Source organism: Camellia sinensis, unplaced genomic scaffold (assembly GCF_055761805.1).
Source record: "Camellia sinensis isolate YWXY unplaced genomic scaffold, ASM5576180v1 Unanchor6, whole genome shotgun sequence".
Lineage (NCBI taxonomy): Eukaryota > Viridiplantae > Streptophyta > Magnoliopsida > Ericales > Theaceae > Camellia > Camellia sinensis.
The window spans coordinates 12,388,749-12,460,837 of NW_028129474.1; the positions used below are offsets into that span (position 1 = coordinate 12,388,749).

The 72,089-nt window shown below is 35.2% G+C and overlaps 4 protein-coding genes and 1 pseudogene across 30 annotated transcripts; 3 read left to right on the forward strand and 2 right to left on the reverse strand.

The window, feature by feature from the left end:
- The first annotated feature begins 1,875 nt into the window (after positions 1 to 1,875).
- On the forward strand, positions 1,876 to 15,636 carry LOC114293692 (putative sugar phosphate/phosphate translocator At3g17430). 25 transcript variants are annotated; one of them, XR_014359656.1, is made up of 12 exons: positions 1,878 to 2,233; positions 4,776 to 4,935; positions 6,613 to 6,720; positions 7,527 to 7,558; positions 7,636 to 7,686; positions 10,319 to 10,380; positions 10,471 to 10,732; positions 12,658 to 12,923; positions 13,005 to 13,107; positions 14,366 to 14,660; positions 14,894 to 14,979; positions 15,343 to 15,636. XR_014359656.1 is itself a non-coding variant. In XM_082912852.1 (10 exons), exons 2-10 carry the CDS (start codon positions 4,852 to 4,854, stop codon positions 14,553 to 14,555), a joined length of 1,143 nt encoding a protein of 380 aa, XP_082768978.1. In that variant the 5' UTR covers positions 1,876 to 2,233; positions 4,776 to 4,851; the 3' UTR covers positions 14,556 to 14,824. The 25 variants fall into 25 exon arrangements, 12 of the variants coding, with proteins under 12 accessions (XP_082768978.1, XP_082768973.1, XP_082768976.1 ...); XR_014359658.1 differs by having other exon boundaries at positions 14,897 to 14,979; XR_014359661.1 differs by having other exon boundaries at positions 13,005 to 13,099; positions 14,367 to 14,660.
- Positions 15,637 to 33,973: 18,337 nt separating this feature from the next.
- LOC114294185 (uncharacterized) lies at positions 33,974 to 35,568 on the reverse strand. The gene is made up of 3 exons (XM_082912903.1): positions 35,241 to 35,568; positions 34,728 to 35,072; positions 33,974 to 34,578 (listed from the first exon to the last, which is right to left on the reverse strand). Exons 1-3 carry the CDS (start codon positions 35,566 to 35,568, stop codon positions 33,974 to 33,976), a joined length of 1,278 nt encoding a protein of 425 aa, XP_082769029.1.
- Positions 35,569 to 37,310: 1,742 nt separating this feature from the next.
- LOC114293686 (uncharacterized) lies at positions 37,311 to 41,666 on the forward strand. The gene is made up of 3 exons (XM_028237799.2): positions 37,311 to 37,878; positions 38,524 to 39,982; positions 40,077 to 41,666. The coding sequence occupies exons 1-3, from the start codon at positions 37,620 to 37,622 to the stop codon at positions 40,261 to 40,263; spliced, it is 1,905 nt and encodes a 634-aa protein (XP_028093600.2). The 5' UTR covers positions 37,311 to 37,619; the 3' UTR covers positions 40,264 to 41,666.
- Positions 41,667 to 51,441: 9,775 nt separating this feature from the next.
- Positions 51,442 to 53,169, forward strand: LOC114293679 (uncharacterized; annotated as a pseudogene). Its single transcript, XR_014359680.1, has one exon. The product of XR_014359680.1 is annotated as an uncharacterized LOC114293679 (transcript).
- Positions 53,170 to 53,910: 741 nt separating this feature from the next.
- Positions 53,911 to 57,481, reverse strand: LOC114293663 (uncharacterized). Of its 2 annotated transcripts, none has more exons than XM_028237782.2 (4): positions 56,809 to 57,481; positions 55,950 to 56,572; positions 54,465 to 54,980; positions 53,911 to 54,320 (listed from the first exon to the last, which is right to left on the reverse strand). In XM_028237782.2, the coding sequence occupies exons 1-4, from the start codon at positions 57,080 to 57,082 to the stop codon at positions 54,183 to 54,185; spliced, it is 1,551 nt and encodes a 516-aa protein (XP_028093583.2). In that variant the 5' UTR covers positions 57,083 to 57,481; the 3' UTR covers positions 53,911 to 54,182. The 2 variants fall into 2 exon arrangements, with proteins under 2 accessions (XP_028093583.2, XP_028093577.2); XM_028237776.2 differs by having other exon boundaries at positions 54,465 to 55,001.
- Between the last annotated feature and the right edge of the window lie 14,608 nt (positions 57,482 to 72,089).

Below are 72,089 nucleotides of genomic sequence, written 5' to 3' on the forward strand. Positions count from 1 at the left end.
GTATTCGGTTTTGGAATAAGGGTGGATGTGCAGGTGGCACACAGAAAGGTTGCTTACCCCTGGCAGACCGTTTCCTTGGGGCAGACCACGAATGCCACTACTTGAGTATATAACTCCGGACGTGGGTATCCCTGGTAGTTACGGTTGGTAACACTTAAATATTTGACCAAGGGAGGGTTTCAAATTAACCGTTGCCATGCTTAGTGGTTGGTAAGTTAAATCTCTTTGGTGAGATTTCGAGTGTCACCTAAATTATTAAAATTACTGAAACTATTCTAATGGTTGTAATTTCTGTGTATAATTATATTGTTATCTCATGTTTAGAATATTATTATTTGTCTCTTAAAAAGAATGGTAGGTTGGTTACGTTTTCTTACTGTGTTGCAAAACTCATGGCATATATTTTGTTGCCCTGGCGTTTCATGCCAGATTATGTTGAAGAAGGGACTGAGGCTGAAATTGGAGCTGCTGCCAATATCGAACCTTGGCTGGCTTAGAGTCAATATTTTGTCAGAATAAAATCCTGTTATCCCTTGTATTAGGATTAAACTATGTTGTGACGTTGTGTGTGAACTTGTAGTTTTATTCTGTCGTTGGACTTTGGCTTTGTAAGAACTTAAAAGTTCCTAACTAGTAGTTAAAATTTTATCTAGCAAGTTATTGTTATTTAAATCATATGACGTTTCAAAAAAAAAAAAAATTTTGGGGCGTCACAATACCGGTCTTGGAATTATACCGGTCCAGAATCGTTGGTTCGGTCCAAACATACTATGGGTTGAACAGGAGAGAACCGAGGTAAGGAGGAGTAAAGGGAGAACCGAACCAAGGATAGTTCAGCTTACTCTGTGGCTCAACATAGCCAGGTTTATCTCGGTCATATGGTAGTTCGGCCATGTTGAAAACCATCCCACTTGGTTTAAGCAGTGGGGGGTGTAAAAGGATAAGTATTATCCTTTAGGAGTATGAATCCTAGGAGGACTCTGCATGGAGAAATAAAAGTCCTACTAAGATTGTGCCACTCGAAACCTATAAAAGCTCACAGGCATCACCTTGGAGGAGGTAACATAACACAACATACAATTTTGCTTCATGAATACATTGAGCTTTGTCTATTTGTCAAGTTTTCTGACTTAGGCATCGGAGAGGTTTCCGGCACACACCTGCCGGCTAGCTCACGTTTGTGTTTTCAAGTGACAAAGCGACGTCGTACGGAGGAACGTTGACTTAGTCAACAAGATTATACGAGGAGAATTATTTATTCCCCGTACAGATAGAGACGAGTAGTAGATCTCTAACACAACCCAAGAACAAAAAAATTTTAATAAAGTATACTGAGTTTTTTTTTAAAATTTAATGGAATTAAATAAATCTCCCATAAAAGTTGTAAATGACAAAAATCTTCCTAAAAGTTTAAATTGTTTGTTTACAATTTATCCACCATAATAAAGAAGTTGCAGTGAATTTGTAATTTGAATAAATTTTGGACTTTAATAAAAAAAATTGAGTGATTTTTATATTTTTATTTTTTCTGATTAAAGTAATTTTTTCTGATTAAAGTAATAATTATCGTATTTACTAATAAAAATAAAATATAAATAGACACGCACGAAGAGCCATTGTAAAAAAATAAATCGAAAATCGCATATTTACGCCTCGTTTGGAACAGATTAATTTAGTAATTTTTTGACTATTTGACTAAAAAAGTAGGTAAAAAAAATTTATATGTTTGGGATGACTTTTTGGTTAATTACGAAAAGATGTGCAAAAAGTAGAGAGAAAAGAGAATCTTTAACTTTTTGTATGAGTTGTTAATTTTTTAACTAAAAAGATAACTTTTTGACTTTTTAACTAAAAAGGTAAGCCCCAAACGGGCCCACCCTTGAAAATTTGTCTGAACGCTCTCTCTCTCTCTCTCTCCGTGTTCCATTTTCGTCGAACGCTTGGAAGGAAACCATCTTACAAGTTTTTTTTCCTTGTGTCTTGACAACTCCGAACTTAGGTTTCTCCTCTCTCTCTCTCTCTCTCTCTCTCTCTCTCTCTCTCTCTCTATATATATATATATTTATGTGGAGACTAATAGGCGGCTAAAAGCTGCGATGCTCCTGTGTTGTTGGAGACATCCTTGGCGTTGGAGACAATCTGTGTGTCCAAATCCAAATCCAAATCGTCGGCCATCTGTGTCTTCAAACTCTAGGGTTCTTGAAAGTTGAGCATTCTTCAATATATATTTCAGGTCAGATTTTCGGTGAGATGAGAACCGTTTAGCATTCGGATTAGACATTGATTGTCAATTTGTTTTCTTTTTCGTGTTCACCATTATTGCCATTGTCATTGGCATTGTGCGACCATCTACGCTCTACAGTTTCCAGATCAGAGTACTAGTGTGTGTGTGTGTGTGTGACTCGCTGAGAATTGAATGTTTCATCATTTTTCATTGTCTTCATATATGCTAATTGACGGGAATTTTCTTAAGTGTAACCGTGGAAAAGTCTTTTTGATAAATTTTCTGTGTCATTAATAATGACTCATTGTTTCATTTAATATCATGTGGGAATTTGGAATGACGGTTTCATTCGGACCAGTTGCTTGATGAGTTGTAAGTGTTCTCTTTCTTTATCTCTGTTTTGAAATGCAATACAGTTTCCCTCTCCTCGCCTCCCCTCGAATTCATGGTTTAGGAACAATGTGGCTCTTTTTTTGTGGGCTTTTTGCGAGCCAACCAATTTGGTAGCAGCCTTTACAATTTTACAACATTAGAATCAATTATATAACTTTGAAATTATCCACTTCTTAACGTAGTCCACCTTGCTTTAAGTTCCACAATATTATCTGAAAAGATAAACAGAAACTCACCAAGGATATAGTTGTATGAAAGCTGGGAAAAACACCTCTAAAATTCTTGCTCCGCCATACTTGAAAAAAAAATAAAAATTGAACGCACTCCAAATTATAAAATAGAAAGAGTAAAAGATCAGATTCTTTTTTATTCTGATTTTCATTTTTCGTGATTTTGGAAACGCTTTGGACACTTGGAATCCATTGTTTAAAACATACATAAAGTTAATTATAAGTTTGAATAAAATATCTTAAGATACAATGATAGAAGAACAATAATGCGATATGAATATTTGAATGTTGTACATTTTTTGAAAATTGTTGCGCCGCGTGCCTGCGTAGTTTCTCATGTCCGTGTTTCTTAGATTGAAAGCCATGTGAATGGTTTATTTGTTAAAAAAGGGTTTTGAATGAAAACCGCTCCCAAATAATGCTTTGTTTTTTGGCATGCAGTGGGCATGCTATGCAATGGGAGGTAGGTTCGCCTTCGTCATAAACCTTCTAATGTTGACAGAAGTAGAACCCATTTCCCATGTTATCATTGGTAGTACAATTACTTGGAGACGGCGATTTCACCCACTCATTTAGTTGGCAACTTCTGATTTGGTATATTAATGTAAACTATTCACTTGGGTTGTTGGCATGGTTGAAAACGTGAGAAGCATAAACACCAGTTTTGTACTGGTGTTAAAGGGGTTGCTATGGAGGAGGAAGCAATTGGATTACCAGCTGAAAAGTTCTGAAACGTGCTTTTCATGGAACTGCATTTGTTTTGATGGATGCTAGGCAGAGTCTCCTTTCAAAGAGTCCCTATGGATATGTGATTGGTTGTAAAGGCCCTTTGATGATGTGGAGGGTTGTGAGGCTTATGCAGAGATGGGTAACAAGGCCCTAAGTTCCAGACAGATTCACCATCACATTTTATAGAAAATGCTGGGAGGGGGTGGTCAAGGTCATTGAATGATCTGCTTGTCTCTGACTAAAGTTAAATGTAGCGTTTATGATGAAAACATAGAAAAGATAAAAAAAAAAAGCTAGGTTTTTTTGTATAGATACCTGCAAAGAAGGCATTGAGAATAAATTTTTTCTATGGTTATGTTATTGGTCTGAAGAGCTTTATATGAACTATTGTCTTGGAGGTTAATTTGAAACTGATACTTCTCTGACTGGCTAAAGTTGTTACTTGTTAGCAACTGTTAGACGAAAAGCAGTGAAGGAATGATTTCTGAAGAATTTCTTATGATTCTTTTGTCCATAGAAATAATTAGAAGATTGGTAATTTTTGCCGAACAGAATCGGAGAAATGCCAAAGAAACCTTGGATAGGTTGCTGGCAGTGCATGGCTTAGATTATTGTACGGCAGGAAAGTATAAGACTCTTCTACACAGTTTTTTAAGGTTTTTGGAACCTTTCTCATGTTTTCACCTACATAGATTGTTTTGAATCATGTGTTGGCCTCCCAAATTTTTGGAATGTCTCAAAAGTGCAATTTCCATTTGGACCCTTAACCATGAAGTTATGTACTAGCAGTTTAAACTTCATTCTAACACAACGCAGTAGAAAGCTTGCTTACATAATTTCCTTGCAGTAGAAATACTTTAAAATTTATTGTTTTCATTTAGAGATTTGATTGTTCAATAGTAATTGTAGAAAAGCATTTACAAATTGCTTGTTATTTTACTTTTCCTTATAAGATTGTCTTACATTATTCGTGATATCTGTTTGAAAACAAGGTCCTTTTTTGGTTGAGAATTTCAAATATTTTGCATCATTATGCTCTCCATTTCATTCTTTTCCAGCTTGTACCAACTTCAATGTTGTGCACTTGGCATACTGATGATCATTGCTTAAGGGGATGAATGCCTGCTCTTTAATTAGATAACTGCAGCTTGTATATCTAAAAAACACTGTTGTGGAATCCTATTTATTTCTGGTTTCAGGTGGGGTGCCTGGGTTCTTAAGAAGCTTGGCAAGCTGTTAACTGCCAATAAAAGGGGTGCCAATAAAGCAGACAACATGATCAACAGACAGCTTTTGTTGACGTATCTTTACCTTCTAGTTTATATATTGCTTTCATCAGGAGTAATTCTGTACAACAAGGTAAAATGACACAAACAATTCTACCTATTTTATTTGATTTGTTTCATTATTTTTGGTGTAGAATTGAATATTTTAAATTACTATACTTCATTTGTTATTGTTGTTGTTGTTTTTTTATTTTTTTTATTTTTTATGGGAATTTGATTTGACAGTTCTTACTATTTTGAATTGCACAAAGCTTCTAATATACCTAAATCTATGGACTTTGCAATAAATTAGGTTTCACTTGATTGAGCTTCTCTTTCTGATGTGGTTATCCAATGTTTTATTATTAAGTTTTATGTGCATGGATGCAATTTATGAGCATATTTTTAAGTTTTGGTTTTGAAAGGGAAATTATCTCCCAAAAGTATTATTAATGCATCCGTGCCGTACATCATTGCGAGAATCTAGTCTTTGATAAATTTTTTTTAGAGAAGTCACATAACTCAACAGTTTGGATTCAACTCAAGAAACTTTTATCCCAATTACTTGGGGCACTAAAGAAGCCTTTGATGAAATAAATAATTAAACTTACACTGGAAACTATTATATTTTGCATACACATGATATTAAATAGATTAAATGATGTGGGCTACATGATGAGGAAGAAAAAGTAAATTTGAAGTGTTGATATATTTGGAAATTGGAGTGATTATAAGGAGGCACCAATTAGAATGATTATTATTCTCCCTCTTGAATAAAGTTTAATGTCTGCAGATTCCAACACGCCCTCCTGGACCACAACACACATTAGCTGGACAAATAGCCCACCAATCACAGGCCCAACTAAGCTCTGATACTAAGTTGAAAAGTCCAGTCTATACTTCTCCTTAAAACCCATGTATTAAGGAGAGAGAAACTAGAGCCTTATAACTAGCACAGATAGGGCAATTTCAAGCAATGTGGGACACATTCCAAGACACCCTCCTGGACAACAACACACATTAGTTGGACAAATAGCCCACCACTCACAGGCTCAACTAAGCTCTGATACCAAGTTGAAATGTCTAGCCCACACTTCTCCTTAAAACCCAGGTATTAAGGAGAGGGAAACTAGTGCCTTAAAACTAGCACAGATGGGGCAACTCCAAGCGATGTGGGACACATTCCAACACACTCTCCTGGACCACAACACACACTAGCTAGACAAATAGCCCACCAGTTACAGGCCCAACTAAGCTCTGATACCAAGTTGAAAAGCCCAACCTACACTTCTCCTTAAAACTCAGGTATTAAAGAGAGGGAAACTAGAGCCTTATAACTAGCACAGATGGGGCAACTCCAAGTGATGTGGGACACATTCTAACATCTGCAAAAAGTGAAACCATGAAAAGTTGATAGTGACTAAATTTCAAGGGTATGGGTTTAAGGGATATTAGCTTTAGATGATGGAAAATTCTTATCGAACTCAAACCTTGCTTTTTGATTAGTAGTTGGGCTTTTGTTTTGCAAACAAGGCATTACATTGGCTATAAATGCAAACAAGTGGTCTATTCTTGGCCCTGATTGGCCTATGTAAGGGGGTAACATGGTCTGGCTGTGGTGTCTGTCAATCACTTCTTCCATTTGTCCTTTTCAAATAGCATTTATTTCTATTGATTTCCTTCTACAATTTATATGGTTTGAAATTTTCATCCCTTACAACTACTTGTTTAAGTAAATATACATATCATTTTTTTTTTGGTTCATTTGCAGTGGGTCCTTTCTCCCAAATACTTCAATTTTCCCTTTCCAATAACACTCACTATGATTCACATGGGATTTTCTGGCATGGTGGCATTCTTTCTTGTTCGGGTTTTGAAGGTATGACTGTATGGATATTTGAACTCCTTATCAACTGGAACCAGCAATAACTTCAGTGAGCGAAAACTCATATAATTTCATCCAATTTAAGAAGGCTAAGTTTAGTAAAAAAAAAAAAAACTGATGAACTTTGCTTCATTGCTGGTGAGTGTAGTATAAGGTGGAGAGGTATGCCAATGATTTAAATCTTTATTGTTTATATGATGTTTAACAGTGTGCCTAGGTAATAAAAGAATGTAGCAAGTCAGAAATACTCTCTTCAATGCTGTATTATCTTTACCTCTGCATAAAAATGATAAAATATTCTATAAGATAATCAGAAATTAAAACTTTGTATGATGCTTGTCTGTTACACAGAATATAAAGAAATGTAGTCCTACCTATTATTTATGTTCATGGCTTGAAGTTCTCTAGACTAATAATTTCATCACTGAAGTCTTCACTTGCATTCTTATCCTGTGTAGAAAACATGTTTATGTGAATAAACTCATTTATGTGCTCTACATTGTTGTTGCTTTGCCTCCTATTATTGCATGTGCACCCTTGTATCGACCATGTAGCAATGAATTTTGAGGTTGCTAATGCACATGCACACAAGGAGCAGGGTCCTTGCTCTATGGCATTGTTTTACCTTCGAAGTTGCAAATTTGTGCCATTTATAATAAACTTTTCCAAGAACAGTGATACAATTTTATTTTTTGTATTTTTCCTCCCTCTTTGTTATATTCTCCTGCCCTGCAAAGTCTTTTATTTATCCCTTTTTCTTTTTGGCTTGACATAGGTTTTATATCCTTCTACCTTTGCAGGTTGTATCACCTGTCAAAATGACATTTGAAATGTAAGACATCTTCAAGCACATCTGCTTCTGTTTCTTCCAAAGTTCCCTTTCCCTGAGGATGTTTTGTGTGTTTGCAGATACGCGACCTGTGTGATCCCTATAAGTGCCTTCTTTGCATCAAGCTTGTGGTAAGTTCTGAACACTAAATTTCTGGTTTGAATATTGAATTTGTGTTTCATCTGTCATAAAGGCATGAGCTTCTATGTATTTCCTGAATTTTTCTGTTATGATCAAGGTTCTGAAAAGCGGTTGCGGTCGCCGTAACGGTAGCGGTGACGCGGTTGCAGTTGCGGGGTGTAAAGGCCGTAGTGTAACGGTTGCGGTAACCGGAACCGTGAATTTTTTTATTTTTTGCACAATTTGAAAAAAACTTACCGATACGCATATTTTTTTTCCATAATCATATTTATTGGATTAAAAATAAATATTGATCAATTTTTATAAATTTTTAAGTATGATGCAATATATTTCATATTTTAAAATCACTATAAACTGAGTTTTTTACATTTTATTTTAATAATTAATGACTTTATATTATACAAAAAATCAATCACTAACTATTATACATAAGATAAACAATGACAAAAGTAAGAGAATAAATAAGAGGCTAAATATATATATATATATATATACATATTTTAACCAAGCCAAATAGATAATGACCACACTTATTATTATTATTATTATTATTATTATTATTATTTTCAAACAATATATAGATAGACACACACAAACAAAATGGTTTAGTGATAGCAGCTGAATAGAATAGTATAGGTCTTACAGTTTCAACAAATTAATAACATGTTCTTCATCTTCCCTCTTATCTCTCTCTATCTCTTGCTCCTCCATTTTCTCTCTTTATCTTCTCTCTTCTCTCTTCTCTCTATCCCTCTTCCCCCATTTTTAGCTCTTTTTTTTGTGTGTTTTTTCGGAAGAAACAATTTGGAACCGTTACGTAACGGTGCGTAACAGGCCGTTACGGCTGTTACAGCGCCGTTACGGCTGTTACAGCACCGTTACGACCGCTACGGCAGCCGCTACGGCCGACACACCTGTGAATCTCAATCACACTGCAAAAGCGGCCGTAACGGGTGGCGGTAACCGCCAAAACCGTTACGTAACGGCGTTACGTAACGGTTGCGGCCGCTTTTTAAAACCTTGGTTATGATGCATTAAGAGCTTTCCAGCTTGCCCCAATGGATGCTTTTAAGTTCTGTATGGCCTATAGACATTTGTCCCAGTGGCTGCTATACTGTATCTTTGTTTGTTAACTCGGATAAATATACTTGCTAGTCTATCCAACGGTGAAGATGCTTCCAAATGTGACCCTATCCAAGATTGGCATCAGATTAGAATTCATGTTAATTAGTTTCAATGTTGATCTTAATGCTTATTAAACACGAAATTGTGGAACTATTTATGGAAATTTTTAGCTTGCATTCTCTGTCCTATCTGTGGGTAATAGGTATTTGAATACCTTTGATTGGTCATACAATCACCAAGGAGTGGACCCCATAACCTCAAGGCATAAGCCTTGCTCTGCAACCATCTGCTCACCTCACTCTGCCCACTCCATGAGCAGATACTCCTCTTTGCGACCATCTGCTCACCTTGCTACCACCGTTCAACGACTGCCCACTTGGGCGCCATGCACTTCATCTCACCTTACCTCAACCACTCGGTGGTCATGGGATGGCATGACGCTGTATAGTTTGCTTAGGCTGGGAGTAGGGCCTAGGGACCCCCTGGGGGTTGGTGCCTTGATCATGGGATGCCCGAGCAACCTATGACCCCGCATGGGATTGTTGGAGACTTGTGGATTGCTCGTCAATGTTGCTTGGCTCACCCCTTTGAGTTGGCTCCACTTTGTCCAGTCTTAGAAGGCCTCTGCACAAAAAATCAAGATTGACCAAGTCATGTGATACCTTGTGAAGTGTGATGTAATATGATTTAGTGGCATAGTTATGTTTTTAGCACCATAAGTGTTAGTTGGGTCTTTTGGCCTATAAATTCTATGAAGCATGGGTACTTCGGCAAACTTCAAGTCCCCTCCCTCACTACCACTATCTCTCTCTACTCTAAGGCTTCCTTAGCTCTCTCCATCTTCACCTCTAGTGATCTTGCTCCATCTTAGTGCCTATCATGATTCCCTGAAGGTCCACGATCTACACATCACATACCATTACCAACAATATAATCCATCTTTGTGCCTACCATGACTCCTTGTCCTCTCTCCGTTTTCTTGCTTATGCTTTATAAAATTCTTCGCTGCTTTTCAAAAAAAAGAGTGGTACTCACTAAGCAAGGTTCCTTCAAGTCTCTCTGGAAAATGTGTTCGGGCTCAATCCCTTCATATTTTCACTACCCGCACCATCCTTTTGTGCTAAACACTTGCCACCATCCTATTTCTGCTTTCCTGTCTTCTTTTCCGCCTGCCATCACTTGCTTTCTGTTATCACATTAAAATAAGATGTATATTCAGGAATTCCTTAATCTTTTCTTCAACCGTATTATTTATGGGGCAATTTTTTGGTTGAGAGATAGGAAATGCGTTTCTTTCTGTTCTGTTGTCTAAATTCTTTTATCTGTGAAAAATGTTGGCCAGATCCTATCTTACTTATATAATATTACTTGGACAATGATGTTTATCTGTAGTTTTGTGATATTCATTGCAGTTCCAAATGACTGGAAATTTGTATGATATTATTATGTTGGCGTATTTGTTTGATAGTGTTAAAAGTATATTGTATTCCAATGCAGGTTTGGCAACACTGCATACTTGTTCATTTCTGTAGCCTTCATCCAGATGCTTAAAGCTCTAAGTATGTTTAAAATGTCACTCGCTAACTCGCTACTGCTGAAATATATTTCTGTAGCACTTAGCTAATTGCTGTGTATACTGGGTTTCACAGTGCCAGTGGCGACATTTCTCATGGCTGTTATTTGTGGTACTGACAAATTAAGGTGTGATGTATTTTTGAACATGGTGCTGGTAAGTGTTGGTGTTGTCATTTCCTCATATGGGGAGATTCACTTCAATGTAGTGGGCACTGTCTATCAAGTCACAGGGATATTTGCTGAAGCTCTTAGGCTGGTCTTAACTCAAGTGCTTCTTCAGAAGAAGGGTTTAACACTTAATCCTGTCACCAGCTTGTATTACATAGCGCCATGCAGGTACTCTATCTCAACTTCTTGTCTTCATATTTACATCTGAATCCTATGTATACATCAGCGGTCTGTGCATGTGTAGACCATGCTTGTTAAATCATCTAGCATGAAAAATTTGTCTATTCTTGTCGCAATATTATTACTTCAACTTTTCTTTTTATTATCATCATGTAGACTTTCAATAGGATGATTAATCAAGTAGTTCATGCTAGATGCAATAAATACTGCATTTTATTGCTTGACTAAATTTGGATATCTCTAAATTAGTTTGCTTCTCATCAATACCTTGGTTTTTGGGATTGTCTCATACCAATGGTCGGCACTGATACTGTGTAATTCATTTAAAAATTAGATAAAACATTTGAACTATACATTGAAAATTAAGGCTCCGTTTGGTAAGCCTCTCAAATTATAGTTCCACCCATTGATTTGAGTCTGGTGTTTGTTTTGAGTTTTCAAATCATAATTCTACACCCATTTCTCAAAACTCAATTCAAAACATAATCATTACTTTTCAAAACTCATAACCAAACTCATAATTCAAAACTCTTTTCAAAACTCAATTCAAATCAATATTTTAATTTTTTAAATATTTAAATATTTTAAAAATATTTTAATTTTGTTAAGATTTTAAATATTTTAATATTTAAATGTGTTACGATTTTTCTAATTTTTTAATTTTTTGAATATTTTTAAATATTTTAATTTTTAAATATTACGATTTTAATTTTTTAAATTTTAAAATATTTTATAAAAATAAATTCAAACTCTATTTTATAAAAATATTTTTAAATATTTTAATTTTTTTGTTATGTATTTGGTTACAATTTGAGTGTAGAGTTGTAAAAGTAGTATGAAGTTTCGAGTTATGTGTTTGGTTATGAGTTTTAAAAATAATTTCTTAATTGAGTTTTGTTTTATGTGTTTGGTTACGATTTGAGTGTAGAGTTGTTTTTAAATTTAAAATATTAAAATTTTAAATTATTGAAATTATTTAAATTTTTACGATTTAAATTTTTTGAATATTTATTTTAATTTTTTACGATTTAAATTTTTTAGATTATTTAAATATTTATGATTAAAATTTTTTAAATATTTATTTTGAAAAAAAATTATTTCCTTTGTAGTATTTTCAATTAAAAAATTGATTAATGTTATTTTCTGTTAATAATAAATTTTTTTAATTGAATTTTAAAAAGAATTGGTTATGAGTGTTGATCAGAATTTTTAATAGTGTGAAAGTAGTGTGTTTTGTTATGAGTTATAAAAATTTGAATTAAGTTTTGAAAACTCTTTCCAAAACTCATAACCAAACAAATTTTCTTACTTCACATGTCAAATCAAACTTTCAAAACTTAATTCCACACTCAATTCAAAACTCAATTCAACTCTATTCAAAAATCATAACCAAACAAATTTTCTATACTCAAATCATAATTTCAAAACACACAAACTCAAAATATAACTCATATTCTCAAATCATAGTTAGAAAGTCTTACCAAACGAAGCCTAATATTCTTGGGAATTTCTTTGCATCATTCCTTATGGAAAAGTAGTGATGTGAAATTCATGGAAAATTGTCTGAGTTAGAAATTGGCATGTTAACATATTGGGCATTAGATATTGTGAACCTCCCATCATCTATCGTCAAATCTCACACAGATTTTGCAACTATAAATTTTGAAGATCACGACTTGCACTAAGGAGGTGTACTGTTGTCTAGCCTTTCCTATTAAATGCTAAAATATGGTTATATGACTTTATTTTCTGTCAGTTGTGACCTCATACTATGAGACTTGCACATCCTTTTGGTTCTTTTTACAAACCTGTGTTTTGCTCACAGCTCAACTATATAGTGCTCTCTTATGTGTGCTAGAGTTGTAAGTTCTCTCTCTAGCAGAGATGCTCATTATCATTTTTGTTGTGTGCAGTTTTTTCTTTCTGTTTGTTCCTTGGTATCTACTAGAGAAGCCCGACATGGAAGTTACACAAATCCAGTTTAATTTCTGGATATTTTTCTCAAATGCCCTTTGTGCTCTGGCATTGAATTTCTCAATATTCTTAGTAATTGGTAGAACAGGAGCAGTGACGATACGAGTTGCTGGTGTTTTGAAAGACTGGATACTAATTGCTCTTTCGACTATCATATTCCCTGAGTCAACAATTACGAGGCTTAACGTTATCGGCTATGCAATCGGTACAATTTGATTTCATATTAATGCATATGCTTTAAACTAATAACCTGAAGGCACATAAAATTAACTATTTCTTTCCACAGCTTTGTGTGGAGTTGTCATGTACAACTATTTGAAGGTCAAGGATGTTCGTGCTTCCCAACTCCCTGTGGAAAGTATCCCAGAAAGAGCAGTTAAGGTCATTCTGTTAAATAATATTTTGTACCTTTAGCTTGATTGTTCTCCTTTTGTTTGTTGTTAGTAAATTACATTTGTTTAGAACCTCCTTCCTATTTGCCTAGAAGTTTGTGCCTGGTACAATTATATGCTTTGAAGCACAATTATTACCCTTGTGGTAAATGTTTCTCTTTTCTTGTAAATGGCAATGCTATGCATATACAAGCAATGCCAGTGTTACCTATACTGTGATCCCTTTATTATTATGATCTTGTTTAAAACATGGCAAATCAATTGCATTTATCATTTATCATTTATCACAAATAACTAAACCCAATAACCGAGGAGGATACTCAGGTGTTGAGCGTTGGCTAGTGTTGTTGAATCCTGTCGAAATGTGTATCATAAAAGACATTAACATATATGAATATAGATAACAATTAAGTATTTTCATCTAATATATAAACATATTGCAAGAATAAAATAATCACATAACCAATGATATGAAAAATTGTCTTTAAGAAACTTAGATATTGGTTAAAGAGATAAATATACATTCATTAAAACCCCAAAGTATCCAACTCATAATTAGGAAGAAAATTGAAAATTTAATATAACAAAAGATAAATGACATTTAATTTGGTTCATGATTTGCAACCAAAAATATTCTTCAAGACTTGTTTGGATATGATATGAGTAGTCCCTAACATAGTTGTTCTTGTTCTATTGTTTGTTCGTCATGGTCTAAACATATATTTTGGCCGAAATCTCGGGTTTATACCTAATTAGATTCATGAGAGTAGTTCAATTTGTTGTAGCAAAGGGAGTATGATAGTCATTTTTGCTTGTGAGTTTATTTGGGTTTGGGTTTTCTGTGAATATGGTTCATTACTGTTCAATGAGTGTTGGCCATGGTGATAGATAGTTAAAAAAAAGGTCATGAACAGGGCCAAGAGTGAAGAAAGTAAAGATTAATCATGCATTACGAATCATATGTACGAAAACGTATCTCATGATTCAATTCGCTGAAGATACTAATTCGTGATATGTATCTTTTTTTCATATGATAAGAGTAATGTATCATACGATTCTGACGACACTGGTGGTGGCTCTCTTATTCTTCTGTGACAAAAAAACTAATATATTACCAAAAGATGATATTGAGATTCTCTTCATTTCTTTAATTAAAAAAGAGAAGGCAATTACAGTTTTTTCGCCACATCTCAGTTTTGGGATGTCAAAAGGTTTGTGACTCTCTGGTGCTCTTCTTCCCTTTTCAAATAATGCAGGACCTGAGGATGGAGAAGAAGTCATCAGACCTATATGTTCCTGACAGCAGTAATAATAGCTCCAATGGAGGGAAGAATGGATGGAATAGTTCTGCTTCTGATATTACAGTGGAAGAAGAGGCACCTCTGATTCCTCCTTTGAGAGTGTCTCATCTTGGGAGAAGCCAACTTGGCAGTCACTCGGAATGACTGATGATAGTTTGGAGATGATCTTTTGCAGGCATTCACTTGTAGTTACTTTAGCAATTTATTTGTCAGAAGCAAAGAGCTAAACTGAATTAATCAGAGGAAAAGGTTTGAACTTTAAAGTATACAACCCTGTTCTTTTTTTCTTCTTCATGAAGATTGACAATTTTTTTGTAGAGAATCTTGCTAGATCATAATTTGTGCTGTGACTCATTGTGAAAACTTAAAATTGTTAGTTTTAGCATGCTATGAAATATCAGTTGCTTCTCTGATAGGCCATTTTTGTTTTGTTGAAGAGTCTTATTGATCGTTAGTGAATTGTGTTGATGCAATGTAATCAGAAGGACTGCTGCATGGAGACCTATCTGTTCGTAATCTCTCCAGTTACAGACTGGTGCATTTTTGGGTCTGCCCGTGAGGTAAAAAGGTAAGAGAAACTTAATATTCTAATCCATGGTTGGCCAATGGCTGTCCGGCCGCACATGGTTTGTTCTTTACATAGAAGAGAAACATAAAAAGACCTATGATATTATTGCTGTGGAAATTGTCCAAGGTGGGGATATTATTGAAATTTATTTTGTTACAATATACAATGAGCCTGCCTGCCTGCCTGCCTGTATTGGAGTTTGAAGTTGCTCGGCTGGAGTTATACATTGTAACTAAACTGCCTGTATTATTCTTTGTTTTTGTTTTTGTTTTAGTATTATTATTATTAAAGAAAAAAGCAGTTACTGTTGGCACAATTCTGTTGAAAAGGATCTCTCTTTTTTCTCGTTCAAATGGATGGCAGGGATAATTAATGCAATAAGGATGATAAGCATTGAGCAGGAGCAGCACATTATCAACAATGTAAGGATGGCTCTTGCTGGTCTACACCCGCCCGCCCACCCACCCACTTAGGATTTGAGGATCATATAAAAATAAAATAAAAAATTAGGCTTGATGGAGTGAGCTCACATTTGCAAGAAGTCTTTCGTACAAAAATGTTTAATTAAATTGTTTTCACTATTTGACAAAATGGGTGGATGTTAGATTTGTGACAATGGAGTAAAAGTCAATATTAATTAGTAGAAAATGTTATAGATCTTAAATTTTTTGTCAAATTAATGATCAAATGTCTTACATAAAGAGTTTACTTTTTTGTAGATTCTACATTAGACATTTAATCATTTATTTGGTAAATTTTTTTATATCCCTAACATTACCTTTAATTAATCATATATGTCATGTATTGGGGGCAATGAGGATTCCGTTCCAAAAAAACAGAGTGGGAAGATAATGGATATTAAGGCCTTGTTTGGGAACAGACTTTTTAATAATTTTTTATTTTTTGGCTCAAATGTAATGTAAAAAAATTAGTATGTTTGAGATAATTGTTTAATTTTTTACGAAAAGATGTACAAAAAGTGGAAAGAAAAGAGAATCTTTGACTTTTCAGTATAAGTTGTTAGTTTTTTAATTTTTTTAGTAATTTTTTAACTTTTAAGTTAAAAAAGTCACTTACCAAATGAAACTTAAGTAGATGACCACTACACTAACACTTGATTGGAAGTGAATAAAACGTAGAGAAATACATTTATTTTATAATTCTTATTATCGTACTCCAAAAATAAACAATTGCCAATAACGAAAAAATAATAATAATAACTCAATAATAATCTATACTATTATATATGTAAACACATGATTTTGTGTCTAATAGTGTAGTGACTTTTTCTTTTGTCACATGACAAATTTTTTTATCTTAAAATAAAAAAAAAATATTATTCAAAGGTGTGCGAGTAAGATTTAAAATTAAGATCTTAGATTTAATTAAGAATGCTTTTACTATTTAAACAATATATATACACTAGCGTATACCTGTGCCTGAAGGCACGGTGTAAATAATGTTGGGATTAAAATATAATTGTAATCCCAATACTCTCCGTTTGGCAAGAGCTAAACGGGGCTTTTTTGGCTATTTTAGCCACAAAAGACAAAATAGGCTATTTTAGCCACAAAAAACAAAATATCACATCTAACTCATAATCATTACATTCTTCTCTCACAAAAAAAGTCAAAAAAGCCAAAAAGTCAAAAAGCCCTTCCCAAACCAAACTTTTTAGCCCAGGCTAAAATAGCCAAAAAAGTCAAAAAGTCAAAAAGCCAACCCACTTCCCAAACGGAGGCTTAATAGATTATCAATTATCAATTATTAATTTAATATAATTGTAATCCCAACCCTTCTTGCCTTTAAAAATAAAATGGCAAGAAAATTATGCCTTCCATCTAAAAATCCCTATTTCTATACCAAGAAAATGGTATAGGCAAACAACCATTGTTGAGTTTTGGTGACCCACCATAAAACAAACTCAAAAACATCTATCTAAGTTCACAGAAGCTGTGGAAGTTTCCAATCAAATGAAGGGATTTAAAATTAAACTTTATAAGAACATAGGTGAGTTTTCAAATGAAATTCAATTAACGCCAAAATAGTTTTATTTTAGTTTAATTACGTGTTTATGCGATCTTTAAGTTGCTGTTATATTATTTCATTTACAGTTAACAATAAAGTAAAAAGTTTTGCGAACAGGTAAAGAACAAAGTTTTCCAACAATCAAAGCAAATGCAAACTCAATGTTTGAACTTTCAAGGAAGGAGAAAAAAAGAAGCTTGAAAACAAAAACCTATTTGGTAAATTTTTGACAAATTTTCTACAGACTTAAACGCCTAGAAATAAAACGTCCATTGTTTAATTGAAATTGAGATGGGCTCAACTCTAAAATATATTATTATTAACTCCAAAATTGGATATATCTCTATAAAGTTACATGTCAAATAGAAGGCTGACTATTGCAAAAGGGAAGCACTGTGTGCTGTATATGAAATCTTAAAAATAATACAAAATATTATCAACCAACAAATCCAAACAACAAATCCTTCAGGATTCAGAATTCAAACAATAAATCCAAACAACATAATTAACCAACAATAGCGATCAAGAGCAGAGAAAGGGAAATTCAGTAGACAATGTAAAATACCTCTATTTTGGTGTTGAACGATGGGTCTTGAAGCCACTGTTGGGAAATTAAAAAACATTAAAAAAAAATTGAGTTATTGACATAGAATGGCAAAGCTAAAGGAGTCTCAAGAAGGTCTATTAGTGTGTCCCCAATCTGGGAGTCCCTTGCATTATATATAGGACAATCAATACTGATGGGTCATCACTCATGTCCATCTGTGTTGGGATGTTGGGATGGTAAACCCCAATGACAACATTTTGAGATTAATGTTGGGATGACAATTGCTATAAAATTGATGTTGGGATTAATCCCAAGATTAATCCCAATATCTCCAAACATTTTGTCCCAAGATTAAAGTTGGGATGATAGTGTATATCCGTAATAAAATTGGATAGGAGAAGATTGGACAGGAGAAGATTAATCCCAATATTATTTCTCCTTTATTTTGTACTTTTTGTAAGAAGCCATCAATTACATTAACTAAGACAATTTTAAAAATGAAATTGTTGCCCTAAAAATTGGCCAAAGTTAAAAGGATTTGAAAGTCGTTCAATAGCCATTCTAATATCGATACCTGAAATTAAAAAAAAATAAAAATTAAATTTGAAAAATAATAATAAAGTTAGATTAGATGGATTAAAGTAAAAATGTCTAATGTTCAGTATTTTCAAATCAACATCACATAGTATGTAATAAACTTTCTAACTGCTCAAAAGCATCTATCATTTATCAAACACCACTTGCCATCACACACAGTCCAACTCGCTTTCTTCACATACCTTATCTAGTTTTACTACCTTTATTATGTACTTGACAAAAAATGAAAACACTTGTTTTCCTTTACTAACTAAACCAGGCAAGAAAAACAATGGGACAACAAAAACTCTACACTACGATTTTGTTGTCCTCATATTCCAAGAGGTTAAAAAGGAGAAGACAGAAATAGAGAGGAAAAAAGAACCTACAACTTTAGTTTTCTCTTAAATAAAATGTAAATTTATAAATCCTGAAAAACCAATTTAAAAGACAATTAGACATCAATTTTTATTTTGACAATGGGGGATTCCAAAACTAAGCACAAAGTTATTTCCAAAGTAACTCAAAATTTACCAACGTATATTGTCTTAAGAAAGGCATTTTGTTACCCAAGATTAGTCTATGTGTTCACCAAAAACAAAAAGAAGAGATTTATCTATGTTTATCTTCCTTTTTCTTTTCTTTTTTCAATTTTTTCAATCCTCATTATGCACATTTTCTTTTTGGTTTAAATTTTCAACACATACTCTCAACAATCACCAAAATATATAATGGCCTAGCCAACACTTTCTTATGGGGGAAAAAGAAATCTAGTGTACAGTGCATAGGTCATACTAATCCATTCAATTTCATTCAACTACTTTAACATTCACCAAAACCACTAATAGAAAAGCTACAAAGACTACTACAACACCCTTTACTAAGCTCCATAAGAAAAAAAGAAAGACTAAGAAAAATAATCTAGTAGAAAAAGCAAATAAAAGCAAAAAGTTTGAGTAATACTATATTTTTTTTAATCATGGTTTACTGCTTATTAGTCCCATTTTGCCTATCTTTTATGCAAATGGAAAGGGAGCTTTGTTTAAAACATAACTAAAAAAGTAACAAACCAAACAATTTAACTTTTATCAAAATTATATAAGTAATGAAACAGATGTAATAAAGAAAAATTGTGTGAGAGAATTGCACCTTTGATTATATTGAGAACCTAGAAATTGATGACCATCAGCAAAAAAACACAACACAATATGAAAATAGCAGAAAATAACAAACTAAAATTTGGGAGAAAACTAATGATTAGAGGGAGAAATAAAATGACATATTTATCAAAACTTTAATGAAAAATATTATGAGAGAAATAAAAAAAAATTTGAATACCTTTCATTATAGAAACTGATGAACTGCGTCAAAAATTCATGAACTGCAGCAAGAGGGAAATCAGATATTAGAAATTGATTTATAGAAATATAGCAATCAAAACAAAAGAAATAAAACAATTAATCAAAGTACCATAATGTTTGTATAGGATCATTTTCTACAGGATCATTTTCAGATAACTTTATTTTTTTAACACAAATAAAATAAAATAAAATAAATACAGAAGTGAATAGTTGAGAACAAATATTAAGGGTTGAAAGTGAAACCACCTTCTTCTTTACTTATGAGGTACCATTATGCATAATCATCTAATTAAAAGTATAAATATAGCGATCCCGGGTTTTTACCCTTGTTGTACAGTGATTCGGACATGTGTCCGTGGATGTTGGTAGTTGTTTATTATCTTGTTTGCATCCTTTTTACTTTGTTTATTGAGTTATGGGATGTGTTGGACAGGTTTGTTTCAGGTTGGTTGTGTTTGGGAGCCTAGTGTTGCTGCCCAAATTTTTGGTCCTTCGCTCGAGCGAGGAGTTTGTCGCTCGAGCGAGAGTTGAGTTGTGTCTGGTGGGTCGAGCCAGGGTGGCTTCGCTCGAGCGAGTGTTGCGTCTGGTTCTGGACCTGAGAGTTGCCTTTCTTGGCTCGAGCGAGCTTCCTTCGCTCGAGCGGTCTGGGTTTTTCTTCGCTCGATCGAGAACTTCTTGGCTCGAGCGAGAGTTTTCTGTGTCTGGTTGCTCGAGCGACCAAGTCTTCGCTCGAGCGAGCGTGTTTTATATCAGCAGACAGTAGCGTTTTAAACATCACTTTTTCACTTCCTTTCTTTGAGCAAAACCTAAATCCGACACACTCTCTCTCTAAACTTTCATTCTCTCTAAGAATTGATCTCCCTAGAGTGTGAATCTAGCCTAGGGCCTTTGTTAAAAAGATAGAGGGCGTTGAGAGCTTCGATTTAATCTGAAAAAGTTTAGATTTGGAGCAAGTTGATCTTCGAGTCTTCATCTCCTTTGTGGCTTAAACTTCGAGGTAGGGATATCCTACTCCTCTCTATGGATTTTGTCTTTAAATTTTGGTATTTTGAGATGTTGAGCTTGGTTTGGTAATTTGGTGAAAGTTTGGGGGCTTTTGTGTAATTTTACAAAAGTTGGGGTTTTATTCATAATAAACCTAGATGCATGTTTGGCATGAAAAAAAATGGAATAAATGTTGAATCATTGATGAAAATGGGACCTAAGGGTTGAAATGGTAATTATGGATAACAACCTAATTACATTGTTTAATTAATTGGGATAATTAATGGTGAGAAATGAGGAAATGAAATGTTGATTGAATATCCATTTGTGCATTTATTTTCTGTTTAGAAATAACTGCTTTGGGCTATCGGTGGAGAATAGTCGTGATTGTTGTAGACAATGCATGATGATTAGGCAAACTGAAACTAATCAATGAAATGTGTCATGGAACTTGACGGTTGATAGAATACATTATATGTATGTATTGGGTGATTGTATATAGAACCAATGTGTTTATATACGTTATGTGTAAAGGAGGAGATAGGGGATGTACTCTGCGGTTTAGGGGAAGATAGGGGATGTACCTCTAAACCGGATAGTGTTGGGAGAAGATAGGGGATGAACTCCGTAGACACAGCTCATATGCTTGTCTAGAGAAGTGAAGATAGAGCTATTATGCTTATCTTAGTAAAGTGTGGATACAACTTATATGCTTATCTGTGAATGTGGGATATTGTTGTTAAACATATCTGTTGAGAATGTGGATATAGCTTTTATGCTTATCTGAATGTGGGATATAGTTTTTATACATATCTGTGGAAATGATGATAGAGCTAGCATGCTTATCTGTTGAAAAAGGGAAAATGAAAGGTAACTTAGACTCATAAGTTGTATGACATAAATGTGTAATTTATGTGAATGTATCTGTGTTAGCCATCTATCAATTGCTAATCTTTTAGTCATTGTTCATGGTTGGTTTAATGTATTTCTACTGGGCTGTGGCTCACCCTATATGGGAATATCATTTTCAGATGCAGGAAGCATGCCACCTCCAAGGACATAGCTGGAGGCTAGAGGCGGACATACTTTTGTCGCTTAACTTTTGATGTATTACATGTAACTTCAAGCCAAGGGCTTAATGTGTAAACGAGTTAGTACTCTTTTGTTGTAACCAAGTGTTAACTTGGAAAGCTGTAAGCCCGTAGGGCATTTTGTTTTGATGTTAACATGTAATACTTATGTAATGGAACTCTAATGAATAAAAGAATGTGGTTAGTTTATATGTAAATGCATGTCTTATCTGATGGGTTTATTGTTGTTATTTTGAGGGCGTTACAATAAAGCAGGTTTAAACTGCTTCAAGCATAAAGTAAGTTTATGCCATCACTCATTACTCCAAGATGACTAACTAATAACATAGATAGTCTACTGAATTAATGTAGTTCCAAAACCAAATATTTGAAGAAAAATCAAAATGGCCAAATGGCTTAAAACAGACTTTTGTTACTCTAGATCTCTTTACTGTTTTTTTTTTTTTTTTTTTTACAAATTCTTTCTAAACCTCATTGAGCCAATCTCAGCATTGTTTAACTGGCAAAGCTGAAAGCATAATTTGTTTTATTTTTTATCAGAACTTACAATCCTCACTCTGAAAGTAAAATAACAAATGAGAGGAAAAGAAGAAAAAAAGAAAGAAAGAAAGAAAGAAAGAGTAGGCTCAGCTCTTGTAAAAAATAACATACGATTTTCACCTAATGAAACAAAAATATATTGAGTTAAGAGTCACAGGAGTAAAAGGAAGAAGAAGAAACAAATTGACTCTAACTCATCTAATCAAAAATTTAATTTATTGTAAGCACATTTTTTTGTCACATATATTTTAAAATGAATATACAATTGTGCCTACAGTGTCTAAGTCTTAAAATTAAAATTTTAATTGATTATAAGCACTGGTAGAGTTATAGGGTGTGAAAAAAGTAATAGACAAAGTTATTCTGTTGAATCAATATAATTTAAATTTCTCCTCCACCCCCAAAATCACCTATCAAGAAGAAAAATTCCAATAAAAAGAAACTCAATAAATAAACTTCTAAAATTGTGAAGAAAAAAAAAAAGGCTCACTTGTTAAATGGACCGTTGTGCCATTGCTCTCCATTTCTTGAAACATTCACTAATAGACCCACACAATACTTCCATTCATTGTCTAACTTAAATTTTTCAAGTCTAATCAAAACAAACTAAAACATCTTGTTTTTGAAAAACAATAAAATCAAACATAAAGGCATTCTAAATAATGCTAATTTTTAAAATTACAGTAAAAATTATCACAATAATTATCATCAAAATAGTATGAAATTCAAAAATTAAAATAGAAGACCCAAATTATTAGCATAAAAAAAATCAAGGACTCGCTCTTCTTGGTTCTTGCTTCTTTACCATCTCTGCATCTAGCTAATAATCCAAAAGATAGCCAACATGTAAAATGAAGCCTAGCTAGTAAAAATTTAAGATTCTTAATTTTCGCAACATGTAAAATGAAGCCAAGTTAAACAATAGATAAGCAACAAATTATTGACAAATTACCTAATCAACCATTGTAGCAAACAAAGCCACAACAACTTTTTATGCGCTAATCAAACACACCTTCAAGCCAAGGCATATGTACCTGAAGCAAAAGGAAGAATAAAAAATATAAGCAAGCAAGCTCCATTATCCATTATCCATTATCTGAAATCAACTCCCTAAAAATTGCCCACTGTTTATTATTAAAAATAAGATCCAACTCCCATTGATTGATTCACCAATTGAATATACCTATATTTTTGTTAACCTTACCAAATATTCAAGGCACGTATCATTCGCTATTTGGGGAGAATGTAGAAAATAAACTATGATGGATTCAGTCACTATTTTTGTGTGTGTGGGGGGGGGGAATGTAGAATAAACTATAAAATAACTTTGATCAATTAGGAAATTCACATTACCAGCACTAAGTGCATTCAAGCATGGTTAAATCAAACTCTCTGTAGGAAAGGTTGTTTAGTCATTTACTTGGCTTGATAGATTCACTCACTATTTGAACAACAAAAAAGTATAATTATATAAGAAAGTAAACTATTTTAATTGAGGCATTTTACAGAATATCCAAAATTTGACCATCAAAAACAACCGCCACAACTTTCTAGCAAAATTTTCAATTAGTTACCTGACCAAAGGTAATGTTGAAGAAGAAAACCAACAATTCTATAGCAAAATTGAATTTATAAGTGTTAGAAAAGTGAATTTGAAAGGTATAGAATTTAGAAAAATGAATCTAAAAGGTTCAGCTAAATGCAAGTAAAGAAATGATGTCTATTCCTAACAAAGAAAAAATATATACAACATCATTGTAACTTAAGCCTAAACTTAGAAAACCCATATAGAAAAATCGGAAAAAAATAACAAAACACAGACCCAGAAGAATAATATTGGTAGTTGGATGATTCCCATTATCCAAAAGCAAGTTAAAAAATTATTGGGATGATTCCCATTTCTCCACAAAATCAAACCGAAAACAAAAATATGAGGGAAGATACCATTGAAACATAGTAGGAAGGCCCATTTGTTGCATAAAATTATATTGAAAAATCTAGAAATACCCTAGATGTTGATTTGTGATTATGTATCAATTTTAAGCAGTAAACAACAATCCCAATCAAACAATCAAGACAAATCGACACAACGATTTTACGTGAAAAAACCACAATTGGACACCTCCAATTGTGATAAAAAAACCACGGGCAACAGCCACAAAACAATCCACTAAGAAGATATAAAGGAATTACATAGGTATACTCTCAATTACCTAGCGAATCCACGCCTGAATTGAACTAACCTCTATGTGCCTCTTCCAACCCCGTCTTCACCTCGGAATTGTCTTGATGATGAGCCACTCCGGAATCCACCAAAGCTTCAGGCTCGAATTCTTCAGAATCCACCGAAAAACAACTCTCACTTTTGTGTAGAACGAACAAATAATCATTTGATGTATACTCTTTAAACCAGGAGTTGAATACTCAATCAAAACATCAAAGAAAACCAGCAAAATATCTCCAAATATAAACCCTAGAACCTAAGAAGAAGATCTGGAGAAGTAATCCTAAAATCTGACTGAATCACGTACTTATAGAAATTTGAATCACGATGCTCGCTCGAGCGAAGACTCTCTCGCTCGAGTGAGGAACCAAAAACGCGTGTTTTCCATAAGTGGCTTCGCTCGAGCCACGCACCCTTTGCTCGAGCGTACATTCATCTCTTTCAGGTTTTTTTCCAGACGCAGCCTTCGCTCGAGCGAGCACTTATTCGCTCGAGCGAGCAAGGGCAGACATGCAACTTCGAATGTAATTTTGCATTTTGCTTCGGGGGCGCTGCCCTTCGACCCCGCTGTGGCGTTGCCCCGGACCTGCCAAGGGGTGCTGCCCCCTGGACCCCCGCGAGTTGACCGGGCAGCTCGATCCCTGTCATAATCAACGAAGTGGCAATCTTGAAAGAATTAACATCACAAACTTCTCTGCAATGCACAATTCGGGTTGGATTCGCATCTAAACACTCATAGCCTCACTGAAATAAAAAGTACGAAAATAAATACAACTTAAAGGAGTTTTGTCAAACGGGGTTGCCAAGAATAAAAACCTAACATTATATGATAGTGATTCTCCTCATCTTTGTTGCATAACACACAACAAATATGAAGGCCCATTTGGGAACATTATTGTTTGTTGCCCTTATATATCATGTTTGGATTGAAAGGAACTCCAGAATTTTTTGGAGGAATGAATGGGCATGATTGTAACCTATGGGAATTTCTTGTAAGGTTATGTTTGTCTTTATTGCTTTGATTAGATGGTTTCTACTTGTGTTCTTGTCTTGATTGCTTTTAAGGTTCTTTGAGACTATTGTTTCTTTGTTTGCTATGGGGTATGCCTTGTTTTGTTGTTTTTGTGCAATAAAACTTATAAAAGCAATTTACCAAATAAAAATAATCCATTGTAATTAAGTTTTACCTTGTTGAAGTAAAATTTGTAAAAAATTTAATTGACTATTCTCAGAAACGCCACAATGATTCTCAGAAACCCTATAGAGTTCAGCAAGCCAATAGATAGCTTTAAGTAATGCAGGGGAAAAAAATGACTGACCTCATAAAAATCAACAAAAAAATGTGTGAAAACCCCGCCATAAACCACACCTGCAAGGGGAAAAAGCTAATCATTAAATAGAATTACATCTAGAAAGTCTATTTTTCTAAAAATAGAAAGGAAAAAGTCTATTTAATCGAAGGATATAGCGAAGGAATTCTTTTACAAAATTGGATCACTAATTTGCACCACAAAAAATAAATTGAACTATCAAATTTCCAAAATCTGGTAGAAGAATTCTTTTACAAAATTGGATCACTAATTGCACCATGAAAAATAAATCGAACAATCAAAGGCACTGCAAACTTGATGCCCTCAAGCAGCTTTTTTCATGTTATTCTGTGGAGTCTCGAGCTAGTGTACATACTTAATTTTCGATATTATGTAAGTTCCATCTACCTATCCATATGCATCAGGTTAAAAACAGAAAACAGATAGTATAAAAGAAAAATATAAAAAATTAAGAATAAACAACATGCATGTCCAAGTAAGAATAAACACTCAGAAATGTTTTGCATTATCAAAAAATGCAGAACATTCTTCTTATTTCCAATAATTCCTACTAAATCAATATGAGAGAAGATACCAAGAATTTGTTTCGAACATTTTGGTAACAACCATTCAATAAAGTAACTCAATACAATAGTTGCACAAAATTAAAGTAAAGTAAAGTGCACCCAAAATTAACAAAACCCATAAAAGTGTACCCAAAATTAAAGAAAAACAATACTCAAGAAAAAAAAACCAAAGAAAAATATGATCTCTGTGGCTGAACAAAGAAAAAATTAGGAGTTGATGAATATTAGATGAATTCATATGATCTTTTCTTTTTCATGCACTTTTGCTGATATTGACAACCTTATGAATAATAATAAAACAGTTTTCTTGAATGAAGTAAGGCTTAAAAAATAGTTTTCTGATATTAAACAGTTTTCTTTAATAATAACAAAAAATAAGGCTTAAAAAAAAAACATATAATCATGATTCATATCAGACTATTATACTTACAGGTATTTGGTAATAAATAAAGAGTGGCTGGTTTTTAAATTCTTGAATGAAGTTTTTCTCTTAAGGTGGTGAATGAAAATAGTTTTCAATTCTTGAAAATTTCCCCAAATTTCCACAAATCAAACCGTAATCAACAGTTATGAAACCGTAATCAACAGTTAAACCATAATCAACAAATCAAAGAATGAACAAAGAAAAATCAAATTGAAAATCAAAGAAAAATCAAACCGTAATCAACAGTTAAACCGTAATAAACAAATCAACATTTATTAATTATTCAAAATCAAACAAAAAAAAAACAAAAAAAATAGTCAAGATTTTGGAGAACCTTATGAGGAATGGTATGTGAAAACCTTACAAAGGGGTCGAAACCTCATGAGGAATGAACAAACTCTAGCAAGGCTAGCACCCAACAAACTCTCTATCTACGAAGTCGCCGATCTGCTCTTGAATGAGAGAGAGAGAGATGGATGGAAGGAAAGAAGAAACACTGATTTGTTGCTGCGATGTCACCGATTTGGACCCACCGATCTAGCAAGGCTAGCACCCAACAAACTCTCTATCTGCGAAGTCGCCGATCTGCTCTTGAATGAGAGAGAGAGAGATAGATGGAAGGGAAGAAGAAACACCGTAGGATTGAATCTGCTCTTGAATCTAGCACCCATTGAAAATGTATTTGAATCTCTTGAACACCGTAGGATTGAATCAACATTGTAAATCCACCATTGAAATATAATGTCTCTTAGACATTTTTTAGCTGTTGGATTGAATGGATCAAACGGTTTATATTTTGACAAAGGGACAACAGTCCCATCAAAATTCAAAAACCACTCTCCCTTATTATATAGATATATATATATATATATTATAATATTAATTTTTTTTATTATTTATTCTTATATTTATTTATCTAAATTACATAGGGCAAAACACCAATAAATCCTAAATTAGTAAATGTTAAACCATTTAGTCCTGAGTTTTTTTTGTAACACTAATAGATCCCATTCCAATGTTAAAGACATTAAAGCCCATTCTTTGTGGAATACGTGTCCTGAAGTAAGGGGTAAATAACGGGCATTGTTTGTTGTTGAATTTACGAAAGAGGCCAACATCGAAATGGTATGTCAATCTACTGTGAGCGAAAATGGGAAGTAATTTCTGGAGTGGGATCGTGATTCCGATGTTCCAGCGATTTCGAATCCGTGATTACGGAGACTGTTTGTTAGGATTGGTGTTGTTGATGTGATTTCCTAAATTAAAGTTCCATTGCCGAGTAAAACCCTAGTTGAAACCATCAAACGTGGGAATACGGTGTTGGGAGCTTAAGAGTTGGGTCTGAACATCATGAAGAACAGTAATTGGCGTAGAATAAGACACTGATAAAACGTTGGAGCCGGAAATCGCCTCGGGAAGAAATGGTGGCAGGTATGTAATTTCTGGTCTGATGGTGTGTGCATGTTCACGTTTTGTGTGATGTAAAAGTATGTGGACCACTGTATTTGTTGGGGGTAAACATTGCTTTCAAAACTGTCTACTGGATTGGCCTAGTTGTGTGTTTTTTAATGTTTGTGGTGGAGCCCTGATTTTGGGTGTGTTGGTGTTGAGGGTGGGAGAAGGTGGGGATTGATTTTGATGTCTATGTCAATGTTAAGTTAGTCGAATTGGTGTTTGGAAAGTCCTTTTTTTTTTTGGCCGATGGTGAAATGGGAATGTTGTAGGTGGGGCATTGTATTGGGTTGGGTGAACATTGCATGAGTCGATGTACTTATTGTTTACTATTAAGCTGTGGTTAGCAGATTCAGTTGTGCTTGGTAATACGTCAATGGTCATTGTGGTGTTGTTCACATGTAAATGTTAATTTACTGGAAGGGGTTTGGTGAAATTGATAATTTGCGTTGTTTGAGGATATTGAAGTGTCCAATGTCAACGTTCGACAAGTGTGTTTGGGTGGGGAAACATTGTGTTAGTATTCCACTCCCAATAGGGTCTAAACATCTTGTGTGTTTACTATGTTGATGAGGGACCACTGCTTTTGGCAATGTTATTGTAAATTTCCAAGTTCCTTGAATTACATTGGGTTGTAGAATGCAATGGGGTGTGCCGAAGCGGTGTATGTGGGTTGTGGTGACGTGGTAATGTGGGGTTAAATATGAGTTCGTAGGCAGTTGGGTTACGAAATAAGTTACTAACAAATCTTGTATTGTTACTATGTCAAAGGTAATTGAAAATTAATTTTGCAAGTTGATGGTATTCATTTTTTATTAGTGAGGGTAATGTTGTGTTGTAGTGCAGTTCAGTTTGTGTTTCTGTGGCTTTGATTCGTGGGAGGATGTTGAAGCGTGATATGTGTTTTATGTCTAGTAAATAATGTATGTGAATGCTGTGTTGTATGGTTATTGGTAGTCAGGTTTTTTTGATGGTGCTAATTTGGTAATGTTAATGTTGTGCAGCAAGTGGAAGTCGGCATCGTGCGACACGTAAGGCAGAATGTAGAACTCTACCATCGCGATCTGCTGTTCAAACGTTAACCCGATTAGCTCCGAGGAGACTGTCAAAATTGCCATTCAAGACAAGCAGGACAGGTACACGTCCTGTGCGAAGAGTTTTTGTCGACATGAAGAAGCTAATGTACTGGTCTAACATTGCCGGTGTTATGAAAACAGTGTTAGAGTTTGATTTCAGTGCTCGTCATGTCAAGCAATTACAGAAAACGCCATTTTGGCTTATGATTGACGCGATCCGAGTGCATAAATTGGATCCAGCTGCATATAAGAAGTGTGACGCGATGGTGTGCCATGTAATTCAGACATACAACCTTATTGATGAGAAATTTTACATTGGGGGAATAGGGCTGCCAATCCGAAATAGTGACATCCGTTTATTATTTGGGTTGCAATGTGGGAGGGAGAAGTTAGATTTGTGTCATGTTGGTAAAGGACCGGCAGATTTTATACAAAGAAGATGGCCTAACGTCAGCCGGATTTCATCGAAGGTAATCAAAGATGCGCTTGTAGTGGCAATGCGTGGGAGGACGGAGCAAGACGAAAAAGATGTTGCAAAGCTGATGTGCTTGTACGTATGTGCGAAATTATTTTTCCCAACAACAGGTGAGTCCATTGGTTGGGCGTTTGTGCGGGTTATCGATAAGTTGGAGACTTTACGGTTGTATGATTAGACAGCAATAATTCGAAACTCGCTGGTTTCTTCGTTGAATGAGGCGCACAATAGGCCAGAACGTGTCACCGGGTGTGTCGTAACGTTACTGGTAAGATTTGATCTAAAACCCAGAAAATCCATTGAACTTCCAAAACTTTAAGAGTTTGAATGTGTACGGGTAGTTGACGTTGTGATTGACTGTTTACTATTGTTTTTAATTTGTAGTTTCTGCTTTGCGAGCACACGAACATTATATAGCCAGATAGGCTGAATGTTTCACCACGGTTTTGTCGGTGGAACCTTAGGAAAATAATCGGGAAATTGAAAAGCATGGAATTATCGGTGGAGGGTTCTTTTGAGGTATGACATTCAACACACTGTTGGTATGTGCTATACGTTTTGGTTGGTTTGTACTTAATATATGGTACCATTTTTTTTTCCCCCCCGTACAGGTTAATCTTGATAAACTTTCGGGGACTATCATCGAAAAGTATTTTGTTGACAAATTGGTGGATGCAGAAGGCATTGTGGAAGAAGAAGGAAAATTGTTGGTAGTGGAGCCTGTGAGTACGTGGAATGGGTTGTCGGCTAATGCTCCTGACGCTACTGTGAACGTTGCTGAACCGAGTTTGAATTGTTGGCAGCCAGATTCACCCAATGGCGGTGAGGTTGAATGGACGTCCGCCAACAAGAATGAAGAAAGTCGCAATACAAACTATAATGGTAGGAGCAAGATGGATGGTAATATATTGGAAGATGGGCGATCGTTCTCGGTTTTGTTCCCTGATCTATTAGACCTGGCAAGCACACAACCTGGAGGCTCCGTTTGTGAAGACACCAACGACGCTACCGACCAGTTAAGAAAGGCTCTGAAGAAAATTACTGAATTGGAGATGGAAGTTTCTGTGAAGTCTGCCCGTTTGCGTGATGTAGATGTTAAAGTTGCGGCGATGAAGAGATTGGTAGGTGCACATGCCACCATCCTATTCATCGGCTTCGATAGTGTAATTATTACGAAAGATGCTGAAATTTTAAGGCTGTCGACACAAGTTCAAAAGCTAGAGGCAAGGATAACAATTTTGGAAGACTATGTGGATGAGTGTGAGGTGCACGAAGTAACGCAGTCAGTATTTAAGGAGAAAAACAAGCAACAGGCGTCGTGGGAACATAATTCGAGGAAAAGTAACAAGTCTGAAAGTGTGTCAGTAACTGGTAGTGGTGAACGTTTGGCAGAGGGTTGTGGAAGAAATGCAAATACCATGCCTGCCGCGACAGATGATGTTACAGGAGTGGACTGGGTTGGTAAATTGGCTGATGAACAGTTTGTCAATAGAAACTTGGATATGTCACTGAAAGATAGTGACGTTGAGAATGCTGTTGTCAGTGAACAAGAGAACAACCTTGTCAACGTTGAAACCATTACAATGGACGGGACTGACAGATTAGAAGACATCAGACCTAGCCCTGATATGACATCGTTGGTGAGGAGAGTTAAGAGCAAGGCACGACGTCAATTTCGATTAAGTGAGTACGATTACCCCAATTTAGGTGGTCGTGGCAAACATAAATGGAAGATGGGTAATAGGGAAACTGTTGGTCCTGAAGTAATATATGGCGTTGAGGATGTTGAAGTTGGAAATAAAACATGGCAAGGATTTGGAATGAGCAGGAACACATGCTGTATGGAACATGCTTGATGAAGATGAAATTATGCTTCTGAAAAGAGTGTACACATTTGACGGCGACGGGTAACCAATATGAATATGAATGCATTTTTATGCAATTTTGTGTGTGAGAGTGTGTAATTTTGTACATTTGGTAATGATGTGATGTTGTTTGCAGAGCTGTAATATGGGATGGAGGTGAAAGCGGTATACAAGTTATGTTCGGTGACATTCGTGACCTAGTGCAGAGATCATCTATTCAAGGGAACGTAAGTATAGTCTTAACACACTGGAAACTATGTGCAAAAACATAGTTCGAACATGATTTTCTGGTATGAGATATTTGTGTCACAGAAATAACATCGTGGCTGATTGGTGTAGGTCATTGACGCGTACGCAGCCATGTTGATGGAATTGCAGGACAAAGGTATTGAAAGACAAGACGCTGTGGATAGTTTGTATGTTTTTAGCAGCGTATGCTCGGTAAGTGTATGTAATGTAAGCGTGCAATAATTGGACATATACATTCCCACATCACCGAAAGTGTGAAGTTAATTTATTTGTTTCAGAATACCTAATTTTGTTGGTACGACTGGCATAATGAAACAGGATTTTATGCAGAATCCGAATGCACTGTCGCGGGGGAAATATTTGAATGTGCAAATCAAAGCTGCAAAAGGACACAGATTCACGCATTACCCGGTGTATCATGCCAACCACTGGACTGTAATGGTGCATGACACTGTGAGCGAGTCATGGAAACATTATAATTCTTTGAAACCTAGGAGGGGGATACATGATGAACATTACAATGAATCACTGAAAGTGGTAAGTTTGTGAACGTAATATTATTTTTTCCCATATGTGCTAATTTTTCTTCGTAAGTTAGTGACATGGCAGACCATGTGCATTTTTTACAGTGACAAATTCATTATGAAGTGTAGTTAGTTTGCTGTAAATATGTATGCCAAAAAGATGACGTATATTAAATTTGATTTTGTAGAAACAGTGGGTGGAAGAATATTATACAAAATTTGTCTGGCCACGGTTGGCACCCGGTATTGTTAGAAAGCCAAACTTTGACAGACCCCTTGTTTCAGTCATTGATTGTCCACAACAGAGCCCGGAAACGTAAGATGTTATAGTGGGTTGTTTGTTTTTTTTTTTAATTTTTTTTTCCTGGAAAAAGAAATTAACTTGTTACAGTCACGGGGATGTTGATATGGTTGGTTGGTTGTTTGCAGATCAGATTGTGCAATCTTTGTCTGCTATATCATTAGGCAATACATGCATGGTTGCAACATTGGCGCCACGATGGAAGAAACAACGCCACTAGAGTTGCGCGCGTCAATGGTAAAGATGTTCTTAAACGACTCAGGCAGAGGCCTTCGCAGTACAATACATTGATGGAACTGACAGCTCCATCAGACCAAAAATAGTGGAAATTGCAAATAGATTCTGGTTTTACATTTTGATGGTTCAATATATTTTTGATGAAAGTCGTTGACAGATTAGTTTGTTTTGGTTAAATTATTTTGCAGTAGGATACTTAGATTTTGTTTGTTTGCTTTGCCGCGTACATTATGCTTTGCTGTTTATGCCAAAATGTCGCGACGTTAAATGATTTACCCATTCGATTGGGCTCAAATGTTTTTTGCACATATTTTGTTGGCTATACTGGATTGTGATTGGAACGTAATGTTGTTCAAATTTTAGGAATGTGCAATTTGTTGGGTCTTGTATGGATTGCTGTGTTAATATTCTTGTGGATGTTGGTTATGTTTGTTCTTGTGGGTCAAAGTGACATGAGTGTTTCATTGGACGTGTAAATGGCATAATAGACTAATTGTAATGGTATTTGCTGATAATAATGTTGGGAGTGGGTGTGTTTTCAATTAATACGTATGTGGTTTGGTATGGATGTTGTCAAATGATGGTAGTCCATAATTTCATGACAGATTTAGCTAGGAAAAATCACGACTTTTTGAGTGTAATTTTGCATGTACACAGAAGATGTAATTGCGAGACGTGTGCAACAGGCACGTTGTGAAGGTTGTTTTGGGGTGAAACGTTAGCCTCAACGTAAGTCACTTAATTAAAATCAAAGTGGGTGAAGGCTGCTGCGTGGTTTTACTGTAAGTGACTTTGAAAATTTTCATCATTCAACACATTTTTTTGTTTTGCTAGTACACGGTAGTACATCGGCATGAACTACAAATAGCACTGATGTTCAACTGTTTGTTGTCGCCAAATTTATACATTCTGAACAACATTTGTTTGGCCAGAAGGCCATGTTATGTAAGTTGTTAGAACAAGTAAGTACACTGCTGTTACAGTTAGACAAGCGTAAATGTAAAAAATATATAATGTTTCATAAACTTCAATTATTGTAGAGTCATACGGTAAATTTCTGGAAGAGATAACATAATTATTTAATAATGTGAAACAAATATTTCATCAATGTTCGCATATAAGATAAAGTTGACAACGAGTCTGCTACATCGCTTCCTTGCATGTTTTATTGTTATGATGGCCCATTTTGCCACAACGACCACACCGAATGTGTTGAACAACCTCGCCCTTTGATGGAATTCTTTTCCGATTGGGCCTTCCAGGAGGACGTTTGTAAATGGGTGGTGCAATGAGATAGTCTGACGGTGTGAACTTGGGTTTCGCCACGGTGGAAATTGGGTGAATCAACCCTTCATACGCTGCCCTATACTTCATCACGTGGTAAAACGGTTCAATGTAATCATACACATTCTTACCACTATTTCGAAACGCAACAACCGCGTGGGGACATGGGAAACCATTTAGTTGCCATTGAAAACAAGAACATGAACGATTGCCAATGTCAACTAACACTGACAGGTGGGACCGAACCTCAAAAACATTGTCATCCGATTGACTAACAATCCAGTGCCTGCTATCTTTAAACTCAGACATCAAACGCTTTTCCATTTTTGGACAAAGTTCACCAACCCAGGCGCTGGATTTTACTTTACGCTTTGACATTTTTTCCATGATCTTTTCCCTTATTGCATCCACCAATTGAGTAATGGGTAGGTGTCGAGCTTCTCGAATCCAATTGTTAAACGACTCTGTGGAGTTAGACCACATCTCACTGTATCGGCAAATGCACTTGAATAAGTAATACACGGACAAGTGGAAGATACGAATATGAAGGAAAAAAAATACCTAAAGTACGCATTGGCCCAATGTTGCGGATGTAGGTCTTGCAAAAAATTACCAACCGCTACTGGGCTGCATTGTTTTAAAATTTCAATTTTCTGGTTGAATGATGTTACTGTTGGTGCGTAAGCACAATCTCGTAACTTCCGCATTAGACCAACTTTCTGATCAGCGTTAACATATTTCATTCGGTCACGAAGATTCATCTGAAGATGTAACAAACAAAATGCATGGTGTGCCGCGGGGAAGACAACGACCATTGATTGTATTAAACCCAAATTACGATCAGACACGAAAGTTAAATTCCTAGCTCCGTCTACAACTTCAGCCAAATGCCGCAAAAACCATTCCCAGTTTGATGAGGTTTCAGAATCGACAATAGCAAATGCGATGGGGAATAAACCTGCATGAATTCATGTCAGTACCATGCTATACAGTCAAGTGGTTGCTACATAATGCAATATCAAATTATACAAATTCCAAACTGTAAGTCACATGGTGTGGTGAAAGACAATTGTGTAACATAGTCTTGTATATAGTACAAATAAGCACTACAAATTGTCATCCATACCTTGGTTTCCATCCTTGGCGGTGGCTGCGAGCAATGTCCCCTTGAACCTTCCCTTAAAAAATGTACCATCCAAAAATAGAAGTGGACGGCAACCATTGAACCTGTCGATGCATGCACGAAAAGCTATGAAATACCTCACAAACCTCCCAGTTTGCTGATCGAAATCCAAATTAATGTAGTTATGTGGGTTGTTTTCCATAACAACATTACTATACCACCTAAGTTGATCGAACGACATAGCGTGGTCGCCAAATACTTTGTTTCTTGCTTTTTCCACCCCTAACCATGCAACCCGATAACTAATATCCAGGCCATAATCGTCCTTCATGTCAAACACCACATCCGTCGGTCATGTCAGTGGTTGTTCACGCACATGTCCTGCGATCACATCGGACACCAAATCTGACCCAGTCCGCGGGTTACGGTATGTTCGTACAGCAGCCCCACAGGAATGTACACTAATAAATCTCTTCAAATACATAACACCATTCGAAGGAGACACCCGGGCGTAAACCAACCACCCGCACCCAGTTGACGTTACAAATTTGCATATAGCAGTGACACGTACAGCGTCGTTTTTGACATACTTGAACTGAAACCCACATTCCATTGCATACTTGCACAATACCGTTCGGAATTCATGTGCACCACCCATAAAAATTTGGCCGACATGAGTAATACCGAATGCCCAGCCAGCAGACAAGTACGTCTTCGTTCAATGAGGACAATATGTCGCCAACAAATCCGTTCGGTCTACCATATCGGCTATCCGCATATCCACGGTATCACACTCTCCATCATCATGTGACACTGAAACACCACAATGAGTAGCAGACCCATTACCCTGCAGTTGAATTATCATGTCAATATGTTCAAGCCCGAAAGACTTTGCAAGTAACAACATGTTCCGCACATCATCGTCGGAGTCAACCTTAAACTCGTGCTCCATGATATCAAACTTGTCGCAAACGGCATCAATTAATTGTTTGAACGTGAATGCTTGATGAATGCGGAACACTGCGTTGGTCTGACCGAACGTACACAACAACAACACTGCGAACTCTATACCTGCCCAAAATTACCTGCAATAACAGATACATTACACCCAGGAAAAATAACCACCCATTGACAATAACACACCACTACCCATTCACAATAACAGATCACCACCCAAAAAAACTAACTTCTTCACTACAACAACACTTTCAAACTCCTCCATAAACTTAACAAAATGCCAAATTAACATTTCGAAATTGAGAAGCTAAATATCGATATCATAAAATTGGTAACAAATAAGAAAAATAGCACAACCCCCAAATGTATTCAAACATACAAAATTAAATATGTGTATGCATATAGACAAGCAGAATAGAAACATCACACAAAAAAAAATTCGAATATACAACCCACAAACCAACATTAAAACACACATCACCAAAACACCAATTCTCCCAAATACACCCACTCGAACTGTTCGTGATGTTGGGAAGTTACAATAACGCATCACACAAAACACCAATCCCCCGCAAATACCCCCAAAAAAATTTCGAAACACCCTTACACATAACGCAGAAATGTCAATGCGAGCAACAATAATAATGAATCATATAAAACAACATAAACCCACAAACAAACATCATACATACAATAGTCCAACAACACACACCCAAACACCACAAGAAAATTCATCGCAAACATAATAACACAAACACTAACGTCAAACGAATCTGGACAGAGGTCAATAAAAAAACTCGAAAAATCAAACCCAAGCACTCAAACATCACACGAAGAAACGAACCACCATAGACCCACAAACAACTTTCTCAGGAATAACACCATAACGGAAACATCCTACACTTCCACACGAGTCCACGCCTTCAACGAAATTCCCTCCTACTAAAAAGGAAAGTTACAATATATCCTTAATAAACAAACACCAGGAAAACATCAAAACCAAAACAAAATATGGGTAAAAAGGTAAACATGATATATAATAAATTTAAAAACAATACTTTATCAAAAAGAATCAGGACTAAATGATTTAATAAAAAACATTCAGAATTAATTAGTGTAACATTTACTTAAAACAGGATTTATGAGTAATTTTTTCAATTACACACGCGTGTCATCACTCGTGTGTATTTAAACCCACAGTGGAGGCACGGAAGGAGAAGAGTGTGTGGGAGGGGGAAAAAAAAGAAAAAGAAGAGAAAGAGAAAAGAGAGCGAGGGAAGGGAAAGGAACCGAGGGGTGGAAAAATCATTGAGCGAAAGTGAGATCCGGGGAGTGGAGTGGAGTGGAGTTGAGTTGAGAGAGATGGTATCGTGCGGTGTGGCTGATTGATCGAAGCGAGGGAGAGAGAGAGAGAAAGAGAGAGGCATGAGTGGAGGAGGAGATGGGGGGGAGGAGGGAGAGTACGGGAGGGCGAAGACGTCGATATGGTGGGACATAGAGAACTGCCAAGTTCCAAAGGGATGCGACACTCACGCGATCGCTCAGAACATAGCCTCAGCCCTCGTCAAGTTGAATTACTGTGGTCCCCTCTCCATCTCTGCTTATGGCGACACCAATCGCATCAACTCCTCCGTCCAGCACGCTCTCTCCAGCACTGGCATTTCTCTCAATCACGTTCCCGCTGGTATTCACTTTTTCTTTTTTCTTTTTTTCCTCTTCCTTCTCCTTCAAAAACTAAACCCTAATCCCTAATCCCTGATCCCTAATTCACTCACTATATATATCATTAATTGCTTTCTTCTTCTTCTTCTAATAATAATAATCTCTTTGCAATTTGATGTTTTTGCTGTTTGTTGATTATTTGAGTGAGTGAGTAAATGATGATGATTTATAATATGTGCCTGCCTTTCCATTGTCCTCATTTCTGCTTTATTCTTGATTTCAACATGAATTAGTTCCTTCTTCCTTGCTATATAGATATCCTTTTATACTCCTTTTGTGTCTTCGCAATGGTGGACAAACCAGAAGCAAGCAGCAAAGCAAACTAAAGCTGTTTTCAATCTCCCTTGCCCCAAAAGCACGTAAACCCTTTATGGTTCAAAAGTCAACACATAACCCCATATAATATTTTCATGTTTCTTGGTGGTTTAATTTTCCAGAGAATGGCTGGCTGCATTTACTTTTCCAATTATCCAACCAAAACCTTTGGAGCAAAACAAAAAAAAAAACTAAGCCTTGTGTCCCGGAACAACTCAAACCTATAGAGTGAGATTTAGCAAAGTGTCTGTTTCTGGATCATCTTTGATGACATGGCTAATTGTTTGAACAGGTGTTAAAGATGCAAGTGACAAGAAAATTTTAGTTGATATGCTGTTCTGGGCAGTGGACAATCCTGCCCCAGCAAATTATTTGCTTATTTCTGGAGATAGGGATTTCTCTAATGCTCTCCATCAGTTACGCATGCGGAGATATAATATCCTTCTGGCACAACCACTAAAAGCATCTCCTGCGCTCGTTGCAGCAGCAAAAAGTGTATGGCTTTGGACAAGCCTTGTTGCCGGAGGATCCCCACTTTCGTGTGGTGAATCAACAGAACTTGCTAACGTCAATATGTTCAACTCTGAATTGTCACACAACCCCATTTCTGACCCTATTCGAATAAACCAATCTGCATATTCCAGCAGTGGAAGTGTTCCTTTGGGAAATCTCAACTTTAATTCTTCTGGTGCTGGTGATAGTAAATTGAAAGGGAAATATGTTAGTAAATATCCAAACCAACCGGTTATATCCCGAGCTTCAAGTGCCCCACTTGGGATTCAAGAGATTAAGAATGACAACTATACTATGCAGCCAGAAAATGCACCTGCTAGGCAGTTCAAGAAAGCTCCCCATGAATTTTTTAGTGCTAGTGAGCCTGTGGTATCAGCAAGTAGGTCTGCCCCCAATTTATTTCCCAGTGATATTGACAATTCGAGGAACAATTGTAGTCCTTTTGCAGAAATTCCAAAAAATAAATATCCTCAAGCTCGACCTGCTTTTGCACCCGATAACATGTTTATGCCAAATCCTCATAATAATGATGCCCACCCTGTGCCTCTGAGACCTGATGTTTCGAGATTATCCTTTGTTGCCCCGGTCACTAATGTGCCCAATGTTGGTAAGCTCAGTATATCCGATTACTCCAACTATTCTCAAAATTCTTCTAATTTTCATCATCAAATTGAGTTTCCAACGTTTGCTAGCCAAAGTGGACTGCAGAAGAGCCATATTCAGTACACAAGCCATCCTTTTTACCATGAAGACCCGAAAAATATGCGTCGTCACAGTTCTCAGTTTCCACCGTCATCATCCACATCAGTGGTTGCTAATACTGGTTCTGGCAATGGCAATGGCAATGGCAATGGCATTTGGGGAACGCAAAGATGCCCACAACCTTCAGACATCGTTCAAGGCCTTATTGGTGTGGTCCTGCTAGCATTGAATACCTTAAAAGTTGAAAAGATTATGCCCACAGAGGCAAACATAACAGATTGCATTCGTTTTGGTGACCCAAGGCACCGTAATACAGAAATAAAGAAGGCCTTGGATTGTGTAATTGAGCAACATATGGTAATAAAGCAAAACTTAGGTGCTGTCCAGCTGTATGTTGGTAAAAATGAAAGACTCTGGAAGTGTGTGAATCCTATAGGTGGTAATCTTAACCAGTACCCCAAGGCGACATGGGATCGAATTCAAAAGTTTCTGACGTCTTCTGCGGGACATTTGGCAATAATGGCTTCTCAATGCAGGTAAATTTTTTTCCTGGGAGTTTTGACTCTATGGCGTCTGGTTACTTTTAGTTGGCTGTGAAAACATTTGTTAAGCTATTATATCTTCTTACAGGTATGAAGCAGCGTTGATTTTGAAAAGTGCATGTTTGAAAGAGCTTGCTCTTGGTGAGGTACTCCAGATCTTGAATATGATAATCACAATGAAGAGATGGATCGTACATCATCCATCAGGATGGCAACCAATTACCATCTCTCTGTCTGATATGAATACTGACACAGGTACTGTGTCTGGTCTCTGATGCAATTGAGAGCATTTATAAGTACAACAGAGTGGCCTGCGATGTTTAAATCTGCAAAACGTAATCTCAGTTTATTGGAAGGAAATTAATGGAAGGTGGGCCACTTGTTGAAATAGTATATAATTACAGTTTGTTGCCACTATGTCAGGGGGGAGTTTTTAGATCTGGAATCAACCAAGTACAGTTTTTTTTTTTCTTTTTTTTATTTTTGCTGGGAAATATGCGTGGGTATCTAAAGGTTATAGAAAGTTTGCTTGGCACAAGATCATCCCTTATGCAACATGACTATTCCTGTTGGTTGCAGCATTGCTATGTGAGACTTTTCTGTGCCCTATGTCAATATTGAGAAGGTAGTTTGCAACAGGCATTGTCCCTTGCTGTTACCAAGTACACGATATTAAAGAGAACTGCTGGAGAAAATTGATGATCTTTTGCTTCAGCATGTAAAACCACTGTTAAGATACGTAACCAAGGAATAGTTCCTTGGATTTGAACTATCTTGCAGTGGGCCCAGCAACGTTATATTCTGCTGATGGCTCATGGGGATGAGTTTTACTGAGGTGTGTACAAGGTGAGGCATATAGGTCCTCATGGAAGGAAGCTTAAGGTGATTGGTTCTTCTACATGATGTTAGACTGTTAGTCATCAGGAAAAGATTGAAAAACTAATATTTTGTCACTCTGAAAGCCTTTTACCATATTGATGCCAGCAAAAGTGAGCTGGAAGGTGGCTTTTCTTGTGTGATTATTGAGGTCTAGTAAAATGCCTTATTTGGTTATGTCAAGCATGGATGCAGGTGTACTAGCAGATTCAGAGCATGGTTGGTTAATTGGGCTACAATTACTTTGCTGCATGACGACTTGCATGTTTCTTGCTATTTTAGTAAATTTTGTATTTTTGGGTCCATAATATTGTTTGGGCTAGGTGTTATGGATCTGGATCACTTTTGAGGATGGAAGTTTTGGTTGCATGTTTGTGTTGGTGGTTTGTATGTGATGTTTCTGGAGCTAGTGGGCTGGTGAGTGTGGAATGCCTCAAGGTAGAGGGTTTAATGTTGCCATTCTTCTTAAGGGAGCAAGGATGCGCCCAGATGCTGGTTTTGTGAATGTAAACAAACTACATGGCTGTTATTTGAATTCCTCGCATTGTTAGGGGGTGGAAGTACTTGTGTGCTTGCTTTAGCTTGAGAATGTACGTAATGGTCTTTGGTGTACGTTTTCTTTCCTATTATATGATGAGAAAGTTGCACGTTTTAGGAAAGTACTAGTAGTGTCTTAATACATCTTTTGACAAATTAGTCTTTAATGTGACAAATTTTGTGGGTCTTTTTGGTGTGGAAAGAGAATATTCTGAGTATGGCCTGAAATTTATTTGGAATGCTTGTTGGGGATCTTGTGACCTTACATCTTTTGCTTTCGGCTTTTGTTTTTTATTTGCTTTGGTTTCAAGTTTATAAAGATTGAGTACCTACCAATGGCATTGATGCAATTGGCACCCTTTCATATCTTCTCACAATTAGGCTTCGTTTGGGAACAAGTTATTTTAATATTTTTTTGATTTTTATAAAAAAATGTGTAAAAAAGTAGAGAGGGTGATATGATAATTTATCGTGATTTTTTGACTGTTTGGTTAAAAATTGAAGGTTGCCAAACGAGGTCTAGAGTATGTATTAGCAATAACCTTGTAATAATTTCTACATTGTTTTGTAATATTTTACTTACCAGCTCACGTGAATAATATTGCATTGGTTTAATTGGTGTTATTACTCATTTTGTTACTTTACTAACACCTGAGATAATAAACCAAAAAGTAGTAAAAAACAGATGGTCATTATAATATTTATTGTTGAATCAGAAAATCCCCTTACGTTTTAGATGCAAATTATTTTCAAAGTTTAATTTTTGGGGGCTTTCACAAACACATTTTTTAATTATGGATTTATTACAAGAAATTTAATGTGTAATCTTAGCATTTAATGTGTATTGATGAATAAAATGTTAATCAAATTAATCAATATATGTTATTTGGTCCACATGGTGATAGAAAATTTCAATTCTATTGTACTAAACCATAGTTGTGTGAGATGCCAATTACATAGTTGTCTTGCCATGTGTTTCTTTAGAATTGACTGCCTTAACTTAGTTTCAAAATAAAACTATATGCTGTCTTCTATTTGTTGATTTTTTTGTTTATTTAGAATTTGAAATTCAATATAGATATTGTTTTAAAGATCTCAAAAGACGAATAAAAAAATATAAATTTTATTATCTATAAATTTTAATTAAACATATTTGAAAATTAAAAAAGCAAACATCATGAAAAATTCATATTTTGGTCTACAAATTCTGTAATTTTTGAAAAAAATGAAAAATTCAAATTTTCAATTTTTTGTTGATTATGTTGACTGAAAAACAACAAATAAAATATCGTATAACATGTATATATTATGATGTGAATTTTAGGCTCATGTTTTTATGGAAATTTGTTTTTTTTTTTTAGCATATAAAAGTTCAATCTAAACTATAAATTTTGTTTTAAAAAAATAACTAGAATTAATAGGTGTGTTTATGTTTTAAATATTCTCAATATTGTTTACTATTTTTATTTTTTTTGGTATAAATTCTTTTTTTTTTTGGGTGGGGAAATAAATTTTGTAATTATTTAAGAATTTTGAATTTGTTTATTTTTTTTATTATTTTCTTTTGTATAAATTTTTTGGCTATTTAAGAGTCTTGAATTTATTTTATTCTCGGTCATGGAAGCTTTTGTTTATTTAGGGTCTGTTTGGTAACGTTTACGTTTTCAGTTTATATTTATAAAAATTTTATAAACTGGTTTTTGTTTATTTTTTGTTTATTTTTAGAAAAACATAAACTACAAACGCGTTTGGTAATTGACAAAATGTTTAAAAAAATTTAAAAATATAAAAAAAATGAGAAATGACAAGTAGTGGCAAGTAGTGGCGGAAGACGGTGATGGAAAGTGGTGACGATGGGTGGTGGGTAGCGGATGGTGATGGTGGGCGGGTGATGGTGGCGGGTGGGGGTGGTAGCGAGTGGGTGGTGGTGGTGGTGGCGGCAGGTGGTGGGTGTTGGTGGCAGGTGGGTAGCGGATGACGGGTGGTGGTGGGTAGGTGGCGGGTGGTGGTGGTGGGTGGGCGGGTGGCAGCGAGTGGGTGGTGGTGGTGGTGGCAGGTGGGTGGCGGATGACGGGTGGTGGTGAGTAGGTGGCGAGTGGTAGTGGTCGTGGGTGGGTGGGTGACGGTGACGGTGACGGTGACGGTGACGGTGGCGGGTGGTGGGTGGTAGCGAGTGGGTGGCGGATGACGGGTGGCAGGTAGGTGGCGGATGACGGGTGGTGGTGGGTAGTGGCGGGTGGGTGGTGGTGGCGGGTAAGCGGCGAGTGGTGATGGTGACGGTGGATGGGTGGGTGACGGTGGCGGGTGGTGGGTGGTAGCGAGTGGGCGGTGGTGGGTGGTGGTGGTAGCGGGTGGCGGATAGTGGGTGGTGGTGGCAGGTAGGTGGCGGATGGGTGGCGGGTGGTGGTAGTGGTGGGTGGGTGGGTGACCGTGGCGGGTGGTGGGTGGTACTGAGTGGGTGGTGGTGGTGGTGGTGGTGAGTGGTGGCAGGTGGATGGCGGGTGGGTAGTGGGTGGTGGTGGCGGGTGGGTGGCAAGTGGCTGGTGGTGATGGGTGGCTGGTGGTGGCGAGTGGTGGATGGTGGTGGCAGGTGGGTGGTGAGTGGTGGTGGCAAGTAGGTGGTGGGTGGTGGTGGCGAGCGGTGGATGGTAGTGGCGAGTGGTGGGTGGATGACAGGTGGGTGGTGGTGGTGGCGGCGGCGGCAGCGGCAGCGAGGAGTGGGTGCTGGTGGAGGTGGGTGGTGGTGGCGGGTGGTGGCAGGTGGGTGATGAGTGGTGGTGGCAGGTGGTGGTAGGGGGTGGGTGATGGGTGGTGGTGGCGGAAGACGGTGGTGGAAAATGGTGGCGGGTGGTGACTAATGTTGGGTGGTAAAAAAAAAAAACTCAAAACTCAAAACGGAAACACATTTTTTTGTGTTTTCATTTTTTGGCCAAATTTATAAACTGAGACCACTGATTTATAAATCAAAAATTTTACCAAACAAGTTTTTATTTGAGTTTTTTAAATTTTTATAAATATAAACAGAAAACTGAAAACGTAAGTGTTACCAAACGGCACCTTAGTTATTTATTTATGTTTACTATAAATTCTGTAATTGTTAAGTAATATCACTTTTGTTGTACAATATTTTCAAAATTTAAACTTGAGAGCACATCTTAGTGATTGTTTATTTATTTATTTTTTTATAATTCATTATTACTCTAAACTATAAATTCTGTTTTAAAAAAATAACTAGAATTAATAGGTTTGTTTATGTTTCAAATATTCTCAATGATTGTTTATTATTATTATTATTATTATTTGGTATAAATTCTGTTTTCTTTTTTTTAAAAAAAAAATAAATTCTATAATTGTTTAAGAGTTTTGAATTTATTTATTTTCTTTGGTATAAATTCTTTAGTTGTTTAAGAGTCTTAAATTTATTATATTCTCAATTATAGAAACTTTTGTTTATTTATTTGTTTTTTTACTATAAATTCTGTTAAGCAATATCACTCTTCTTGGCCAATCTTTCCAAAATTTGAACTTGAGAGCACTATGTATATTTATTTATATAAAACCACATCTCAGTGATTTTTTTTTTTTATAATTTAATTTTGTTCATTATTATTATAAAAAAAATTGGGGGTTTTTTTTAAGGTCCCTCGTATTAAGATTTTATAGCATAAAGGATATCTAATATTTTCATAATGTCTAAGGTTCCTCAAGTTGATCTAGAGAAAATTGGTCCAAAGAAATTTTGAAAAATTTCTCTGGCCTTCCCTAAACTTCCCATTGTAAATTTCTCTGCCCTCCCATTCTCCAAATTTCTTTTCCTTCTATATACTTCCCACTCTCCCAGAGAAATTTCTCTGCCTTTTCACAAAATTACATCTCCAGAGAAATTTGTAATTAATTCTCTGATTTATATATGCAGTGTTGTTGGTTCTGGTTCTGTGAAAGAAGCTTTGAGAGCATCTTTTACAATTGTGTGAAATTTCACTGAGAAACTTGTAGCTTGGGAAATTCTCATAGTTACTTTTAAATTTCTCTGATTTCAGAAAGGAAGGGAAAATAAGCAATCATAAGTAAACTCACATCCAATGTAAAGGGTGTTTATGGATGCAATTGAGATTTGGCGAATGAATGAAAAAAAAAAATAATAAAATAAAAATAAGCTTTTGATAGAGAATTTTCTCTGCCCTCCCTGCCTCTCATGGACTTAACACTCTAGAGAAATTTGAAATTTTTTCTGACTTCTCACAAAATTACCCCTCTAGAGAAATTTTAAATTTCTCTGGCCTCCTTAGCCTTTCATGGACTCTCCAGAGAAATTAAATTTCTCCGTCTTACATATACTTCCCATATACTTCCTACTCTCCAGAGAAATATCCCAAGATAGAAAATTTCAATTCACATATTTTACAAGGTAGAAATTAAAAATCCCCGTAGCTAACGCTTCAGTAACATTGATCACTGCATTCATGCCAAGAAATAATCAGATTTTACAATTATAGAGCTCACAAATGTCAAATTACACTCCTTTTCGGTTGTTTTAACAACACAATTTGAATCTTTGACATTGTAATTTGTAATACAGACAAACAATCCACCAAAATAAAAAAAAAATATAGAGAGAGAGTACTGTTGGGAAAGAAGAATCGGAGAAATGGGTTGTGAGCCCAATCTGATCCCGCCATTCTTGCATTCCTTCTTAAGGTGAGGAAACCGCTCCGGCAGATCGAGATAAAGAAAGGGAGAAAATCATTGATGCAATCAGATGGTTTGAGTTTGTGTTCTTCTACTGTTGTTGAAGCAATGGATTCAACAATCGGTTCATCAGAGAAGCTTCGGTCCGAACTAGGGTTTTAGACGCCATTTTTGGGTGAGAATGAGAGAGGGGTTTTTGGTGCGCGAAGAGAGAGGAGAGAGTTGGATCTTGGAGTGTCTGGTTTCGATTGACTTCTGGGTCAATTGTCCCAAATTCTTACAAATATTTTTCACCTTGAGATCTTTATCCTCGTGAAATAGAGAAGGCAGAGAAAGAGAGATGAGTTTGGTTGAATCAGAGAAAGGGAGAGAGAGAATGATGAAAGCCCTAGCCAGAGGAAAGAAGAAAGCGCGAAAGTGAATTTTCTCTGGAATATATGGGTGTCGGATCAAGGGACCTTAGACATTACAAAATAATATTGTGGATCTCTTCTACTACAAAAAATGGAAGAGGGACCTTAGACTAATTTTTTCAAAAAAATTCAGGCTGCTTTGCCACATTGTGCTATTGGGGACAATTTTTTTTCAACTTGCTTTACCACATAATGTGTATATATATATATATATATATAATTTGTGAAAATTAGTAAATATTGTATATTTTAAAAGATTTATATATACATATACATATACATATATATATATATATAATGTTGTACATATTTTATTTATGAAATATATTAAAATCAAATGTTATATTACAATACATTATATTATACTCATGATATATATATACATTATTTAAAAAAAATATAGCATAATTTTTTTTTTTTTAATTTGCACACGCATCGCGTGTGCCCTCAGTCGCTAGTAAATAATTCATGTAGTTAAGTTTATAGCATTTTAAAGATAATTATTAACACAAAATACATATTAAATGAGTGGGGTACAAAAAAAAAAAAAGGGTAAAGTTGTGAATATGGTGAGCGTTCAGAGACAAATATATGAAGACCAATTTTGGAAGTTGAGGGGTAAGGGAGGCAAAAAACGGGTGATTGAAAGAAAAAAGTTAGGGCATTTAGCGACACTCTGTTTGAATTTGCTAATAAAAAAGTATCACGCGTGTGTTCTAATCACTAAAGATTAAAGTTTGGAGTTTCCGAAAAGAGTAGTGCTTGGATTCTTAGCCAATTTTTCTAAATTTTTTAGATTTTAAAAAAATTAGATGGACTTAAAAAGAAATTTTTTAATCTAAATTATTTAAAAAATCATTAAAAATAAAAAAAAATTCAAAAAAGAAAAGAAAAGAAAAATGTGAATTTTTTAATTGTGGGCAAACAGAGAGCTAAGTAGATAACTTCAACAATGGACTTGTGTTTTTTTTTGCCAAATTTGTTTATTTTGTATTATATAGCGGCTGCCGGCCGGCCGGGCTACGCGAAACGCAAATTCAAAAAAAGTATTAATTTTATTTATTTATTTATACATCACAAATTTATTTAAAAAACAGATAGAGAATATTTACAATTTTGATATAAACAAAGTAAAATAATAATTCTTAAAAAATTAGTAATCTTTTTAACAATTACAAATCCAAGATTCTTAGAATACTTACCGTCAAAAAGATTTGATATACATAAAAAAAAAAAAAAAACAAACAGTTACAGTGAATTTTTTTTGATATAAACGTAAAATAATAGTCAAATTTTTTCCTCAAGGAACATGATGAAACTTTTTATCTTCTTTTATTTTTTAATGAAGAAATAAAGGGCATGTTTGATTGGGTGGATTAGAGCATGGATTAGGATTATTAATCCGTGGGCCCAATTATCTCATGTTTGTTTTAACATTTTGGTTTAGGATTATTAATCCAATGGATAATTAATCCAACAAATTTGTAGGATTATTAGTAATGGGGTAGGGGTGGGATTATTAATCCAATGGATATTAATCCAATTGGATAGTGAATCCTACACTAATTTAATAGGATTATTAATACTTCACTATTAGTCTTTTGAATCAAACATGACCAAAAGGTACAATTAACATTATAGTACACACAAAAAATAAAAATAAATCGAAGACTCTTAGAACAACCAAAGAGATTTATATAAAAAATAAAATAACCATAACCAAAATCCAAAAAACAAAAAACAAACCAATTTTTAAAAAAAAAAAAAAAAATTAAGAGCACTGGACACACACACAAAAAAAAGAAGTTACGTAAACAAACAAACAAACCAGTTTTTAAAAAACAGAATTTATATACAAAAACAAACAAAAGCTTAAAAGGGTGAAATAGGAACAAAAAAAACCTGAATATAATTTTTTTTTTAAAACTTGAACATAAAATATAAAAATATACAGAATAGAAAAATACAAACTTGACTCTTATAATACTTATTGTCAAAGAGATTTAATATACACAAAAAAAATAATAATAGTGAAACCTATTAACATAAAAAATAAAACTAAGAAAAAAAATCCAGAAAAATTGTTCCTTTTTTAAAAAAAATAAGAACACTGAATTCTTTCTTAAAAAAAAAATTAAGAAAATAAAAAACAAATTTAAAAAAAATAATAATTCAGGACTCTTATAATATTACAGTTAATGAGATTTGATATGCACAAAGAAAAATAATAGTAAATATTTTAATATTACAAAAAAACCAAAAATAACTGAATTTTTTTTATAAAAAAAAAAAAAACAAAGAACAAATTTTAAGAACACTAAATTATTTCTTATACAGTACTTTTTTTTCCAAAAACTTGATTAGATAATAGAACTTTTTAAGCGGTAGATCAATACTTTGGATAAACACTCCATCAACTTCTAATGTAATCATAAAATCAACCTTCTTGAATGGTCTTTCTCAACCAAAAAAGAAAAGAAAAAGGAATTGAATAGAGAGAAGTGATACAAATCTAAGACTCCTAAAACACTTACAATCAAAAAGATTCACATTAAAAAAAAAAATTTAAATTTAAATTAAGAGCACTGAATTATTTAAAAAAACAAAGACACACAGAAAAAGTTAAATAATCAAACAAATCAATTTTTTTAAAATAGAATTTATACACAAAAACCAAACAAAAGGTTTAAAAAGTGCCAAAAAAAAAAAACTAATAATTTTTATAAAAAAAATTGAATATAAAAATACAAAAGCCTAATAATCCAACATAAATAACAAAAGCATAAAAAAAACAGAAAGTATATACACCTAGAGGCCATTTTCTGTTTTGTGATCTTGATTGTCTTCTCCAACTATCCATCATCAAAAAACAGCATTAAACAAACAAACCTAACAGAAATTCCCAATTACCCAAAAAAATTAGGTACAAAAAAAAAAAAAAAAAATCAAAGATGGATATCGAGAGAGAAGTGAAGATGGTGAAACTGAATTGAAATTGCACAACAATTTAGGGAACATGAAAATTAGAAAAGTCGAAGTGGTCTGTATTTGAAATTGCTATATTTGTGGAAGTTGCTATATTTGTGGAAGTGATTTGTATTTCAAATTACCATATTTATGTTGAGATAGTAAAATGTGGATGAATTATTATATTTATTTATTTATTATTATCTAACTGACACATGACAAAAGTTTCAAGAGTCCAAATGTGTGTTCCCTTTTAATAACGGAATAGATTAGCATTGGAGAACGCTGTTTGGGCCCGTGGAGTCCATCATGGACTCCATTTCAATTTCGAACTGTTCTTTTTGTCGAGTACCTTGAGTATTTCATCCACAAAAAAAATTAAATCGATCCGATAATTATAACTTATTCAATTATTCACTAAAAAAGTAGACAACAATCAAGGGTGGACCCGGGATTCGTCAATGGGGTGGGCTAATATTAAGGTAAAATTATACAATATATTTTAAGTATAACCACATAAGAAAAAAGAGAATTTAATAATATAAACTAGATTAATATCTAAATTTATTGATTAGAAACAATCTAACTAATTTGTGCTCGACGAGTCTTTAAAGATTCGAATTCATCGATTACAGAATCTAGATCAATTTTCAATAACAGTTGAATCAAATTTGCTTGATTTATCTGCTTGAGGCATGGAAAGCGGTTGCACATCAGAAAATGAGGTTTCAACAATATTGGATGTTGTACTACTAGACTTCTATTTTGATTGATAAAATGAGAAAAGAGTTTTTCCTTTTTTGAGTGGAGGTTTCATTATTTATAACCTAACAAATTTTTTTAAAAAAATTAGCACTATTTAATATTAAACCAAAGTATATTCGCAATAATTTTAAATATTAGGGTTTTTATACAAATCCTCAATAATTTTTATTTAGGCTTTTATTATTTTTATATATCATATATGTCCAAAAAAAAACTCATTAAAAATTCAAAAACTAAGAGCAATATAGAAAATTGAACAAGGCATTAAGAGCAATATAGAAAATTGAACAAGGCATTATCATAAAAAAACTAAGAGCAACATAATATTTGTTGCATAAAGACAAAATTTCAAAACGATTGTTAATCAAATCCATTCTCAACCAACGAAATAAAAAACTGGTTAATTACACTTACAAAAAATGCTAGAAAAGTGGAGCTGCTGCTGGCTGCTGGAGACGACAAAGAGACGGTTGCTACCTACCTATTGGAAGATGTGAGGATTGTTTTAGAAGATTTGTTCTTTAAACAAATACAAACCTATTGGGCTGCCTATCTGTTTTTTGGGGTAAGTATTGGGCTGCTATTGGGCCGTCTATCTTAAAAACTAAAAAAAACTATTGGCTCCTATTTGGGGTCGGGTGGCTGGGTTGGGCTGGGCTGGGAAAAAAAAATTCTATAGATTTTTTAAATTTTGGGCAGGGCTACAGCCACCTTATGTTTTTAAAAATAAACCATATATTTTTTTTAGTGGCAAACATAATAAATTGAACAAGTTATAGTTATCGGATCGATCTATTTTTTTTGGGACGAAAAACACGAAGCGTCCGGTGAAATGAACAATTTGGATTATCAAAACAGGACCGTGATGGGCCTATGGACCCAAATAGCACCGGAGGGGATCCTCCTCCGATTATATTATGGGGGTGTTTAGGAAGGATTTTTTTTGATTTTTTTTTCACTAAAAGACAAATTGGTTATAAAACCAAAAAAAAAAAAAAACAAATTCAAACAAAATATCACATCAAACCCCATAATCATTGCACTTTTTCTCTCACAAACATTACATCCAATCACAAAAAAACTCAAATTCAACTATCTTTCCAAATACATTTTTTTTTCTCTAATAATATCCTACAACTAAAAATACCATACAAAAAAAAAAAAACCTACTTCCCAAACACTGACTATAGGACTCTTAGCGTAGGTTGCTTGGGGAAGGGGAAAGGATTTTAGAATTGAAGTACTTTAAGCAAAACCCTAGTAGTTCAATGCATTGAGAAGGGAAGGGAGGGCGGGCATAAAAGAGTTCAGTAAAGAAGAAGAAGAAGAAGAAGAAGAAAGAAAGAAAGATGAAGAACATGGGCAGAAGGACGTCTCTTGACGTGTTGATCAGATCTCTGAAACCCAAACACCAGTCGAGTACTACCACGGGGTGGGGTGGCAGTTGCAGAGGGCTTTCGACAACATCGTCTAGATCTACTACTACTAGTACTACTCTAGGGTTTCTGATCAATAATAATAATAATAATAAGACTCCTCCTCCTCCTGCTGCAGCAGCAGCATTGGCCATCATCTCCGGTGGCGGTGGTGGTTGTCGTCGTTACTTTTGGAGCGGGCGCGATCCCCGGTGTATGCATGAGATCAAACCTCCTTGCAACTTGGGCATTCAAATAGTAACCGAAAAGAGGGCTTACATCGTGGAGCGGTTTGGCAAGTACAGCAAAACTCTCGACACCGGAATCAACTTCCTCATTCCTATGGTGGATCGAATTGCCTACGCCCATTCCCTCAAGGAGGAGGCAATCTCCATCCCTGACCAGTCTGCTATTACCAAGGACAACGTCACCATCTCCATCGATGGGGTCCTCTACTTGAAGGTCGTCGATCCTCTCTTGGCCTCCTATGGCGTGGAGCATCCTATCTATGCCGTTGTTCAGCTCGCACAAACAACCATGCGCAGTGAGCTTGGGAAGATGACTCTCGACAAGACATTCGTTGAGAGAGACTCCTTAAACGTCAAAATTGTGCAGGCCATTGACGAGGCTGCCAAGAACTGGGGTCTAAAGTGCCTCCGCTATGAAATCAAGGACATAACTCCTCCCAAGGGAGTGAAGCAAGCCATGGAGATGCAAGCCGAAGCAGAACGAAGAAAGAGGGCTCAGGTTCTGGAGTCGGAGGGGGAAAGGCAAACAGACATCAACTTTGCGGACGGAAGGAAGAATTCGGTGATATTGGCCTCGGAAGGGGCAAGGCTGGATCAAGTGAACAGAGCGCAGGGGGAAGCAGAGGCCGTCCTAGCTAAAGCACAAGCAACGGCTAAAGGAATTGCAATGATCTCACAGGCAATCAAGGAAAGCAGCGGGGGATTAGAGGCCGTGGGTCTTAAAGTTGCGGAGCAGTATATTCAAGCCTTCAGTAACATTGCCAAGGAAAGCACATTGGTGTTACTTCCCAGCAGCACTGTTGCCGATCCTGCCAATGCAATGTCCCAAGCTCTCACTATGTACCAAAAATTGGTAGGAAGCGCTGCTGCTGCTGACACCTCTCCCTCTCCCTCTCCCTCTCCATCTACTGCTGCCACCACCGCACCAGAAGCCCATGGTTTCCCTGCATCTCCATCTCCATCTCCATGTCCATCTCCATCTGCTGGAGCAGATTCATCCAGCATACCCCCTGCTCACAACTCTCAGTCTCGGGTTTCTTCTCATTCTGACTTTGATTCCTGAGTCCAATGAATATTATTATTATGGGTAGCAGCAGCAGCAGCAGCAGTAGTAGTAGTAGTAGTAGTGCTGCTTGGCTATGTTTTTCGTTATTTGCTTGCTTTTATTCCTTCCTATCCAATGCCTCAAGTTTTTGGATATTTTTCTAGAGGCAGAACACACAAATAATATTACTAGTTTTTATTTATTTAAATGGATTTTATTTTTAAAAGTTTAGGGTCAATTATTATCTTAAGAAAAGGGAAAGGTGAAGAGTTGTTTTCAGTGAGGAGGAGATGCCTTTTTATTTCACATAATATAATTTGTGTCTAGTTCAAGGTGGAAACACGTTCCACTTCAACAAAAATAAGGCATTCCCCCATTGGAATATGAAGTTCACATGACAGTGTGTATCTTTTTATATCAGCCAGAAGAAATTGAGATTACATCCTCTGATTTCTGGAAGGAAGTTGAACCCGCATAGTGGATCCATTGGAGTCCAGGAGAGATATACTAATGTAAATGAATTCGAATAGAAGACATTTCCTGTTCCTCTGTTCCAGAAACTCCAGAGCACCTCTCTTCCCACTAGAAAAAGAAAATGAAAAGTGGGCAATATAAAATAAGACTTTGAAGACTTCTGCAAACACTTCGTATGCTCAATTGTTAGATGAATTAGAGTGTTCTTCTTGGTCATCCTACTTTCTTCTCGAGTTTCATCCTCCATTCACTCTATATATATACGGTTGAAAGGATTTGATTTTGCAATAAGAAGCCAACAGCATTATGAAAAGGCTGCATATAATATTAGTATGTTCACCCAGGTTGGGCCATGCTTGAGACAGATTGATGTTAGAACAACAAACAAACAAACACCAGGCTAGAACGAACAAACAAACAAACACACACACACACACACACACAACTCCAACATTATACAGTAATTCTAAGATATTTGTGAGAGAGTAAAAAATGCAAAACCAGGTCGGTCTGTATTCTATTTGCTGCTGCAACATGCTTTTTACAGCTTATCGTTGAAATCTTTATTGTTTGCTTTCAAATGATGTAACAGGAAGACTATTGGTGAGTGCCTGCCTCAACAGCAATGAAGCCCTGCCCTTTTGGGTTTGTTTGGCTTCTAGCAGAAACTCTTCCAACTGAAGCATATATATATATATATATATATACACATAACTAACCTAATACACAAGCCGCATTACAAAATGAAATTGTATGCTTGGATAATTATGTGGTTGGAGAAGTCAGAATAACATCGAAATCACTCAGAGTCCATTCTGCCACTTCGTCTTTGTCGCTAACAAATATTTCAGTTCCCACATCAAGAGATGTCCATATTCTTTTTGCAGGAGTGGTTCCTGGATCCTGTAGTAGAAGGTATGTTTACCAAAGCCTCAGTCACTGTCACATATACATCTCTTACATATTATAAAGCATGCTGTATATGCTTCTACTATAATATTACTACAAGAAGAGGGGTTTTTTTCAAATAAAAAAATAATTACTGACCTGATAGAAGTAGAGTCTACTGGAAAGACCACCAACATCGAGCTCCCAAGTCCTAGCATCCCCAATCCAACCGTCTCCTTGTTTAGTAGGATAGCCATACTCAGCCCAAATTGGATGAGGAAGCAACTGAACCAGCTCCTGTGCCTGAGGATTGCTGTAAGGATCACAAGTGCTGTAAGGTTTTTCCAAGTACTGGGCATTCCCAGGAGCACAGTAGTAGTGGTAAGCTGTGTAAGGGAAATTTGCAGTGTTATTCCTGTAAATTTTTGTGTTGTTTGGAGTGATGTGGAATGGGGGACAGTTCCCCAAACTCGTACTGCTGCACCAAGCTGGAGTTTGAGGGTTAATGATCATCTCGCTGTACCTGGTTACATCGGTCACCACATCTCCATCACAGGCTGCACCATTGTTCTTCCAGCAGCTCCCCATATCTATTAGGTAGAACTGGCTCTTAGCTCCACCCCCTTGCTTCACATCCAAACTCAATCTCACTTTGAAATTAGGCGACTCTGGAAGCTGATAAACACACAAAAGTTGCTGAGCACCAAAATGGATATCCATCCATCTTAGGTTTTGTCAATCAACTTGAATCACAGTAATGTCAAATATAAGTGTAGTTGTAATGTAAGACAAGGTGGCTGAGCACCGAAACAGACGTCCATATCAGGTTTTGCCATTCAACTTGATTCAAAGTAATGTCAAATAAGTAGTTGTAAATTAAGTTTTATATGGAGCAATATATGGCCCGCTTATTTGACATTTCAGTTCAATTTTTGTTTTTGGTATGTTTGTTTTCAAATACTGTAGAACAAACCCCATCCCCCCCCCCCCCCCCCCCCCCCCCCCCCCCCCCCCCAAACAAACAACAAACCAAGTAGTTGATGCGGAACCTGAATGTCAAACTAATAATGATGCGTGCACCAGATATTCAAGTTAAGTGTAGCATTATCTGTTTTCTTAAGGAAACTCATACGCTGGTGTGACCTACCCTGGATCAATCTTTGCCTGTCTGTAGAGTCTGTTAAATTAAAACAGATCTGGTAGAAAGTTTAGTCGACAAAACTCTATATAATATATTTGACCTGAATTTTGGTATGGGTTTTTCTTTCATTTTATATTGATTGAGATTGAATGAGTAATCTATTGAGGCATTAAAAAAATGACAGATTAATAATTTAGGCACCCCTTCCTCAGAAGTAAATTTAAAATGATATTAGTTAGGATACATTTTGTCAGTCTCTATGGTATCAAGTGACATTATCAAATCTCTATCTGAACATCTCAAATAACATATGAACAAAATGATGCACCTTTTTTCCTTTAGATTAAGCAGCCATATGCGAACAGACCAAGTTCGTTCCGGATAAAGTTTAATAAACTAAATTAGCTAAGGATGTCTAATGCACAGAGAGAGAGAGAGAGAGAGAGAGAGAGAGAGAGTTGTAACTTGTAAGTGTAAGTTGTTGTTGTTGTTGTTGTACTTACAGTTTTGAGCATTCCTCTGGTGTCGTAGTGGTAGCCTCCAGAGAAACCTTTGGTTGCATCAGCTCTAAGGTACAGCATCAGCCATGGGTACAATTTTGAGGTCTTGAGTTTATGACTAAAAACCCAACTCCCAACCCCAACTTTCTTCTCCCACATTACCTCAAAATAAGAGATCCCACTACTATTGTTGATACCACGAGATCCAGAACCCAAATCATAGGTACCATTAAAACCCCCTCTCATCATCGTATCATTAGTATTACTATTACCAGTTGATGATGATAAACTTGTAGGTTGATGATACAATAGGGGTTGATTCATACACCCATCTCCAAAACAAGGGAATTTCCCAGGAGCAAAAGGGGGTACCTTTTTCCCATTCTGTGGACACAAAGCAGACTTAGTGTCGTAGTTGCCATTTTTCAACATAATCATCCAAAATTGCCATGGTTTTTTTGAATTTGGGGTTTCCTTAACTTCACATAAAGAACCCAGATACACTTGTTTATACGCTGCATAAAGGTCTGGATCGTTTAAAGCTTTTGGGCTCAAACCAGGGAATGGCTTCCCCACACCAAGTTTGTTGTCGGCCTCTGTTACTTTGTGATTCACAGAGTGAGGATCTGCCCATTTAAATTACAACATAATAAGAATAACATAATATAATCAAATGAAAGAACCCAAAAGAAAGAATTTAAATTACAACATAAATAAGAATAACATAATATAATCAAATGAAAGAACCCAAAAGAAAGAAAGAGGAAACCCAGAGTAACTAGAGTAGTGGTGTTGGTGAGTATGAATTGAGATTGAGATTGAGATTGAGATTGAGAATGCATAACATGTTTCGGAGGCTTACTTGAGGTTGATAGATCAAAACAATCGGCAGCTCGTGGGCTACCCATGCGGGAGGTTTCTTTGCCAACTTCATTGCAAAAATTCCAAGCTTCAAAGGCTACCCGCAGTCCATCTCTTCTCATTCCTGGGTCTCCCACCGCCGACACAACAACACTACTACTAGTACTCGTACTAGTACTAGCCTCTTTAACTTTTGCAGAAGAAGAAGCAACAACACAGAATAACATTAGTACCACATTTGCCGTGAGAAAACGCACCAGCAATTGATTTTTCATTATTATTAGTTGATCTCAAAGGGGGCAGGGAGAGCAGAGCAGAGAAGCTATTTCTTTTCCTTTTCTCTCTCTCTCTCTCTCTCTCTCTCTCTAGTCCCTATGTCTCTATGAAAGAGAAGAGAAGAGAAGAGAAGAGAAGTTGTTAGTTAATAATAAATAGAGAGACTCGAGATTCTCAATATTTGATGATGAGTCATCATCACATCATATCATATGAGTCTCAGCAGAAAGCAAGCGCAAGCAGCAGCAGCAGCAGCAGGTACGTAGGGAAGCAGGTGATGTCGTTGTTGGGTTGGGTTGGGTTGGGTTACGTTGGCGTATATGCTACTAATACTATCCTCTCCTACTATGCTCTACGCGTACGCGTTTCTCTCTTTGCCAGCCTTTCACACTACTTTTTCCTTTGTTTTATTACTTCACAAAAATGTTTTTATGTTTCTTTAATTGGTGTTTACACTTTTAACACGCGTCAACCCCAGTCCATTTTTTACCCCCCAAAGTACGCTTTTTGTTCCTTAAAATCATAAAAATAGTAAATTGTTATTTCCTGTCCATTTTTTTACATTTGTCACTCATTTTTTTTTAGTTCAAAATAAAAATTAAAAAAAAAAATGCTGTCACCTCATCTTGCCTTTTATTTTAATAATTCAAATTTTTTATTTTATAGTAATTTTTATGTATATTAACTATAATAAAAAATTAAATCGATTCGATAATTATAATTTTTTTATTTATCCCATTTGTTTTTAAAAAAATTGATGAAAAAGTTACGATTATCAAAATGACTTAATTTTTTTTTATAATTAATATATACAGAAGATCTTACAAAATGAATTATTCATATTATTAAAATGAGACTTATGATGAATCTTAGGAATTCGAATAGAACCTTCCAATCTAAATTATTGACAGGAAAAAAGCCCAATTTATTTTGATGTTCAAAATTATATATGACACATTCTCAATAACAATGTAAATTTTAGAATACAATTATAAATTAGTGGAGTGAGAATAAATATTTCTCAAAAAATATCAGCTAGTGGTTTTTTTAGTTGATGGGGAACCTTCTTAGGTTTCTTAAGTTTATGACACTTGCAGCAATTTCTCTAAACTATATGGGACTTCAGTATGATTTATTCTTTTTTTTTTTTTAATTTTATTTATTACATAAATTCTCTTTAATGATATTATTTTCCTTAAAGACTATAGTTGTACAATAGGGGGAACATATTTTTGTTTTCCTTTTCAATAAATACTTCAAAGTAGTATTTATTAAATTATTGATTGCAAATTCATCTAAATATTAATTATTAATTATTAACTCATCTAAAAATTTAGAAAAAAAAAAATTAGATAAAAAAAATAATTTTATTATATATATTTACAGCAGTATCATTGTCAAAGACAATTTTTACTTTATGGTTAATAAGTGTGCAATCAATTGAAAGCATTATGTAATTGTACAATACTTTTAACAAAGTCAAAATTGTTTCGATAATAGCATAGATGGACTGTACTAGTCTCTCCAGACTCCCGTGTTTTTTCCTTTCTTTTTTTAAATATGAAAGTGAAAAATCTAATTAAGGTATTCTTCTTATTGAAAAAAACATGAACAGCAAAATATGGGTTGTTTAACACTTTCTTTGGTAACTTAAGAAAGAAGATAAAAGAAATAATTACATAAGTTAAAAAAAAAAAATGTATTTTTTGTGTGGGGAAAAAATGTGACCCACAATCAACAAAGAGATTAACCACATGTATGAATCTACAAAGATATAGCACCATTAGTGCCTCGTCCTACTCGGATGGATACTCTGATGTTTAAGTCAGAACAATTTTTGTGAATATAATAGTAAGATGACTTATTATGTAACACTCCTTAATTTGAAATAAAGTATAAATAACTCATTTGAAATACTAGTTCCACTATTTGTGGGATATTGCACCGATGTTTGGAGGTGATTAGCATTATTTTGATTAGTTTTTGAAATATTCCTTGATTCTCTCCACCAGTGTAGCTTAATAAAGTGACATGGCAAAATGTCCTAACAGAGCAGAGTGCCTAACTCTCGAGTTACTTGTACCAAGGATCCCTGTCCCCAAATATTTATGTCCCTGTGTCCTAAATCATTCATAACCATTGAATATATCTTGAGATTCTCATATGATCTAATGATTGTGAGTGCTTTGGGATAGAGAAACAAGAATATTTGAAAACAGAAGATCCTTGCTCGTTCCCTGCCTAGTTCCCAAGCTCCATATGCCTTACTTTTGAGTTGAGGGATAACTTTGAGCCATGCATCTGGATAGAGAGGTACACCACATGTTCGAACTAGGACCCATCCCACATTTTTCTCTTCCTCATATTTGGATAAATAGGAGATAAAAGAATAGAAAATAAAAATATTTATTTCTTATCTTGCTTGGTTAAACTACATAAAAGAAATTGTTTCATATTATTATCAATATAATTTTTTTTATAGGTGTCATAAGTTTTATATTTGTTTCCATATTTAAACAGACAATTTTGGTATTATGAAAAGATAATAATTTGTTGGCTTTTTTTATCTCCCAATCTTTCTACTTTTGAAAAGATTCAAAACAAGGATTATAATTAAAATGAATTTCACTCCATTTCTTTCCATCCAAACAACTGATATAAATTAAGAGAAATACATTTATTTTCAATTTCATCCAAAAACTCCCAATCCAACCGGGTGGAAGGCTTAGTTTATATAAGATTCTAACAAGAAGTAGCAGTTAAAAACACATTATAGACCTCTATTATAAATTTTCTTTTTTTATAATAATTTTATATTGTAATATTATGAAAACACAAGTGTATAAAAAAACACTTGGTTGATGATAGAGAGGAAATGAAAATAGGGCCATGCATTTAGTAAGCAGTGTTTGGAGTGGTGGGGGTGGTGGGATGATGATGCTACATGCTAACTACTTTACCTACCTAACAAGGCAAGGCATGCTAACATGACAATTGATCATAGAATATTTCCTATCTCTATAATTGGTGATGTGATTGACCGACTGTCATTCCCCGTCCGTCTCTTCTAGGATGTCTGTTATTTTATTTGCCAAAGGCACCATTGTTCATATCAGGTCCTCCTCATCAATTGAAATAGGCGATTTATTAGGTGCTGAGTACCTTTAAAAATAAAAAATAAGACGACCAAGTAAAAAATGCTGATTAATGGCTATAGAGAACGATTTTTGACAACTTCGATGGTGATGGTGGCTGCAACCAGGGACAGAATTAGGAAAATATTATAGGGCCATGCTCTCCTGTTTTTGTGAAAATTATTATTTTTTATAGAACTTTAAAAATATATATATTATTTTATACATAAAATGACCTCCTAATATTAAATATATATATATATATATATATATATATATATATAATTTTTCTTCCATTTTATACTCTCTTTCTATTTTACATCAATTTTTTTTTTTTTATTTTATTAGAAATTGCTTCTATGGTATTTAAATTTTTTTTATGTATATGAGAGGGTAATTTATACTTATAAATTGGGCCGAGTTGGGTAATGGGCCGTTATGGGCCATGTTGCGAAGGACTGAGTAAAAAGGCCATAAAGTTACTCCGGCCCAAGAGAGGTGTAAAGTTACTCCGGCCCGAAAGAATCTTGCGGTTACTCCGGTCTAAAGGAAGCTTTGAACATAGCCCGGTTGCCGTACTTAAAGTTAGCCCGGTCTTGGCTTATCGAAGTTATCTCGGTCAGAACCTTGCTGTTTGATAGCTCGGTCTGATCACACCATGGTTGGCGCTAGGAGAAACCTGGGTAAGAGCAGTGAATGGAAGAGCCGAACTAAAGTTAGCTCGGTCTAGTCTGCGGCTTAGCATAAGCCATGCTTACCTCGGTCATAGTGGAATCCAACCATGGTAAAACCATCTCACTGGGTTTAAGCAGTGAGGAGGGTGTTGAAGGATAAGCGTTATCTTTCAGGAGTATGAATCCTAGGAGGACTCTACATGGAAGAGTAAGAGTCTTACTTGGATTGTGCCACACGGAACCTATAAAAGCTCACAAACATCACCTATGGAGAGGTAACACAACTTTGATTCCTGAATACACAGAGCTTTTGTCTACTTGTCTATTTTGCTGACTTAGGCATCAGAGAGGTTTCCGGTACGCACCCGCCGGCTAGCTCACGTTTGTGTTTTCAGGGAGTAAAGCGACGACGTTTGGAGGGGCGCAGACTTGATCAACAGGATTATACAAGAAGGTTTATTTCTTTCCCGTACAGTATATATAATTTATATATTATATTATACATACAGGTATATTTTGTGTATATAATAAAAAAATTTATTTTTTTTAACCCATCTGATAATAAAATCCTAATTCTGTCCCTAAATCCAACCAATAGAGGCCATTTTTGCACTTCTGGTTATATTGATTGGTGCTAAAAAAGTATGTTAGTTGTATGTTGATCGCTGTGATGTGTCATGTTTGCTGCTGATTGAGGGGGATAAGGGGGGTAGGAACTTCCGTTTGGTGAAAAGACACATGCACACAAGTTTCAAAAAGCTATTTGTAAAATTATTACAAGTTGTTCACATTACATTTTATTTTTTTATCGATTGTAATCTATTAATTATGGTCGAGTTTAATTATGGTCTATCGATTGAAATCATAAACTATTTTCAAAGAATAATTTTGACCACATTTGTTTTTATTGTTATTATTTCTGTCGATATGCATGCTAACGTGGCATAACAGATGTGTTAAACGTGGCATGATGGCATATTAAGTAGGTGTTTGACATCCTTTAAAAAAGTCAAAAAGTTTAAAAGTCACAAAAAAAAAAAACAAAAATGTTAACACTATTCACATATTTTGGCGAGAAATAAAATTCTGAATAGATTGTCTATAAAAAGACAGAAATGCCCTTGGTACACTCCCCTTCCAACAGTGCACTTTTTGGAAAAAAAAAAAATCAAAACAGTGCAACACAGTGCACTGACGCGGTACATTGATGCATAGTGCAGCACAACACAGTCACTAACATGCACGAAACAACCTGCCAGTGCTCAGAAGGGTAGGAAGGTAATTTTTCTAGTTGATACAATATTTTAATATACATTTTTTCGTAAAAAGTCAAAAAGTTATCCCAAACATTTTTTTTCCTCTACTTTTTTAGCTAAAAAGTCAAAAAGTGCACTTATATAGTTCACCACAAACAATCCCTTAGTGGAGAACCAGAAAGTTAGCAATTGCAGCAATTTGAAAGTTAGTTGTTGAGATCAAGGAGTCAAGATCAAATCAAGCACTAAATTTGTAAAATGGTTCCTATCAAGGATGTGATATGTATCATGTCGAGGAAATCATAGCCTTGTTGAGGAAATTGTGGGTTTAGGTTATCTCTTTCTCTTATGTGACTGAACTTATAAATAGGCCAAGAGAGATACAAAAAGGAATCAATCAATCATCAACGATCAAACACACTCGTGCAGAGTTATTTAGGAGTAGTTCTAAATTAGCCGTTTTAGGAATAGATTAAATAAGTAGCTTTTCCAACCCCCTATTTCTCTTATTTCCGTTGATTGCTGTATTTATTAAATTTTTTTGTTCTTGTTTAGGTTTTTGTAACTAGTGACAAGTGACAACTTATTCGAATTAATACATATTCTGTTCTGTTCAATTTCTTCTTTACTTAATTACTTCTAGGGAATTTCTTATTCTATTTAAGGCATAGAACTCAACCACAAAGTCTAATTATTTTTGTGTTTATTTAAAATCAATTGAAGCCTACCGATCAATCATCGTCGATTGGGCCTAAACTGATTTTTTGTTAACATAAATTGGCATGCCCGATGGGACCATTTTAACTTGGAATAATGGCAATGAAGAAGCAGACTAACACATATGAAATCATGCCCTCAAATGGCATGTTTACATCTTATGAACCCATGGATGCAAACCGCCAATGGAGTAGTAGTGTTTCCATGGATATAGGTTATCAATGGAATGCCTCATATTCTGGAAATCGTCAGTGTTATGGTGATAGTTCTATTGATTATTGCCAACATAATGGCATGATAAATGATGTGAAAAGAATGATATGGCGTTGTGATGATGAAATTTATTAGTGTGAGAGTGAAATTTTAGCCCTAAGAGAAGAAATTAATTCTCTTTATAGGCGAAGATTTCAAAAAATTTCATCATATTCGTATTATTCGACACAAAGAGATTTGAATTACTATGATGGAAAAATTCAACAACTTAAAGGCCAAATTATTCTAATCGATGAAGAAATTCTATGTTGGAAGCAAAAATTAGAAGGCATAATGGTCAATGAAAAATTAAGATATAAAAATAATGTGACTCATATGGTTAATACACATATTTTTGAAGAGCCAATCATTCATGAAGAGCCAAGATATGTGGCTCGAAGGATTGGCACACCAAGTCATGAAGATAATATGACTTTGGAGAATTTTCATTGGCCATTAATGGCCAAAATTAAAAAACAACCCCTTCTCTCAAGAAATATTGAGAATTCTGATGATAAAGATTCATTTGGGGGGCATAATGTCATTTGGCAAAAAGTGACAAACCATTAATGGCTAAAAAGGAAGAACAATCAATTCTCTTAAAGAATGTTAAAATATATCACAAAATGATGGTGAAAATTCGTTTGGGGGGCATGATTTTAAGCCAAAGATGGCTAGAAATTTTGAACGTGGGAGCATGATTTTAAGAAAAAAAATGGTAGAGAATTATGAACCCACGTTTATTGAATGTGAATTTTTTGGCATTGTTCAAAGTGCCAAAATTTATAAATTTTTCATAACATTTAGTTATGTGAGTTTTGGGATCCAACATCCACTTTGGATTTGTGGATCACACCAAAAATTAATTTTCATAACAAGGTTTAAAAAACAACAATGGTTGAAAAATGCTATATATTGGGGAATTTTCAAAATGGGTTATCAAAATTTATTGTTTAGTTTTGGGTGTTTTCAAAACCTTCAATGTTTTTCTTTGAAAGCATGAAATAAGCTTGAGGACTTTATCCCACATTGGAAAGAGAGCAAACATGGAGCACTTAATAAAGTGCTACATGAAATATTCCTTTGAATATGATATTATGGGATGGATGCTAGTGTACATGCAATCACACCGCCAGGATAGTGCTTCACACTATCCGCACATGCGCGTACGCATGGCGTGGGCTGTGTGGCGTTTGATGGCGCATTTTGCAAAAAGTGCACTTAGCAAGGCACCATGAAGGTGCTTTCCTATTTGCATTGGACAGGTTGGAGTGATAACGTGGATCTAAAGTGGCATGGGTGACATGGAATACAATCAGCTCCATATGGCAGCGACGTGGCGTTCGTTGGCGATGTGTCAACTAACTGATTGAACGGTTGTGTGTCCGATCTGGAGCGGTTTGATCATAGCCATTGATTGGAGATGCGCGCGATCATACGGATGAGATGGCACCCGATTGTAATCAGGTGTGATTAGTCAAGGCATCTATTCAGTGTGAGAATGATTTGCACCGTAGATCGTTGATCCAACGGTCAAATCTGATCAGATGCGATCAAGGGACGTGACCATTTGATCAGATGCGTCAAGGTCTATAAATAGGCTGCGAAATCAGCCATTTCAATCCATCCAAAATCTTGAAAAGCATTCCTGCAACTCTCTCTCTCTCTCTTGATTTAGAGTTTTCGATCAAAATTTTCTTAAGCAAGTTTCTAGTTTTCTTATTGGTAATCAAATTCTGCAGACTTGATTATCAGTGTCTTGATTTTCTTGATTATATCAAAAGTATTTTGATCTACTGTCGTCAGTGCAGACGCCAGTAGACTTGATCTTTAGATCATGCTTCATTGTATCTTGGAGGCGAATTTGCTGTAACCCCCTGCATACTTTTTGGTGGGTGCAAATATTGCCTTTAGGAAAGTGACTAAGTAACATGACTTGAAGCACTAAATTTCTGTTTAACATAGACAAGATCATCGCCAAGTTGTTAAAACCCGAAGACCACCAATTGAAGAATTCAAGACGAATTGTTCCAACAATCTAAAGACAATACCTAGATATGGCGATGTTTATTCAGAAAATGACTCAAGATTTCATGAAGCTTGACTGGTTTGATGGTGAAAATTTCCAACACTGGCAAAAGAAGATGCACTTTTTGCTCACCACTCTCAAAGTGGTCTATGTGCTAACTAACCCTTATCCGGTGGAGTAAGAAGACGAGACTATGGAGCAAACTAGTACCAGAACCAAATGGGAGAATGACGACTACATTTGCTGAGGACACATTCTGAATGCGCTGTTAGACTCTCTGTTCGATGTGTATCAACATCTGGAAACGACAAAGCAACTATGGGACATATTACAGTCAAAGTACCTCACCGAGGTTGCCACCAGTAAGAAATTTCTTGTAGTAATTTTATGTATTTTACTATGATTGATACAAAGCCCATTATGGAACAATTCCATGAGATCCAACATATTCTGAGTCTGTTTTGACAAAACAATATGAATATGGATGAATCTATTATAGTTTCGTCTATAATAGAGAAACTGCCATCTTTTTGGAAGGATTTTAAGAAAACTTTGAAACACAAAAAAAAAGAAAGAAAAAAAGATCTAACTTTAGAGGAATTGATTCAAAACCTCCAAGTTGAGACAGAGTCAAGATTTCTTGAAAGTAAAGAAAACCAATTGGCTTAGACTTCCAAGATTCACATGGTGGATGATAGCAAGACGTTCAACAAAACGAAGCGTAAGCGCGACCCCCAACCTAAGAAAGATGCTAAGAAGCCAAAAGGCGCTTGTTGGCATTGTGACAAACCAAGGCACTTCAGAAATGAATGCCGGTCATACAAGAAGAAGCCAGAAGCATCGAATTCCAAGAACAAGTTTGTGGTTGTTGTATTTGAGGTGAACATGCTCAAAGATGCTGGTGACTGGTGGATTGACTCAGGAGCAACAAGGCACGTCTACAACGACAAGAGCCGTTTCACTATTTATGAACAAATGAGTGATGGAACAGTTCTCTATATGGGCAATTCTTCAACTGCTGCTATCAAAAGCAAAGGGACGGTGGATCTAAAGTTCATATCTGGAAAAGTCTTAAGTCTTAATGATGTTTATCATGTACCTGATGTTAGGAAAAACCTTGTATCTGGAAACCTGCTTAATAAGCATGGTTTCAAGTTAGTATTTGAATCGGACAAATTTGTCCTATCTAAGGGTGGGATTTTTGTTGGGAAGGGCTACATGTATCAAGGAATGTTCAAACTTAACGTTATCAATAATACATCTATTTCTGCTTATATTATTGATTCTCTTTCTTTATGGCATGCTCGTTTAGGTCATGTTACTTCTAGGAAAATGCATGATATGGCTAATTTAGATTTAATTCCTAAGTATGATATTGATATGTTTGAAAAATGCAAATTTTGTGTGCAATCTAAAATTACTTGTATTTCATTTCCTAAAGTAAATAAAATCACATTTCTGCTTGAACTTGTGCATAGTGATGTATGTGACATGCATAGTACCCTGTAGCTTGACTTTTCGTGCTCCTTTCAGAAGACGAATAGCCCTACAATTCGAACTCTCGCGGTTCTGAATTTGATCTCACAAGTACAATGTGAAATAGATAAACACCAAAGAGTCCAAATTCGACAAATCTTTTGGAAAATTGATGTTTGAATCAAATGCCGAAAATGGACTGCTTTGCCAGATTTTAGAGTCGCCACCTAAATATTTTTGGAAAATTTAGGAAACCCAAGACTCGTGCCAAAGGCCATTAGTCTGTCATCACCAAAGTGTCTCGGCCCGAGAACTTAGGTACGAGAGGGGAATGTCATGAATTGAGCACCCCACTCGCCTGATCAAGGATTGACCTCTACTAATCATGATGTCATTTTTATTTACATTATATGCACTTGTTTCGATTATTAGACTAGCATTACTATGTGACACACACAAGTATATAGACTAATTTGCAAGAATTGGAACATTTGATTTCATGTTTTGTTTGAAATTATTTTCTGAATATGCCACTTGAAAAAGTGGGCTAAAATGGACATTACTCAAACTATCCCAATTCAAGCAATAGCCTTCATCCACAGACATTCAAACGGATATATCATTTAAGCGACTAGCCTCATGGAAGTATGCTAAACATGATATACAAACATTCAATGCAAGATGCTAAAACATAAAATTACTAACCTAGTACTCTGAGCCAAAACAAAGCAAAACAATTAGAAAAAATATGCATGCTCCTAATTAATGCAATATGACTAATGCAATGCACACATTATGTCATTTATAGTCTCGACTATGAGCATGGTGTAACATGCCTGGGAGGTACCCGTGCCCATTAAACAGTTTGGACCCTCGGTCTCTTTGATCTAGTCTCACTAATGCAATGTGAAACATAGATGAGAGTCCAGATTTGGCAATTTTATAGAAAATTCATTTTATTACAAAATTATTGTCACAAACGGACTGTGTCATCAGATCTCAGAGTCGCCACCTAATATTTTATGAAATTAGGAAACCCATGACTCGTGCCAAGGCCATTGTTTGTCATAACCAAAATTGTCTCGGTTCAGAACCTTAGGTATGAGAGAGGAAGGTTATTAATTGAGTACTCCCGCTCACCCGATCAAAAGATCGGCCTTTACTAACCATGATATGAATTTTATTTTCTTTATATGTTCATGTTCTGATTATTTAATAAATCCTAAAATTTACTATATGAAGCATACAAGTATATACTATGTCAGCCACTTTCGAATAACTTGATTTCATGTAGTTTTGAAGATGTACAACCCAAATAAATTGAGTTTACAAACATGAAAATCAACATCATTCCAAATTAAGCGACACAACCTCCATCCACTGGCATTCATAGGGTTATATCACATAAGAAAATAGCCTCATAGTAGAATGCTAAACATAGTAAGAAAAACACAAACAAACGGGATGCTAAAGCAAAAAACTTACATGTTTGACGTCTCGCGAACAAGCTACAAAACAAAGTTAGTAAAACATGCATGATCTTATACACAAAATCCTAATGCAATTCATTCATGAGATGTAACTAAAGATTTAGCTTCTAAAATATGACATGTGAATCATCTCAAGAATATGAGGTAGCGCACATAATCACATAGGAATTGATTAAATCTACAAATGTAAAATTAGCTGAATCAAGATGCATGAAACATGGATGTAAAGTATGGATATAATGAAAGACAAAATATGATGCATATTCACAGATAAAGAAAGCAAGTAAAAGAAAGGGATAGAAAGAAGCGGGACGGGGAATTATTACAACACTTGAAAGAATAATTACAAATCAAATTAGAGGGGGGGGGTGAGGAGAATATTACAACAAAATAAAAACCTCACAATACACTCAAAATAAAATAAACAAAAGAAAAAAAGTTTCATGTGCCTTGGAAACCACCGGAAGTTGGTTAACATCGGAAGACAACACCGTCTTGTCCAAAAGAAGCTAACCGGCCGGCCAACTGTCTTATTGTGAAACCAAGAAAAGAAACAAATAAGAAATATGTAGGTGACTCAACTAACCACTACCGGTTAGATTAAAAACAAGAAAACAAATATAAAATAAAAAAAAACAAACTTATAACAAAACTAACATGAACCTAAAATAAGAAAACAAATATAGGGTAGAACATGTGTGACGCCCTAAATATTTAATTAATACCACGATTATTAATAAGAGTAATAATAATAATCTGTAAAGTAAAATCAAATAATTAATTTTATGATGATAGGTGATAGAGTGTAATTTAATTTACATTAGGAACACTGAAGAATTAAACACCAAAACAATAAATAAATAAATACTAATAACAATAGTGAATGTGATAGTAAAATAAATAATTAATTTTCTAGTTGGTATGCGATAAAGTATAATTTAATTAGGGATTAATTTGTTTATATAGTTATATTAGAAAACTGGCCAAAAGGTAATTATCACACATATTCATTAAGATAAGTATAAATCTATGGTGAGTTATGAGCAAATCCAGGGAGGATTCGAGCTGGTCACGTGTTGGCCTGATGATGCTTTTATATAGGGAGGAGTTGATCAAAATCTGTGGAAAGAAAAGGAAAGGAAAAAAAGAGAGAGAGGCACGTAAGTTACTGGAAGTAGGAAACTTATAGTAAGAAGGTTGTGATAGTGGAAAGTAAGGCTAATGGTCAATATTAAGGTGAGTTATATTCTACCTTGAGTCATCATAATATATTTTACGTATGTTTTGACTTACCATAATTTATTTTATACAAGTTATATTTTTTAAATTATATTAATATTTCAATTATGTGAGTTATTTTATGAACTCTATTTGTTTAAAATAAAACCCATGAATATGTTTGTTTAAATTTTAGAAAGTATTTGACAATGATCTTATAAACAATTATATTTTGTAAGTACCACCACGGAAGTCCTACGCCTTTGGGGATTTAAATAACCATTGACCTCTGTTTGGCCGCTTTGTGGTCATCTGTTTGTCATTGATCCATCGACCTTTGTTCTGACTGTCACTTCTATGACCTCTGTTCTGTTCTGTTTTGTACCGTGGTTATGGTTATTTATTTTATATAATTTCTGTATTTCAGTTTCTGCCACTTAAATGATTTATTTACCAAATTGAGTTATGTAAATGTTTTGACTTAACTAACTATCCATGGTTTTTTTGTATTCCCTATACGCTTGGCATAATATTTCTCACTCTGCTGTGTGTTTATAGCTGTTACCCTTTTAGGTGATGAGAAGTGGGGAAGACCCATAATCTCGTGTAGTGGAATCTGTGCAAGAAATTGATGCAGATCCGTTAATTTGTTTTTCTTTTCTTTTCTTCCTATCGTTTTTCTGATGGCCGGTCGCTCCATAATAAAATACTAAAAGCCTATGGATGTACTTTTTTTTTAAAATAGTAAAATGAAGTAACTTTCTGTTTAATTATTTTTATTTCCGTTTGCCTCCGTTTGCGCAGTTTAAATTGCTACGATTAGAATAAGTTAGTAAGTTGCGATTCTAACCCTAAGCCCCAGGGTTGGGTCGTGACAACATGCAAGATTACAACAAAACTAATATGTGACTAATACAATAAAAATATAAGTTATGAAATGCAAGATTACAACATAATTACTATGAAACTAAAACAAGAAAATAAATATAAGATAGAACATGCAAGACTACAACAAAACTAACATGATCCTAAAAAAAAGAAGAAGCAAATATGAGGTAAAACACAAAAGATTACAATAAAACTAATATGAGACTAAAGCAAGTGAATAAAAATAAATAAATAATTATGAGCTAAACAAACCACTTGGATTACAACAACACACTATGAAATATAAAGTAAGAAAATAAATATGAGATAAACAAATCACTTAGATTATAACAAAACATTATGAAATAAGAAGTAAGAAAAAAAATATGAGATAGAAAATATAAGAAAATGAAAGACTAGAAATTCACCGTCCAAAGAAATATTGAACTTCTTGATTTCCAAACTTCCTCTTGATCACCCTCAAGTTTAGGAAGTGTGTTCTCAATCCTCAATTTGAAACCAGAATGGAACTCTGGGTATGTATGGTGGAAAAGTGGCTAACTCTCTCTCTCTCTCTCTCTCTTTTTTCCACTTTAAACAACACTCACTCTTTCCTTTGATCAATCACTACTGAAATTTAGCTATTTCAGAATTTTTGGAGGAGTTTTAGGTGTAGGAAAGATAGAATTTCAATTTGTATGGAAGGTATGGGGTGTATATGGAAGATAAGAGTATTTTTGGCTTAAAAACTCAATTTTTCTCTCTTTTTTCACCATTTTCTCTCTATTTTCTCTTCAATTTCGTGGTCCTCCCTCTCTCTTACAATATGATCATTCTATATAGGCAATGACGGAGAGTAAAGGTAAAAAAGAAGGTGGGAGATAAGAATGTGATAGGAGAGCAAATTTTCAAGATGGTTGTTTGTGATACTCCTTTATGGATGCAAACAAAACCTCTTTTTGACAATGGGGGATAATTAGGTATAATGGAGGATGAGTTGGTGCACTTGAATGGATCATAAAATAGGTAAATGGGGTGTCTCAACAGAACCAAAACCAAGAAAAATGGGTTGTTGCTGTTTTGGGCTGAGTCAACAAAATCTGCTATTAAGCCCAACTTCAAATGGGCATAGCTCCCTTATCTGGACTTGGCTTTAGGTGATTCTTAGGTCTAAATTGAAGCCCCAAAAGTCTCATTTCCAATGGTGGTGGCCTGACATTTAAAATCCAAGTGTACAAAGAGATATGCCTAATTTAGTAAATGCTATTCATTTCTTTCTTAACAATTTGATGCTTATCATTTCCCTATTTCCTTCAACTCCAAACCTATAAAGAAGATTTTTTTTTTATAAATATTTTTCAAAAAGTTCACCTCCTTTCAATTTATTTCCACTTTGTCTTTACTCAGTTTACTAAAAAGTGTAATATTTTAATCAAAATGGGAGCCTCGGAACATCGTAGAATCATTAACATTTAAAAAAAATATTTTGAAAAGAGGGTTTTAAGGTCTAAAATAGTTTGGCCAAAATAGGGCGTAAGGTTGGATTCAAGCTCAAATTCCATCTCTCTTCTGAGGATTTTGTGAGAAACACATTCTGATTGTCATCATCGGGTAATCAACAGAAAGCGCTCAAGTCTTAGGGTTGGGCAAAATGGGGTGTCTACACATGGCCTATGATTTCATTCAAGACATGCAATAAAACACGTATTCAAGTAATGAATTTGAACATTAATATTGCATTAGCATAATGAGCTGAGCCTTGGATGCATGAAAGACGATGGATGCAACATATAAAAATGCTAATTTGAAAAATGATGTTCCTATACCAACCATTGTAAGCAAGTAGGTAAAAAGGAGAAAGACATACAACTTATTACATATTAGCTCTCGTGC

Bases quoted from the DNA above. Each gene is read 5' to 3' on its own strand.
- LOC114293692 (XM_082912847.1), top strand. From the start codon at position 4,852: ATGATCAACAGACAGCTTTTGTTGACGTATCTTTACCTTCTAGTTTAT. The intron at 10,733-12,657 runs GTACTCTATCTC...TGTTGTGTGCAG, and splicing joins TATTACATAGCGCCATGCAG to TTTTTTCTTTCTGTTTGTTC. The intron at 13,108-14,365 runs GTTAAATAATAT...TCAAATAATGCA, and splicing joins AGAGCAGTTAAGGTCATTCT to GGACCTGAGGATGGAGAAGA.
- LOC114294185 (XM_082912903.1), bottom strand. From the start codon at position 35,568: ATGAAGGACGATTATGGCCTGGATATTAGTTATCGGGTTGCATGGTTA. The intron at 35,073-35,240 runs GTATGGATGACA...GAATTCATGCAG, and splicing joins CGCCAAGGATGGAAACCAAG to GTTTATTCCCCATCGCATTT. The intron at 34,579-34,727 runs GTAATTTTTTGC...CTAACTCCACAG, and splicing joins ATGCAGCCCAGTAGCGGTTG to AGTCGTTTAACAATTGGATT.
- LOC114293686 (XM_028237799.2), top strand. From the start codon at position 37,620: ATGAGTGGAGGAGGAGATGGGGGGGAGGAGGGAGAGTACGGGAGGGCG. The intron at 37,879-38,523 runs GTATTCACTTTT...TTGTTTGAACAG, and splicing joins TCTCAATCACGTTCCCGCTG to GTGTTAAAGATGCAAGTGAC. The intron at 39,983-40,076 runs GTAAATTTTTTT...ATCTTCTTACAG, and splicing joins ATAATGGCTTCTCAATGCAG to GTATGAAGCAGCGTTGATTT.
- LOC114293663 (XM_028237776.2), bottom strand. From the start codon at position 57,082: ATGAAAAATCAATTGCTGGTGCGTTTTCTCACGGCAAATGTGGTACTA. The intron at 56,573-56,808 runs GTAAGCCTCCGA...TTAAATGGGCAG, and splicing joins TTTTGATCTATCAACCTCAA to ATCCTCACTCTGTGAATCAC. The intron at 54,321-54,464 runs GTCAGTAATTAT...CTTCTACTACAG, and splicing joins GTAGACTCTACTTCTATCAG to GATCCAGGAACCACTCCTGC.